At 58.2% G+C, this 68,057-nt stretch overlaps 3 protein-coding genes across 3 annotated transcripts; all 3 read left to right on the top strand.

The window, feature by feature from the left end:
• Positions 1–165: 165 nt before the first annotated feature.
• On the top strand, positions 166–10,801 carry LOC135314003 (coiled-coil domain-containing protein 86-like). The gene is made up of 7 exons (XM_064455668.1): positions 166–332; positions 7,648–7,753; positions 8,578–8,660; positions 8,723–8,841; positions 8,935–9,017; positions 9,133–9,174; positions 9,419–10,801. The coding sequence occupies exons 1-7, from the start codon at positions 166–168 to the stop codon at positions 9,764–9,766; spliced, it is 948 nt and encodes a 315-aa protein (XP_064311738.1). The 3' UTR covers positions 9,767–10,801.
• A 14,338-nt stretch (positions 10,802–25,139) lies between these two features.
• Positions 25,140–36,929, top strand: LOC135314002 (U3 small nucleolar RNA-interacting protein 2-like). The gene is made up of 17 exons (XM_064455667.1): positions 25,140–25,306; positions 29,726–29,795; positions 32,615–32,720; positions 33,439–33,598; positions 33,667–33,785; positions 33,879–33,964; positions 34,080–34,121; positions 34,366–34,492; positions 34,714–34,838; positions 35,093–35,185; positions 35,286–35,386; positions 35,492–35,626; positions 35,815–35,877; positions 35,961–36,106; positions 36,209–36,288; positions 36,410–36,483; positions 36,577–36,929. The coding sequence occupies exons 1-17, from the start codon at positions 25,140–25,142 to the stop codon at positions 36,680–36,682; spliced, it is 1,800 nt and encodes a 599-aa protein (XP_064311737.1). The 3' UTR covers positions 36,683–36,929.
• A 10,100-nt stretch (positions 36,930–47,029) lies between these two features.
• LOC135314001 (U3 small nucleolar RNA-interacting protein 2-like) lies at positions 47,030–60,162 on the top strand. Its single transcript, XM_064455666.1, has 5 exons — positions 47,030–47,196; positions 59,036–59,098; positions 59,182–59,327; positions 59,442–59,521; positions 59,643–60,162. Exons 1-5 carry the CDS (start codon positions 47,030–47,032, stop codon positions 59,913–59,915), a joined length of 729 nt encoding a protein of 242 aa, XP_064311736.1. The 3' UTR covers positions 59,916–60,162.
• The last annotated feature ends 7,895 nt before the right edge of the window (positions 60,163–68,057 follow it).

Below are 68,057 nucleotides of genomic sequence, written 5' to 3'. Positions count from 1 at the left end.
GCTGGGCTGGGCTGCAAAACAGAGGGAAGGAGAAGCCGGAGCCGGAGCCAGAGGCGAGGATGAAGTTGAGGCTGAAGCCTTCCCTCCCCTCCCCAGGGCCACGCCAGGGTGAATCACTTTTTCTGCCTCCCACCGTCTGAGGAGCCTGCGCTGCCTGGGGCCGACATGGCCGAGTGCGGGAGCTACAAAGCCACCAATGCTCTGACTCTGGCAGCTTTGTCCCCTCCGTGTCCCCAGCAGGAAGGGCAGCTCTGCCTCCTGCCCATGCCACCCATCCCCACCGGCCCTGCGCCCGTTCCCACCCAGGGACATTGGAAGTCCCAAGAGGAATGGTAAGAGGTCACTCCGCGAAACCAAGCCCTCCGTGGAGCCGTCGCCTTGGAGCGATCTCCAAAAGGGAGACCACCCGCCAGCAGTCAGCAGCCCTTCCAGGATAAACTCTAAACAAGGCCAACGCCTAACATCAGTAACAATTCAGTTTCCAAATAAAACAGACTGGGGAGACAAACGCTTTGTACAATTTGGGCTGTGGATGACACAGATTGACGTACAGCTCCAATGTGTTTAACTCCATCAGGTGATACAATGGGTACAAACTGCATATTTGTGACAACACGTTGGATTAACTGAATGAAACATGGGATGACACATGGCAAAAACAGTAACGTAGCTAGGCCACGCAATAGGTAAAATAAGATTTGTTTGATCCAAGGACCTCCTGGAAGCCAGGAGAACATATCGACATTCCAGCCTTTCCAGGTTTGGGGGGGAACATGGGCCAATTTCCGTATTCCGGCAGTAATTTGTTTGATGACTTTGCCATTGTCATTGATTTTTAAACAGCAATTAGAATCATGCCATTTCCCACAGACCCCGCCTTCTTCGGCTAGTAGGTAGTCGAGAACCAAGCGATGTTGATAAATTGCAGTTCGCATTTGGGTTGCCTGATCTGCCTGTAGGTCGAGGGCCTCATCTGTTTGATTGGTGATAATTTCTAATACGGCTTGCAGCCGGATAATGCGATGTAGATTATAAATGGGTTCTCGAGCACCACTAACCCATTCATTGTGTAGCCAAATCAACTAGAATTGTTATATGAGAACATAGAGTATAGGAATTAGCGTATCCATCGATCTGTGTAGTGATCAAAAACAATTTGTGTTTCTAATCATTTATATATAGACAATGTGTTTTGTTACTAGAAGAATGCACTTCTGTCAAAAGGAATGATAAAGTGCAGTTTTGTGTAGCAGCCTGAGAAAACTGGCCAGGATTGCCGGGACTGAGAGCCAAAAGGGTAAAAGGTAATTCCGGCAGGGGGAGATCGCGACCACCGACTCACGGACCACCGACCCAAGTAATACCACCTACTCAAAAGAGCACAATAGAAGAAGACGACTGAGTTTGCGCAGTAATCTACATGTGGAACGAGCAAGTTCGTACCAATCAGTAGAAAGGACAATAATGAATATGTATGAATAGGTAAATTTTTGATCTATAAATTGTATGGGAAAGGTGCGTGAGGTATGCACGTGAGGAGGAACGATCCCCCGTGCATCCGGCGCCGTGAATAAAGAATGCCTGCTCTTTAATACTAAATTAGTGTTAAGGAGTTGTTTCTGATTTTACCGCGTTTTTCGGTAACAATTGGGGTTCCAAGTTGCACGTCCATAATGTTGTATGATACGCTGGGGGGTCCGCACGTCTTTACCCCAGGACTGGCCACTCCCATCGGTGAGGGAGGTATCAGTAACTTTGGATCGTTTTTCCCGCTTCAAATCATCATATATTCAAATGCCTAAATGGTCTCCATCTGTTTCTGAGAGTAAGCAAACCAAGGGACGGATCACCCCAACGCAACATATTCCTGACCAGTTTGCTGGTAACGCTTTATATGCATGGTTTCCACACATCCAACAGTGTCCCTCGAGGGCCACTGATCCGTTAGCAAAGGGTCCTTTCCAATGTTCCACACGGGGCGAAGGGTCAAAATAAGGGGTAGGTTCTAAACCAAACGGGCCACTTTCAACGCAACAATATAGCGATTCCTTTGTGGAGTTTTCACAACATGGTATGTCTGAACAAAGGTCTTCCCACGTTCTCCTCCAACGGGGCCAATCTAGTCTATTACAATATTTACAGTTGTAAGCTCCTGCTTCCTGGTCCCAAATACAAGCACGGCCCACAGAGTTGCCTCGGCTGGTATTAGGCGTGAGAGACCAAAATCTGGGAAATGCATTCTGGTATCCCTCTTCATTCACCCAGGCATAGCTATATACGAGTTCATCCTTTTCATGTGGCCCCTCTCCCACCTGAACGGTTATGCTTACGTTCTGATATGTCCATTCACATGTGCCGTTACCCACAAAGACGCCATCCTTTTGCATTCTAGCCAAACAGTATTTACCTTTCTCTGGGTGAATCATGTGAGCTTTGCCATGTTTTATTCCCTTTCGTTTCGCTATATTTACTCACCCACCATTTTGGTAGCAAAGGTAGAGCTACCCAGGGCCAACTTGATAGACCAAACGGTCCTCCACATATCCAGCATTCTGTGAGGTTATAAACACTTGCTATTTGTTCAGCAGCCAATTGCATAAAAGAATTCTTTATATCATTTCCTTCATCCCTAAAGTCTTTGAGGGGATAACTGATTGTTCCAGGGATCGCGACCCATACCATACACCAAAACAACAAAATTGACATTTTGCTCTACAAATCCAGCCTAAGCTTACAAATGTTACACAATCAATCACAAAAATACACATAGTCAAAATCAAATGTTAATCTTCCCACATTCGGTTGCGTTCCCGCGGGGATCTCCTGTGAAATGAAACAAAACGTCGACTTGCCCAGTGTGGGCTTCATCTACGTGCTTAAAATGAGGCAACAGTCCAGCGAGTGTTAATTTTGTGCTCTTTCCCCCCCCCAGGCATCTTCAGCCTTCCAGGCATATTTGTTAAGGGGTTCAGTAAGTATGAGGGGGACGGTCCCAACGGTTGGCATTTCTACCGACGCTGGCTGTCCAGGAGAGAACGTTGGTTCCCTTGGAACACTAAGAGCGTGAGACGTTGGAATTAAAACTGGGGGTTTAGGACAAAAGCCATTTAATCGGGGGCATCCATTTGTTCCCCAGCGACCATTGACTCGGGTAGCTGCATCCCAGAGGTGCTCCGCCCAATGCGGCTTATGAGGTTTCAGAAATCGTTTTGAGAGTCCATTAGTTCGTTCCACTAGCCCCTTGGCTTGGGGGTAATACGGGGTGTGGAATACCCACTTGATTCCTTCTTCCCTTGCCCACTCCTGTACTCTGGCAGCAGTAAAATGACTGCCATTGTCTGACTGAATAGAACCAGGTTTTGGGAGGGAGCTAAACCAAATTTTCAGGGCCCGCACTGTGTTTTCCCCAGGTGCTCGTGGAAATGCTTCGGCCTGGACTAGGCCAGAAATTACTTCCACGCCTACTAATACATATTGTTTTCCTTCTGACTTTCGGAAAGGCCCAATATCATCGATTTGCCAGACTTCCCAGAGGGTCTTTTTGTCTCTCAAATGGAGTGGGAACTCCTCCCTGGGATGTCGCTCTAGCCAAAGTCGGCATTGCTCACAAGCTGAAATACAGGCCCTGCAAGCGTCCCGAGGGGCAGGCCAGCCTCTGGCATGTGCCTCCTTGTATAAATCATTAGACCCCGCGTGGCCACGTTTAACATGTAGCCATTCTAGGAGCCTATCCCAATTTTCTCCTGTTTGCTCCTCCTTCTGCAGAGGGGCAATTCTGGCCAATTCATCCGCCCTATTATTCCACTCACTCACCGGAGTACCCCCTTCCGGGTGGGAGGGCACCCATCCTATTGCAAAATCCCCGTGTTTGGCAACATTTAAGATTTCTTGCCACCTCTCCTTTTGCCACACTGGCACCCGATTTACCTCCCAGTTGTTCTGTTCCCAAAAAGGGAGCCATTCTGTGCACCCTTTGAATACTGCAAACGAGTCAGTGTAGATGTACACCGGAGTCCCTGCTTTTCCCTCGCTATTAAACACACTCCATACCGCCACTAACTCTCCCACTTGGGCACTGCCCTCGCCTTCAGGAATTATTTCCCTCTAGGTATCCACATGAATAGCTACAGCCCGATACTTCCACTGTTGGCCCTCTCGTTTGGCGGAGGCGTCTGCGAACCATACGTTTCGCAGCTCCTCCGAAAATGGCGGGGCAATCCTAACTACAGAAGGAGGAGGGGTGTCCTCCTCCAGAAGGTTTGTCGCTTCTTCCTGTATGTTTAACACCTTTGCGGTACCTTCAGTGACTGTAAAAACACTACAGTAATGTTCGATTTTAGCATACCGTTTCCTCACAGTACCCCTTTGGGCCACCCCGTCAGGGGGAGGGGTCCCTGCTAACACAGGCTTAATTACCTTAAAGGGTCCCCTTAAAACTATAGGTTGTTGGCGTATGGTTCGCTCCGCTTCTCTAAGAGCTAAGCTCACTACAAACAAACCCTTTTCCCAGCTGGAGTACCGCTTTTCAGCGTCCTTAAAACTCCTAGAATAAAACCCAGTCGGTCGAATGGGACCTTCTGCTCCTTTCTGCCAAAAATGAGTTGACGATCCCCAGTGTGCCAACCCCCATTCAATTTGAACTGGGTCGGTGGGGTGGATAGGGCCCAAAGTTTGATGGGTGCTTGCTTCAAACACCAAAAGCTGCAGTGCCTCATCGTGAGCTGGAGTCCATTTCCAAATCACCCTCTTTCGCAACAGGTCATATAAGGGACGTGCCATTATTGCAAATTTCGGCTTATGCTTTCTCCAAAAGACCAAGAATCCCAAGGTGTGTTGCAGCTCCTTTTTTCCTTCCGGAATTTTTACCTGATCTAACGCTGAGAGGGTGTCCTGAGGAATACAGGCTGACCCTCCTTTCCACCAGATGCCCCACAACTTAACTTCACTGGCAGGGGCTTGTATTTTTTCTTTGGGTATTTGAAGGCCTGTTCCTTCCAGATGATTAATAGTTCTGTCCTGCATAGTCTGCACCGAAGCTATGGTATGTCCCCCTTTTAGTATGTCATCAATATACTGATAGACTTTGACCTCTCTTTCTGATGGGATTATTGCCAATTCCTGTGCTGGGGCATGGTGGGCCAAGGTAGGCGTGTGTTTATATGCCTGAGGCAAACGGGTAAAAGTATACTGTTGTCCTTCCCTGGTAAAAGCAAATTGGTCTCGATCACACTCCTGGAGTGGAACCATAAAAAACATGTCCTTCACATCAATGGTTGCTAAGATAGGGTGGGCCTGTTCTTGAATGGCCGCAAGTAATTCGGCTATGTTGGGTACAGCCGCAGTCAGGGGGCCAGTGTTTGCATTCAGTCGCCGATAGTCAATGGTCAGGCGCCATTTTCCATTAGGGTTGCGTACTGGCCACACTGGTGAATTGTACGGGGAGTGAGTAAACACTAAAATTCCCTGCTGTTTGAGATCCTCAGCTACTGGGGCTATCCCTTCCCTGGCTCCTAGCGGCAACGCATAGGGTTTTACGTTGGTAATCTTGGAGGGGGGAAGGGCAGGTGCCGTTTGCAATAGGCGCACCTCCGCCCAAGATGTTTCAGTTAATTGCCTGACCTGGGGGATGCCAAAAGACCACGACTTCCCCTGGGTGTCATGCCACTGCCTTCCCTTCAACGCAGCCATGCCTAAAATGTTTGTCTGAAAAGGTCCTATGGCTACCATGGTATTGATGGGGGCTTCCTCTCCTGGGAACCATAGTGCCACTGAACTCATAGGCATTGACTGTGTTTTTCCCAGAGCATTTAAGAGAATTAGATTTCTAGATGGGATAGAGATCCCGCACCGTTCTGCTTCGGTCTGCATCAGTGCGGTGATTTGTGGCCCAGTATCCATTAGAAAAATTACCGGTCTTTTCCTTGGTCCTACAGCTACTGTGACTAATAAATCCCCTCTTAGATTCAAGGTGAGTTGTCTTACAAACATCCATCCTCCGCTCCTCTCCTCACCTTCGGGGAACGGAGGGTCTAGTTTTCCGCCTTTTCCCTAGTCAGCTCCCCCTCAAGATCTATCAGGGGTGGAGCAGCGGCAACTAATCCGAGAGTGGCCTTCTTCCCTGACCATTTCTGTACAAGTTTTTCCAATTTTGGGGTCGGGAGTCCATCCATCAGGTCTCGAGGAATGCCCTTCTGAAGCCCTAGATGCCATAACCCCTGTCGACTTAGGGGTCTCTCTCTCCCGGGATGATTGTTGCGGAGTGGCCTCAAATCCTGGCCCTTCCCAATTGACAGCTGCCGATTGTTAACTTGCTCCGCAGACCGTACAACCCTTGTTTCGGTTTTTTGGAATGATCCACCATCAGGGCCATATTTTCTCCCAAAATTAATTAATTCCTGCGCTACCTCCCTCCACGTCCACACTTTCCTTCCCAACCGCCAATGGTCAGGGGTTATTATCCCCTCCAGAGTGGCCACAGTTCTTTCTCCTGCGGAATTATTTTGAATTTTCCCCTGTAATTGGATCCCAGTGGGTTTCAGGGAGTCAGGGAGTCCCCGGATCAGGGGAGTCATCCTCCCTGGGTCTACAGGCATCATCATCGGGGAACTCTGGTTGGGCTTGAGCTCCCGATCATACATCGTTTGGAGACAGGCTGCTTTCTGCACGCTTTCCACTAGTTGATCCACCGTACCTGTTATGGCAAGGGGATCTCCCCTCTCCAAAGGGTTCAGCCCTCCGGCCCAATACGCAGCCCTCTGGGTTAATGACCATGGGGCTCGGCGATTACCTGTAGTTAATAACCCCAATATCCTTCTGCTTCTTTCTCCGACAACAAAATTCCATCCCCCCCTGCTGACAGGGACCCTCTCCACACATATTCTGTCTCCGATTCCTTCGGAGTTCTTGCAAAGTCTTTTTTCAACTTTGCTACTTCGGTTGCTGTAAATGGGACTTCTTTGGTGAGAACTTGAGGACGGTCATCGTTATTCTTCTCATACAAGTACTCTGTTTTAAAGAGTGGATACATGTGAGGGAAGCTTTCTACAGTTTCCCTTGCCCTATGCAAGTCTCCCTGAGGGTAAACTGCCGTACCCCTTTCTCTGAAAGTTTCACCTCTACCTCCACCAGTGTATCTGCTTCCCTCAAAAGTTGACCCCTCAATTCTTCCTTCAGTATGGCATTTTGATTTCTCTCCTCCTGCAACAATCGCTTGTTTCCCTCCCAATTGTTCCTGCAGTGACTTTATGACCACCTGCAGTGAGTCTATTGTGACATCGGCTTGACAAAGCCTCCGTTTCCTCTCTTCCACCGCTGCTGACAGACTCGCTCCCAGGACTGCGCAAATTACAGCTTTTCCTTTCCCCGGTCTAACCCTAGCTTCCTTCTACGCTACCCTTATCCTGTCTACTACACTCTGCGGTTGAAACCAATGTTTTTTCACCCAATCTTGTCCCCGGGGTGAGGGGCGAGATCGGTGCACCTCCAAAAGATCGTACAGCTTATCTATCCCTTCGGCCGGTGAAGAGACAAAATCGTGGGCATTAACTGCCTTCTGAGTGGCCATTTTACCTAACACAACGGGGCTTTATGGTCCTGAGAGGGTCACACCTTAATGCTGCTATCCCCTTTTCCCCTTTTCGCCCTCAGGAGGTCACACCGGGAAACCAAGCCCTCCGCGGAGCCGTCGCCTTTGAGCAATCTCCAAAAGGGAGACCACCCGCCAGCAGTCAGCAGCCCTTCCAGGATTCTCTGGGTACGCGTGGTGACACTCTTTGGCTGCTTATCCTTGAGGAAGCGAGCCTGTTGCCTAACTTGGAGCAGCCGAAGGGTGCTCCCGCTGCCCTTCCACGCCTCCCCAGGTGCCAGAGAGAAGACACTAAATGCGCAAAATAAAGCTTCCGAACAAAAGCCGGTTTGAGCGCTTTAGAGCATCATCGGGACAGGCCGTCCCACCACTACCCCCGGCGACAGCCAAGGCCGGGGTCCTTGGCAGCCCGCAAAGGCCGTGCTACGGGACCAGAAGCCAGGCAGCACCAGGGGGCGTGTCGTTGCGCCGAGAGGCCGGGGCCAGCAGCACCGGGGGCGGGGCAAGCCGCCGAGGGGGCGTGGCTGTCAGCACCAGGGGGCGGGCCGTGTCGCCGAGGGGGCAGGCCCAGCAGCACCGGGGGGCGCGGCGGAGTCGTCACTACTCGAGTGACAGTGCGGCCCGCCGATAGGAAGCGGGGGCGGGGCCGCAGGCGCGGCGGGAGGGGGACCTAGTCGGCTGCAGCCAATAGGCGCGGGGCGCGCCCCTGCAGCCAGCGGGGCGGGCAGCACGTGGAGCGGCAGCATGGCGGCGGCGGGCAGCTGTAGGGCCAAAGCCCCACGCGGGGCGGCGGGACCTCGGCTAGGGTCAGGCTGGGCCGGGCCGGGCCGGTCCGAGCCGGGCTGAGGCGGGGCGTGACGGGGCGGGGGGAGGGGGATGAGGAGTAACTGCCCCGGCGAGGTCGCTCCTGTGGGCGTCCTTGTCCCGTCCCGTCCCGTCCCGTCCCGTCCCGTCCGATTCCGTCCCTGGGGTTGCCCCGGTTCGTTCCTCAGGTCCTGGGCGCCGAGAGGAGGTCGCGGGCGGCGGCCGTCTGGCCCGTGGACGAGGAGGTGTCCAGCGACTCCGAGCCGGAGAGGTACGAGCCGCGCCGCGGGGGGAAGCCAGTGCCGGTGCCGGTGCTCACGCCTGTCCCCGCAGCCCGTCGTTGGGACGGCGGTGGCGGCGGGAGTTGGCGGTAGAGGAGGAGATGGAGGAGACGCCGCAGGAGAAGAAGCTGCGCCTGGCCAAGCTGTACCTGGAGGAGCTCCGCCAGCACGGTGAGTGCCGCCCGGTGCCGGTACCCCGGTGGGGCAGAGGGGCGTGCGGCCCTCAATGCTGAGCCCGGCCCTCACGCCCCGCGTCCGCCACAGAGGAGGAGCGGGCGGCGGCAGAGGAGGAGGAGGAGGAGACGCATCCGGCGGATCTCATCGGCGACCGGCTGAAGGAGGACGTGGTGAGCAGCGGGGCGGGCGCGTCCCCCCAGTCCCGGCAGCGGCGGCGGCGGCGGGCTCTGCCCCGCTCCCGCGGGGCCGGGGCCGCCTCCGCTGAGCCTCCCGCTTCTTGCCCAGCTGGAGCAGAAGGGTCGGCTGCAGCGCCTGGTCGCCAAAGATGTAAGTGTCCAGCGCTGGGGGCGCCAGGGGGCTGCCAGGCTCTAAGTGCCGGCTTTGGGGGGCACTCGGGCACAGCCAGGGCCGGCACCCTGAGTTACTGTGCTGGCTCCGGGACCAGGGCCCTCCTTCTGCCCAGGGTGCCAGGGGCTGGTGCCCTGGAGGAGGGAGGGTGCTGTGCTTGGGTACTCCCATGCCGGGGGAAGGGACCGAGGGAGGCCCAGCTCACATCCCGCTCTCCCTGCAGGTGCAGCCTCCAGATCCAGCCAGCATTCGAGTGCTGCGGGGGCACCAGCTGCCCGTCACCTGCCTGGTCATCTCTCCAGATGACAGGTTCATCTTTTCGGCCTCCAAGGACGGCTCCCTCATCAAATGCAAGTGTTCCCTTGGGGCCGCGACTGGCTGTTCCCCCAGCCTGAACCCTGCAGGGAGGGACCCTGCAGCAGCAGGAGCGTGGGTGCCTGTGGAGGTGGCTGGGCCCCTGCCCCTTCCGGGGATGTGCACGTGCATCGTTTTGGGCTCTGTGGGAGGCTCGTTGGCGCTTTCCAATATGTTGGGAGGTTCCCAGGGCGTGACGGCGATGCCTTTCCCGTAGGGGAGGTGGAGAGCGGGAAGAGGCTGTGCGTGGTGCCTGGGTGGAAGAAGGGCACCGAGGAGCGGCACATGGGGCACGCATCCCACGTCCTCTGCATGGCCATCTCATCGGATGGCAAGTACCTGGTACGGGAGAGGGGGCTGGTGCTGCCATGTGTGGTGGAGCGGTGCTGGTGGGGAATGCATCTCCTCCTGGGGTCCTGCGGAGAGCGGTATCTCTATGGAGAAAGGCATCCAGTATCGAAGGGAATTAGCTGTGCTTGAGGTGATTTATGAGATCCCAAGAGCTAACTGTATTGGAGGCCGAAGTGAGCCTAACTGGGAATGAGTGGCAGAAGCACCCCATTGTGACTGGCCCCGAGGCTCCGTGCATCCTTGGCATAGACTACCTCAGGAGAGGGTATTTCAAGGACCCAGAAGGGTACAGGTGGGCTTCTGGTGTAGCTGCCTTGGAGACGGAGGAAACTAAACAGCTGTCTACCTTGCCTGGCCTCTCGAAGGACCCTTCTGTTGTGGGGTTGCTGAAGGTCAAAGAGCAACAGGTGCCGATCGCCACCACAACAGTGCACCGGCGGCAATATCGCACCAACAGAGACTCTCTGATCCCCATCCATGAACTCATTCACCAACTGAGGAGCCAAGGAGTCATCAGTAAGACCCACTCACCCTTTAACAGTCCCATATGGCCAGTGCAGAAGTCTAACGGAGAGTGGAGGCTAACAGTAGACTATCGTGGCCTGAATGAAGTCACTCCACCGTTGAGTGCTGCTGTGCCAGACCTGCTAGAACTTCAACACGAACGGGAGTCAAAGGCAGCCAAGTGGTATGCCACAACTGATATTGCTAATGCATTCTTCTCAATCCCGCTGGCAGCAGAGTGCAGGCCACAGTTTGCTTTCACATGGAGGGGCGTCCAGTACACCTGGAATCGACTGCCCCAGGGGTGGAAACACAGCCCTACCATTTGCCATGGACTGATTCAGACTGTACTGGAACAGGGAGAAGCTCCCGAACACCTTCAATACATTGATGACATCATTGTGTGGGGCAACACAGCAGAAGAAGTTTTTGAGAAAGGAGAGGAAAATAGTCCAAATCCTTCTGAAGGCTGGTTTTGCCGTAAAACAAAGTAAGGTGAAGGGACCCGCACAGGGATCCAGTTCTTAGGAATCAAATGGCAAGATGGTCGTCGTCAGATCCCCAAGGATGTGACCAACAAGATAGCAGCCATGTCTCCACCAACTAGCAAAAAGGAAACACAAGCTTTCTTGGGCGTTGTGGGTTTTTGGAGAACGCATATTCCAAATTACAGTATGATCGTAAGCCCTCTCTATCAAGTGACCTGGAAAAAAGAATGATTTCAAATGGGGCCCTGAGCAATGACAAGCCTTTGAACAGATTAAACGAGAAATAGTTCATGCAGTAGGCCTTGGGCCAGTCCGGGCAGGACAAGATGTAAAAAATGTGCTCTACACCGCAGCCGGGGAGAATGGCCCTACCTGGAGCCTCTGGCAGAAAGCACATGGGGAGACCCGAGGTCGACCCCCAGGGTTTTGGAGTCGGGGATACAGAGGGTCCGAAGCCCGCTATACTCCAACTGAAAAAGAGATATTGGCAGCATATGAAGGGGTTCAAGCTGCTTCAGAAGTGGTTGGTACTGAGGCACAGTTGCTCCTGGCACCCCGACTGCCAGTGCTGGGCTGGATGTTCAAAGGAAGCGTCCCCTCTACACACCATGCAACTGATGCTACGTGGAGTAAATGGGTTGCACTGATCACCCAGTGGGCTCGAGTAGGAAACCCCAGTCACCCGGGAATCTTGGAAGTGATTATGGACTGGCCAGAAGGCAAAGATTTTGGATTATCACCAGAGGAGGAGGTGACACGTGCTGAGGAAGCCCCACCGTATAAGAAACTGCCAGAAGATGAGAAGCAATATGCCCTGTTCACCGATGGGTCCTGTCGCCTTGTGGGAAAGCACCGGAGATGGAAGGCTGCTGTATGGAGCCCTACACGACAAGTAGCAGAAACTGCTGAAGGAGAAGGTGAATCGAGCCAGTTTGCAGAGGTAAAGGCCATCCAGCTGGCCTTAGACATTGCTGAACGGGAAAAGTGGCCAGTGCTCTATCTCTATACTGACTCCTGGATGGTGGCCAAATGCCCTGTGGGGCTGGCTGCAGCAGTGGAAGCAAAGCAACTGGCAGTGCAGAGGCAAACCCATCCGGGCCGTCACGTTGTGGCAAGATATTGCTGCCCGGGTAGAGAACCTGGTTGTAAAGGTACGGCATGTGGATGCTCACGTCCCCAAGAGTCGGGCCACTGAAGAACATCGGAACAACCAGCAGGTAGATCAGGCTGCCAAGATTGAAGTGGCTGAGGTGGATCTGGACTGGCAACATAAGGGTGAACTATTTCTAGCTCGGTGGGCCCATGACACCTCAGGCCATCAAGGGAGAGATGCAACATACAGGTGGGCTCGTGATCGAGGGGTGGACTTGACCATGGACGCTATTGCGCAGGTTATCCACGAATGTGACACATGCGCTGCAATCAAGCAAGCGAAGCGGGTAAAGCCTCTGTGGTATGGGGGACGATGGCTGAAATATAAACATGGGGAGGCCTGGCAAATTGACTATACCACGCTCCCACACACCCGCCAAGGCAAGCGCCATGTGCTTACAATGGTAGAAACAACGACTGGCTGGCTGGAAACATATCCTGTCCCCCACGCCACTGCCCGGAACACTGTCCTGGGTCTCGAAAAACACGTCCTGTGGCGACATGGCACCCCAGAGAGAACTGAGTCAGACAGCGGGACTCATTTCCAAAATAACCTCATAGACACCTGGGCCAAAGAGCATGGCATTGAGTGGGTGTATCACATCCCCTATCACGCACCAGCCTCTGGGAAAATTGAACGGTACAATGGACTGTTAAAAACTACACTGAGAGCAATGGGGGGTGGGACATTCAAGCACTGGGATACACAATTAGCAAAAGCCACGTGGTTAGTCAACACGAGGGGATCTGCCAGTCGAGCTGGCCCTGCCCAGTCAGAAACCCTACATACTGTGGAAGGGGATAGAGTCCCTGTAGTGGACGCAACAAGTATGCTGGGCAAAACAGTCTGGGTTCTTCCCGCCTCAGGCAAAGGCAAACCCATTCGTGGCATTGCTTTTGCTCGAGGACCTGGGCGCACTTGGTGGGTGATACGGGAGGATGGAGAAATCCGATGTGTGCCTCAAGGGGATTTGATTTTGGGCAAAAACAGTCAATGAACTGAATGGCACAATGTGAACTGCTAGATAATATTGTGTGTCACCTCTGTGTTGTATCAATGATATCAGAGTACGAGCCTCCCAATCCATGGAATATAGACTGTGAAACAAGCAAAGTGCAGCAGTGACGGAACGATGGCTGACTCGGTATGCAGCAACCCAACGCCACACACACCATCTCTCCCACCCTGAAAGACTGATACGACAGATGGAGCCCAGAGTCATGGACTGGGTGAACTCAATGGACATTTTAATGGACATTTTACAGGGAAGGTCCATGAACTAAGGGAATGATGTCTGTGTATTATGTTAAAGGATGGGAAGGGGAGGGGTGGTGGTTGGTAAGGTTGTAGTGCATCGTATGGGACCTGGGCATGGTGTAAATGGTATGGAATAAGGGGTGGAGAATGTGCTGGTTTTGGCTGAGACAGGGTTAATTCTCCTCACTGTGGGGGGTCGGCTACCTTTCCAGCTTCCCTCGCTCTGCCGCGTGGCGGGGGGGGCTGGGAGGGGCAGGGCCATGGTGGGGGCAGCTGACCCCGACTGGCCAATGGCAGGTTCATTCCATACCATGTGACACCATGACCAGTATTCGGCGGTTCGTTCCCCTCCACCCTCCCTTCCCCTCCCCCGGGGCTTTGCGCCTCTCGTTGTTCTCCTTTACATTGCATTTCTGCTGTTGTTTCTTTTAATTTTAATTATTAAACTGTTCTTATCCCAACCCGCGAGCGTTACCCTTCTGATTCTCTCCCCCAGCTACCAGTGGGGGAGTGAGCGAGCGACTGTGTGGGGCTGAGCTGCCGGCAAAACCACGACACTCCTAAGCAGGATCCCAAAGCACGCTTGTAACTGATGGTAGTTGCCCCTTCTCTTTGTAGGGGCTCCATTGATTGCATCCAGCTCATCAGCGAGGAGCATGTGGTGTCGGGTGCCGATGACGGGTGAGCACGGGGCCGTGACAGTGCCTGGGGTAGGTAGGCAAAGCCCCCTCCTGCAACCCCCTCATGCCTCCCCTCCCTGGTAGGTCTGTAGCCCTGTGGGGGCTGGCGAAGAAGAAGCCGCTGGCGCTGGCCCGGCAGGCGCACGGCATGCAGGACGCCCAGGGCCTGCAGCAGCCGTACTGGATCTCAGCGGTGGCTGCCCTGCGCAACAGTGACCTCCTGGCTACAGGTGTGGGGCAGCTGCTTTGGAGCAAGGGTTTGGGGGTGCAGGGGGTCTGTCCTGCCCCTGCCCCTGCCCCTGCCCCAGGTTGGGGTGCATGGCAGTCTCCTCTCTCTACCCTAGGCTCCCACAGTGCTAGTGTGAAGCTCTGGAAGTGCAGTGAGGGATTTCGGAAGCTGGAGCCCCTCTGGGCTATCCCGTTGGTATGGGTCAGGAGGTTGGGGATGCTGGAGCTGGGCTGGGGGTGTCTCTCGGCGGGTTCTCCCCTCCCTGGGCAGCAGGAGGAGGCTGTGCGAGCCTCTCGCCCTGCCCTGTCCCCTCCAGGTGGGTTTTGTCAACAGCCTCGAGTTCTCGGCAGCCGGTGACTTCCTGGTGGCCGGCCTCGGGCAGGAGCACCGGTACCGTCCCCCTTCCCCAGCGCTGGCTGGGGGCACAGCCTCCACTGCCTCGAGGGCTCGGTGGAGGGTGACCCCCATCTCTCTCATCTGCAGGCTTGGCCGGTGGTGGAGAATCAAAGAAGCCAAAAACAGCATCTGCATCATCCCCCTGAAGCGGAGGGCTACAGCCCCCAGCTCCCATGTCCCTGACAGCTCCTAGCCCGCTGGCCCCGGAGCCGCTGCACCTGGGTCGTGAAACCCTGGTCCCTGGTGCTGCGCCCCATGTCCTTCGTGCAACCACCCTCCTGGGGCCGGCAGCGCCGGAGCGGGGGATGGCGCGTGGCCCCCTGACCCTGCTGGCACCCAGATCATGCTGCGGCTCTGCCCTCTGTGAGGGTCTGCCCTCTTCCCTCAGCTTTGGCCAGACCTGAGCTCTGGAGGACTCTGTTTTAAAATAAATAAATAAATAAATAAAAGAACAACACCAAACCCAAACCAAACCAAATCCACTTTATTCACCTAAATTACCATGTCTAATGCCCCACGGCTCCTGCCGCCCTGGCCTGCCCCCCTGCCTCCTCCTGCCCGTCCCCTGGCACCGACCTGTCTGCCCACCCACCTCGGCGCTGGCCCCGCCGGGCCCCGGGGCCCCACCTCGGCTCCTACGGCGCGGCGGGGCCCCGTGCCCCGGGGAGGGGAGCGAGGAGCCCCGTCCCACCCCTCCCCCCCCCCGCCCAGTGCCAGCTGGTGGAACCGTCCAGGCGCGTGGCAACCAGTATGCGCGCGGCGGGGCCCCGTGCCCCGGGGAGGGGAGCGAGGAGCCCCGTCCCACCCTGCCCCCCCCGCCCGCTGCCAGCTGGTGGAACCCTCCAGGCGCGTGGCAACTAGTAAGCGGGGAACGCGGCCGCCCCCCGCAGTTGTGCGTCCCTGCGGCTGAGCGCGCGGGAGGGCGTCCGGCCCCTCCGAGTGCCCAGCAGCCTTCGAGCGAGGGGAGCCCCGCGGGCCTCGTCCCGGGCCTCGTGTGTGGAAGAGAAAAGAGTCTCAGCGTGCCCGAGGGGCTGGGGGCTGCAGCCCAGCTTAGCCCAGCTACAGGTTGGGCGGCACCAGCCCCTGGGAGCAAGGGGACAGGGTACAGAGGGGTCCCTGCGACAAGGGGGGTGCCCCGGTACAGATAAACCCCAGCCCCGTAGCGGGAGGAGGAAGAGGGAGTCAGTCTCAGCCCCCCCGCCCCGGGGCAAGGAGGGGTCCTGGGGAAGAGGGGAAGGGGGCACTCTGGGGGTGCCCCCTGGGGGAGTGCTATTGGGGCACTTTGTGACACCCTGGATCACCCAGTGCTGTCCCCCCCAGTGTCTGGGAGGACGGTGTTAGGACAGGGTGAGAGCAAAGAGCCCCCCAAGCATGGCCACCTCTGCCCCACTGCCCCTGGCAGGGCAGCCCTGTGGGGCACAGGGTCCCCCTCACCCCTTTCCTCCGCAGGATGGCAGGGAGACCCCCTAGCAGGCCCAGGCAGGCCTGGGGGGAGAAGGAGGGTGTAGCTGCCCTGGCTCCCCACTCCGGGCCGAAGCCAAGCGAGATGTGCAAGGTCCAGCCGCTGCAGGCGGGTGAGTGTGCAGGCGCTGCGGGCAGGGGGCTGCCTGCCCGTCCCTGCCCGGTGCCGCGCTCGCGTTGCCCAGCCAGGCTGGCATCGGGGCTCCCATGGCACAGTGGCCAGGGAGCCAGCCCTGTCACGGCACCCCGGGACAGGGATCCTCCCTGCCAGCCGGTGGTAGCCTGTCCCTCACCTGGGCACGCCAGACCCCCCTCCCCGTGCTGCCCTCCAGCATTGCGCCCTCGCCCCTGGGGCTCACAGGGGACACCTGTGTCCCAGCCTGGAGCCAGGACTGGTGACATCCCTGGGAGCTGGGCAGAGGGCTTGGCTTTTTGCCCCCTGCTCGCCCCCCAGCCCTGCCTGCTTTCTCTCGGCCAGATCCGTGCTGCTCCACCTTGGCTCTGCCCGGGGAGAACGAGGATAACCTGGACATCATCCGAGCCTTCCTCAGGAGCAGACCAAAGGTATCCAAGGCCAATTCTATGAGGCTGCGCCCATGTCTCCCGACCAGTCTTTCTGCCCCCATCCCACGCTCGCAAGGTGCTGGGGGCTGTGCTGCCCCCCTCCCCCCCAACCTGTCTCACCCCCCTGACGCTCTCTGGCCGCCTGTCCCCTCCCTGGCTGGCAGCAAGAGGAGGAGAAGCTGAAGTTTCTGGCCTCCATCTACACCATCTGTAGCACCAGCAGCGCGGGCTCCACAACATGGGACATGCTTTACTTCTGTTTGCTGGAGGTGGTGGAGGCCATTGAGGTGAGGCAGGGGCAGTGGGCAGTGGGCACAGCCCTGGGGGCAGGAGAGGGCTCAGCCGGGCAGAGGGGTGCATGTGAGCACTGCTCTGCGTCTCCATCCTTGGAGATGCTCGAAAGCCAGCTGCGTGGCCTGGCTGGAGCTGGGGCTTGGACCCAATGACGTTTGCAGGTCTCTCGGCCAGCCTGTGGTTCTGTGATGGGCACAGCCCTTCCCACCATGGGGCTTGGGACCACTGGGTGGGGAGGGAGTGCTGGGATGGTGGCACCTGGGCTCTGCCAGCCCCGCAGGCTTTTGATGGGCAAGGGAGACTGCCCCATCCCGATCCATCCCACCCTGCTGTGCTCCACAGGTGCTGCTGCAAGAGGAGCCCACTGACCACCTGGGTACTGTGGTGTGGCGGCAAGCCATGCTGACCATCGCCTCCATGAGGTACTTGCCGCAGCCCCCAGCTTGGCCTCCCCAGTGCTGGGCAGCCCTAACGGCACCTCTCCCAGGCAGGGGCCACCCCCAGTCCTGGGACCAAGAGGGAGGCAGACAGCAGGGCAAGGGGTGCCATAGGCTTTTCCCTCCAAATGCAAGTGTCAGTGTCATGGGGATCAGCCCAGGTCTCCAACCCTGGGGTCTGTCTCCTCCTTGCTGTGTCTGAAGAGCACCTCTCTGTCCCCACAGCAAGGCGGGGCTGCTTCTGCAGGAGATGAGCAGCAGACTCCTCCACATCTGCTTCTGCAGCATCTTCCACCTCCCTCCGCAGGACACCCAGGGCCCCGAGGCTTCTCTCTACTCCGAGGTATGCCACGGGGTGAACCACGGGGAGCTCCCCCACCCCGAGGCCCCTTCCTGGGCACCGCAGGGTGCAGCCACCCCCACCCCCCACCCCGCCCAGGCTTCTAGGGCTGCCCCAAGACTCTGTCCCCCTCACAGACCCTGGCCACGATGGACAGCATGCTGCAGGTGCTGGTAAGCAGCGCCGGTGCTCTCGGCATCCTGGAGCTGCAGAACATCTTGCAGGTCTGGCCTTGGCACAGGGTCCCCACAAGCATTGACCCATGGCTTGAGTGGTGCTCCGCCCCTCCCCAGTCAGTGCCTGGTGCAAGGAGGGGGGCAAAGATGTTCCTCCTTCCCTGCGGTGCCTCCCCACCAGCCCCCTGCCTCCTGGCTGCTGCCAGAGCTCCTTTTGCTCCTGCCCCAGCCCACCCCGCTCCTGCAGCCCTGCCTGCTGTTCGTCCTGCCCAACACTCCCTCACAGATGGATCTGCCTGTCTGGCAAGGGGAGCCCAGCCCTGGGACTTTCCCCCGGGCCACATCCTAGAGCCTCCGCCACAGGTCCCCAGGGAGGTGGTCACCCCAAAGTCTTGGGTTCCTTGGGTGCGGGGTGGAGGGACCTTTTTTTGGGTGGGGAGCGAGTGGAAGGCAGCAGAGGCAGCGGCAGGAGTGGGATGCGGTGGCCTGCCTGGCTGCAGCAGGTTGCTTCGAGGGGCAAGAAGGGCACGTGCCCTGGGCCCAGGCCCTGCCCCGGCGCAAGCCTGGCCATGCCGTGCTGTGCCATGCCACCTCCCTGGCAGATCAGCAGCTTTTCTCCTCCCAGCTCCTGCTGCCCTTCACCGATTCCGAGCTGGCAGCAGTGCAGGAGAGGGCTGTGGCACGGATTGCCAGGCTGGCCAACTTCATCGCCACCGAACCCCTGCTGCAGGTACCGAGCTCCCAGTCTGGGCAGCCCCCGTCCCCCATCGCTGTGCTCCTGAGCCCCAGCACCTCCCGGGGAAGCTGGGCACCCAGTCAGCAGGAAGTCAGGAGCAGGGGTCTTTGCCCTGCCCCTGTCCTTGTCCGTGCTCTCCCCCAAGGCAGGAGCCTGGGTCCAGCAGCCCTCCCCTGCGCTGGGCTGCTGCCTGGCTGCTCTGGGAGCAGCTGGGGCTCACCTCGTACCCACACTGCCTCTCTTCCTCCAGGTCTGCCCCTGCTTCGCACAAGCTGTAGTCCTCAGGCATCAGTGCTCCAAGACACATCGGTTTGTGATGCTGGGGAGGCTGGTTGGGCACCTCACCCTCTGCTGCACCTGTAAGGACAAGGCGACCCGCCGCGAAGCTGCAGAAGCTCTCCGTCACCTGCATGCCTTCATCCTGCAGCAGAGAAGTAAGAGAAGCTGTGATGGGCTGGGTGCCCCCAGGCACGGGCAGCCAGGGACCACTCTCCTTGGTGAGAGAAAGCCTGATCCAGCCTGCCTGCCTGCAGTCTAAAGAGCCATTTCCCCTTGCCCCCGTTCGCAATAGCCCCAGACCCTCCCTGGGTATCTGCTCCCCAGACCTGCCTGGGTGCCCTCTTCCTTTACTAGTGACTTTTCTGCCTAAAGCTCTCAGACTGCACCTCCAGCTCTGCACCCTCTCTCTGAGCACCCTGGTTCTTGTCCTCCCCAGGCAGGTGGCCCTGGCTGCATGACACAGGGCAGCTGCAGCTCTGGGAGGACGGGCAGATCTCGCAAAAAAGCAGCGCTAACGAAATCTTTTCGGTAAGAAGTGCCTTCGGCTCCTGCCTGGGGTGGTCAGCATGAGTGAAGGGACACCTGATGCGTGGGGATGATGTGGGCTCACGCTGTTCCTGAGCGGAGGCTAGGCAAAAGCCCGCAGCAAGCTCCGCTTCCCCACAGAACCCTGACCCCCACCATCGGTCTCCTCCCCAGCGCAGCCTGGCTCTGCATCCCACTCTCACTGCACAGCCAAGATGCTCTGTGTGATGCTCTAGGTGACAAACCTCCCCTCCTCTCCTTCATCGCACAGATGTTCAAGTACCACCTCCAGCCCTCTGACCAGGTAGACATCATCCTCATGGCCATCAAGAGCTTGAGAGCCCCAAGCGCCTACAGCATCAGGGTGGCTGCCCACATGGTGGAAGTCCTTGTGGCAGACCCCGCCTTCCCGATGGGACAGGTGAGTAGCCCGTGGGTGGCACAGCCAACACTCGGGCCCACCAGAGGATCGTTCCTCCCTGGGCCCTGTGCCTGACCAGCACTGATGCCATCTCAAGCCAGCGTACTGCAGCAGGAATGCAAAGCGGCTCCCAGTGGGAGCTGGGTAAACAGCTGCGCTCACCCCGCTGACGCCCCCACTCCCTTCTGTGTCTGTCGTCCAGGTGCTGAACATCGTGTGGGCCATCTACAGAAACCTGCCCTTCATCAGGGCGGTGGTAGCCCTCAACAGCCTGGAGAGGGCCCTGCTGGTGCTGATGCACAAACAGCCCAGCACGGTGGTGGCCAGCCTGTTGCAGTGCTCCCCAACATGTACCTGGTACGGGGCCCACCAGCCTTTGGGGGTCCTCTCACTCCGGGAGAGGGGCCCTAAGACCCTCCCGAGGGACTTCAGCCTGGCCACCCTCCGGGGTGTCCCTGCTGACAGAGCCCCGGCTCCCCGCAGTGTTGCGATGCGCATGTGGAAGGTGACACTCTCCAAGCCCCAGGTTGCGGAGAAGGTGCTGCAGGAGCTGCTCAGCAGGCTGATGAACCAGTCGCCGTGCAAGACCTCCACCTCTACTGGGGACAACCCCCGCGTCCTCTCCCTGGCTGTGAGTTACTGGATGAGGCCTCACTGACCTCTGGGGCTGCTCTCGGCTGTCCAGGGCCTCCACTCTCCTTCCCTGCCCATCCCAAGCCTTGACGTCCCCAGGGGCGTAGGGACGTCTCAGTGTCTAGCTGTCTTCTGCAGGCAGCCAGGACGGTAAGCGAGATCCTCCTGCAGCGCACCTGCCTGCGGGAGGTGGAGGCGATTTTCCCCCAGCTTTTCCTGGCACTGCTTTTCCAAGTGTCATTCACCACGGAGTTGACGGTGCAGGAGGTGCACATCTTTTGGAGGGAGCACCAAGAGGATCTGCTCGGTCCCATCAGGTGCTCCATCCCTGTCCTCTCATCCCTGCCAGCTACCTGGAGCCAAGGCAGGGGTGCCAGTGGGAGCTGAGCATTTCTCTTTGTGCAGGTCTGTGGTGCAGTCCATGAGAGTGCTGCTCTGCAGCATGGGCTTTGAGAGCCAGGCGCTGGCCATTGAGGCGCAGGGTGGCTGGGATGCCCTGCTCAGCAGCCAGACCCACCTCATGGGAGTCCGCATTGTGGCCAGGTGAGAGGCCCTTCTCCCTTGCTCCTCGGGGACCATCACCCCACGTCACCCCCTCCCTTGGGGGCACAGATGGCAGAGGGCTCCCGTTGCCCAAAGAAAGCGCTGCAGGTGGGTGATGCCCAGAGTGGTGCAAACCCCAAAGATATGTGTCTGCCTGGCTCAGGCCTGATGGTGCCTCCTTCCCCCTGCCAGGGAGATGATGAAGACCCCAAGACCCCTGCTCTCCACCATCTTCTGCCATCTGGCAGAACTCCTCAGTGTGGAGGAGCCCACCTGGGAGATGATCGCCATGGTCTTCCTCGTTGAGGTGAGCCTGACGGCACTGTTCCAAGCTCTCTCCGATGCTCAGCTCTCCCATGCCAGCTGCTGTGGGGGGAGCTGGGGCAGCAGATGGGCTCTGGTTGTTGCCGTGGAGGAGCAGGCGAGCAACCAGTGTGGCGGAGTGTGGGGCACGGGGCTTCTCCACAGTCCCTGCTGCCTGTGTCTGGGCTTGGTCGTGACCCAGCATCCTTGCCCTGAGGTAGTGGTTGGAGGCAGCACCACACCTCACCAGCTCCCGCTGTGCATGTTTCAGATGTTGGGCTGCACCAGCCTCAGTGAAGAGCTGGACCGCGCCCTGGAAATCTTCCCCATGTATCTGCAGAGCCAGTGCCTGGGGATGCCCAGCCTGGTGCTCAGGGGCCTCCTCAGGCTCAGTGAGAGGCCCGACACGGTGAGTAGGGGGCAGCAGGGACAGCCGGGACAGCAGCCCAGGGTGGAGGGAGCAGTGGGTGACGGGTAACGTGGTGGCTCGGGCTTTTCTGGGCACAGGGAGCCGTGCCGGCTGCTGCCAGCTCTCCTGCCTGCCCCGCCCTCTGCCCCATGACTGTGCCGTGCAAGGAGAGAGGCAGTAGTGCCGAGGGGAAGGGGCTTCTGCTGCCAGCACGTCCTGGCAGGGGTGCTGGTGGCAGAGTGACCAGCCCGAGCGTGGGGTGTGCAGAGCCTGACCGTGGGGTGCTGAGCCCCGGGGTGAAACGCAGCAGCTGCGGCAGGGGCTGCTGGCAGCTCGGGCAGCTTTCCAGGCAGCGCCAGGTGCCCACCAGCCTACCCAGGGGGTCTGGTGGAGAAGGGGGTAGCCAAGGGGCTGGCAAGGAGCCAGAGCTGTCTGTCCTCACCCTCTGCGCCCTGCTCTTCTCACGGCCATGGCGGTAAGCCCTGTCTGCCAGGACCTTGCCCTTGTGACCTGCACTGCCTGCTGAGAAGCTAGTGGGAGGCCAGTCTGCGCGGAGAGGGTTTTCACCCCTCTGGTAGGTCGCTCCTTTACAAAAAGGAGATGGTGTGTCTCCAACAGGCAAGGAAAACCCTCGTCCTGCTGCCGTATGTCATGGAGCAGCTGCAGGGTGCTGACAGTGATGCCAGCGCCATCGCCCTGTCCCTGCTCAGCAACCTGCTCCGGCTGCTGGAGGGGAAGACGCTCAGCCTGACTGCCCTGGCGCTGGCTGAGAAGCTCCAGCCGCTCTTCAGCGACGTAAGGCTGGGGGAGAGACCCGTGCCCCTCTCAACAGGCACCTCCATTCATGCCTCCCATGCTCTGCAGGGGGATGCTTTGCCCCGCAGCCCCCAGACCCCATCGCTGCCCTTGGCAGCTCTGTGCTGCGTCCCAAACCCCCCACGTGGACCCACCCTGGCTCAGCCTCCCTGTCGCGGCAGAGATGATGATTGCAGGGCGTTGGCAGACGTGCTGAGCCCCACTGATGCACACCCTGCCCTGGCAGCATCCTCCAGCCCTCCGCAGGGTCTCCTTCTCCAACCCCCAGCCCCAGGGACCCTAGCCTCCCTGGGCAGACCTTCTCTACACCACAGCTTGCTCCCTTTTGGAGCAGGGCTGCCTGCAGCTGTTTTGGGCCCCTTGCTTGCCATAGGCTTGAGACTGAGGTCCTCTTCCTCTCCTGCACCAGGAGTCGAGCACTGTGCGGGAGCTCTCCATCCGGCTCTTCCAAAACACAATGGGGGTTGTGGTGGATGCCAAAAGGAAGAAGATGAAGGAGGTGGTGTGGGGCAGCCTGCTGCCACTGCTCTTTCACCTGCACGACGAGGACAAGAATGTGGCCAAGGTGGGACTCCCAACCTGACCTGTTCTTTGGGCAGGGCGGTGCTGGACCCTTTAAAAGTGTGTCGCCATGAGGTCTAGCTCGCTGGGTCCCTAGCACCAGGCACCTCCCTGCCCGCTGCTGCCTTTCTCCTCCCGCTCCCCGGGTGGATGGGGAATTAGGTCCCTTTCCCACCCAGCTCCCTCCGCACAACCCCTGGCGTGAGTCCCTGCAGCCCCAGAGACGGCGCTGTGGCTCTGCAGCAGCCTGGGGTCACCAAGGCCAAAACACTAGAGCCTGACAGGCTTCCACCCAGAGAGGGTGGCTGCCCTTATATTCCCCCAGGGTGCTGAACCCGGTGGCAGCATCAGTCCCCAGCTGGTGCGTCTTCCCTGCACGGGCAGGGCAGGCTCTGAGCCCTCCAAAGAGGGGGGACGCAGGGTCTTGTGTCCCTGGCGGTGGTGGTGGCATCTCTGCTACTCACCAGGCCTCCCAGGAAACCCTCAGCAGTGCTGGACAGTTCCTGAAGTGGCGGCAGCTGGCCCAGCTGGGCGAGACCGTGCAGGCATGGAGGATCAGCGAGTGCCTGGTACGCACAGCCCCAGCGCCCCCAGGTTCCGCCCTGGGTGAGCCCTGCCCCATGCCCAGCACGGGGGATGGGGGGGGCTGTGCCCCCATGGCGGTACGCACCCTCCTGGAGCAGGCTCTGCCCCAGGCTGTCCTCTCCCCCGGAGTCCCAAAGGGCACCCTGCCAGCAGGACGGCACCCCAGCATCCCTGGGGAGCCCTCTGCTCCCTCCGAACCCCGATGCCACACGGCAGGGAGCTGGGAATGTCCTGCTGGGGGGAAGGAGGGTGGCCCTGGGCGGGGGGGGAGGGCCCGATTGGGGGGCAGCTCTGCGCCAACCGTGCACCCTCCTCCTCCCTCCAGCTGGCCAGGAACAGGAGCAGGGCCAAGGAATACCTGCGCCAGAGCCAGTCCTACCTGCGGAGCCCGCAGGAGTCCCTGCGGCGGGAAGCTGTCAGGTTCATCGGTGAGCCACGAGCCCCGTGGTCCCTCCCTCCTTCTCCCAGGGTCCCTGTGGCCCAGCGCAGGACCTGTGGGGCACTCCTTCTGCCCGTCCCACCCCTGGCTGTGCAGGCGGGGCTGGCAGGAGGCTCATCCATCCCCTCCCCGATGCCGCAGCCCAGGGTCAGCCCTCCCCGGGGAGCTGTGCTGGCCAGGTGGGCTGGGTGGAGGGTTCTCCAATGGGCAGCGGGGTCCCCAACAGGCAGCAGGGTCCCCAACGGGTTGCATCCCCTCAGGGCTCATCGGACGGCAGGTGGATGGGCACGAGGAGTTGCAGTACATCAGAGAGGGTGAGTGAGGGCAGTGGGGAGGAGGAAGGACCCCGGCACAGAGCTCCCCCCTGGGAGAGGGGGGCTCTACTCCCAGCGTGTGCGTGTCTCCGGGGAGGGGGGTGTTTCTGGAGGGGCACATTCCTGACCGGCAGCACCCAGCTGAGCCTCCCGCCCCCCGGCTCCCTCCTGGCCCTGGAATCACGGGGCACAACGTGCCCTGCCTGGAGGGGACACAGGGCTGTCACCTCACCTCTGCTGCTTTGTCCCCACAGTCCTTCAAGATGCAGGGAGAGACACGAGTCTCCTGGTCTCCTCCCTGGCGACACAGGCGCTCCTCATCCTCAGCTTGAGGAAGGCTGAGTCGAGGTTTAACCTGCAACGGCTGAGCTTCCGGCTGCTGAGGGCATGGACGAGGTGGCACTCAGCCCCCAGCAAGGACTCTGCTCAGGCGGAGACAAAGCAGCAGCCCCAGCCCTAGGATGCTCTGCGGCTTGGGGTATCTCCTCTTCCCAAAGTCTAACAGGAGAGAAGAGACCTCAGCCCCAGAGGAGCTGGCGTCCTCTGGAGAGCAGCAGGACAGCCGCTTTTTCCCATGGTGCAGGGCATCACCTGCCCACACGCTTCGTCTTTGCCACGAAGCACCAGCTGCTGGGCTGGGCTGGGCTGCAAAACAGAGGGAAGGAGAAGCCGGAGCCTGCGCTGCCTGGGGCCGACATGGCCGAGTGCGGGAGCTACAAAGCCACCAACGCTCTGACTCCGACAGCTTTGTCCCCTCCGTGTCCCCAGCAGGAAGGGCAGCTCTGCCTCCTGCCCATGCCACCCATCCCCACCGGCCCTGCGCCCGTTCCCACCCAGGGACGTTGGAAGTCCCAAGAGGAATGGTAAGAGGTCACTCCGCGAAACCAAGCCCTCCGTGGAGCCGTCGCCTTGGAGCGATCTCCAAAAGGGAGACCACCCGCCAGCAGTCAGCAGCCCTTCCAGGATAAACTCTAAACAAGGCCAACGCCTAACATCAGTAACAATTCAGTTTCCAAATAAAACAGACTGGGGAGACAAATGCTTTGTACAATTTGGGCTGTGGATGACACAGATTGACGTACAGCTCCAATGTGTTTAACTCCATCAGGTGATACAATGGGTACAAACTGCATATTTGTGACAACACGTTGGATTAACTGAATGAAACATGGGATGACACATGGCAAAAACAGTAACGTAGCTAGGCCACGCAATAGGTAAAATAAGATTTGTTTGATCCAAGGACCTCCTGGAAGCCAGGAGAACATATCGACATTCCAGCCTTTCCAGGTTTGGGGGGCAACGTGGGCCGATTTCCGTATTCCGGCAGTAATTTGTTTGATGACTTTGCCATTGTCATTGATTTTTAAACAGCAACTAGAATCATGCCATTTCCCACAGACCCCGCCTTCTTCGGCTAGTAGGTAGTCGAGAACCAAGCGATGTTGATAAATTGCAGTTCGCATTTGGGTTGCCTGATCTGCCTGTAGGTCGAGGGCCTCAGCTGTTTGATTGGTGATAATTTCTAATACGGCTTGCAGCCGGATAATGCAATGTAGATTATAAATGGGTTCTCGAGCACCACTAACCCATTCATTGTGTAGCCAAATCAACTAGAATTGTTATATGAGAACATAGAGTATAGGAATTAGCGTATCCATCGATCTGTGTAGTGATCAAAAACAATTTGTGTTTCTAATCATTTATATATAGACAATGTGTTTTGTTACTAGAAGAATGCACTTCTGTCAAAAGGAATGATAAAGTGCAGTTTTGTGTAGCAGCCTGAGAAAACTGGCCAGGATTGCCGGGACTGAGAGCCAAAAGGGTAAAAGGTAATTCCGGCAGGGGGAGATCGCGACCACCGACTCACGGACCACCGACCCAAGTAATACCACCTACTCAAAAGAGAACAATAGAAGAAGACGACTGAGTTTGCGCAGTAATCTACATGTGGAACGAGCAAGTTTGTACCAATCAGTAGAAAGGACAATAATGAATATATAGGTAAATTTTTGATCTATAAATTGTATGGGAAAGGTGCGTGAGGTATGCACGTGAGGAGGAACGATCCCCCGTGCATCCGGCGCCGTGAATAAAGAATGCCTGCTCTTTAATACTAAATTAGTGTTAAGGAGTTGTTTCTGATTTTACCGCGTTTTTCGGTAACAATTGGGGTTCCAAGTTGCACGTCCATAATGTTGTATGATACGCTGGGGGGTCCGCACGTCTTTACCCCAGGACTGGCCACTCCCATCGGTGAGGGAGGTATCAGTAACTTTGGATTTTTTTTCCCGCTTCAAATCATCATATATTCGAATGCCTAAATGGTCTCCGTCTGTTTCTGAGAGTTAAGCAAACCAAGGGATGGATCACCCCAACGCAACATATTCCTAGACCAGTTTGCTGGTAACGCTTTATATGCACGGTTTCCACACATCCAACAGTGTCCCTCGAGGGCCACTGATCCGTTAGCAAAGGGTCCTTTCCAATGTTCCACACGGGGCGAAGGGTCAAAATAAGGGGTAGGTTCTAAACCAAACGGGCCACTTTCAACGCAACAATATAGCGATTCCTTTGTGGAGTTTTCACAACATGGTATGTCTGAACAAAGGTCTTCCCACGTTCTCCTCCAACGGGGCCAATCTAGTCTATTACAATATTTACAGTTGTAAGCTCCTGCTTCCTGGTCCCAAATACAAGCACGGCCCACAGAGTTGCCTCGGCTGGTATTAGGCGTGAGAGACCAAAATCTGGGAAATGCATTCTGGTATCCCTCTTCATTCACCCAGGCATAGCTATATACGAGTTCATCCTTTTCATGTGGCCCCTCTCCCACCTGAACGGTTATGCTTACGTTCTGATATGTCCATTCACATGTGCCGTTACCCACAAAGACGCCATCCTTTTGTGTTCTAGCCAAACAGTATTTACCTTTCTCTGGGTGAATCATGTGAGCTTTGCCATGTTTTATTCCCTTTCGTTTCGCTATATTTACTCACCCACCATTTTGGTAGCAAAGGTAGAGCTACCCAGGGCCAACTTGATAGACCAAACGGTCCTCCACATATCCAGCATTCTGTGAGGTTATAAACACTTGCTATTTGTTCAGCCAATTGCATAAAAGAATTCTTTATATCATTTCCTTCATCCCTAAAGTCTTTGAGGGGATAACTGATTGTTCCAGGGATCGCGACCCATACCATACACCAAAACAACAAAATTGACATTTTGCTCTACAAATCCAGCCTAAGCTTACAAATGTTACACAATCAATCACAAAAATACACATAGTCAAAATCAAATGTTAATCTTCCCACATTCGGTTGCGTTCCCGCGGGGATCTCCTGTGAAATGAAACAAAACGTCGACTTGCCCAGTGTGGGCTTCATCTACGTGCTTAGAATGAGGCAACAGTCCAGCGAGTGTTAATTTTGTGCTCTTTCCCCCCCCCAGGCATCTTCAGCCTTCCAGGCATATTTGTTAAGGGGTTCAGTAAGTATGAGGGGGACGGTCCCAACGGTTGGCATTTCTACCGACGCTGGCTGTCCAGGAGAGAACGTTGGTTCCCTTGGAACACTAAGAGTGTGAGACGTTGGAATTAAAACTGGGGGTTTAGGACAAAAGCCATTTAATCGGGGGCATCCATTTGTCCCCCAGCGACCATTGACTCGGGTAGCTGCATCCCAGAGGTGCTCCGCCCAATGCGGCTTATGAGGTTTCAGAAATCGTTTTGAGAGTCCATTAGTTCGTTCCACTAGCCCCTTGGCTTGGGGGTAATACGGGGTGTGGAATACCCACTTGATTCCTTCTTCCCTTGCCCACTCCTGTACTCTGGCAGCAGTAAAATGACTGCCATTGTCTGACTGAATAGAACCAGGTTTTGGGAGGGAGCTAAACCAAATTTTCAGGGCCCGCACTGTGTTTTCCCCAGGTGCTCGTGGAAATGCTTCGGCCTGGACTAGGCCAGAAATTACTTCCACGCCTACTAATACATATTGTTTTCCTTCTGACTTTCGGAAAGGCCCAATATCATCGATTTGCCAGACTTCCCAGAGGGTCCTTTTGTCTCTCAAATGGAGTGGGAACTCCTCCCTGGGATGTCGCTCTAGCCAAAGTCGGCATTGCTCACAAGCTGAAATACAGGCCCTGCAAGCGTCCCGAGGGGCAGGCCAGCCTCTGGCATGTGCCTCCTTGTATAAATCATTAGACCCCGCGTGGCCACGTTTAACATGTAGCCATTCTAGGAGCCTATCCCAATTTTCTCCTGTTTGCTCCTCCTTCTGCAGAGGGGCAATTCTGGCCAATTCGTCCGCCCTATTATTCCACTCACTCACCGGAGTACCCCCTTCCGGGTGGGAGGGCACCCGTCCTATTGCAAAATCCCCGTGTTTGGCAACATTTAAGATTTCTTGCCACCTCTCCTTTTGCCACACTGGCACCCGATTTACCTCCCAGTGGTTCTGTTCCCAAAAAGGGAGCCATTCTGTGCACCCTTTGAATACTGCAAACGAGTCAGTGTAGATGTACACCGGAGTCCCTGCTTTTCCCTCGCTATTAAACACACTCCATACCGCCACTAACTCTCCCACTTGGGCACTGCCCTCGCCTTCAGGAATTATTTCCCTCTAGGTATCCACATGAATAGCTACAGCCCGATACTTCCACTGTTGGCCCTCTCGTTTGGCGGAGGCGTCTGCGAACCATACGTTTCGCAGCTCCTCCGAAAATGGCGGGGCAATCCTAACTACAGAAGGAGGAGGGGTGTCCTCCTCCAGAAGGTTTGTCGCTTCTTCCTGTATGTTTAACACCTTTGCGGTACCTTCAGTGACTGTAAAAACACTACAGTAATGTTCGATTTTAGCATACCGTTTCCTCACAGTACCCCTTTGGGCCACCCCGTCAGGGGGAGGGGTCCCTGCTAACACAGGCTTAATTACCTTAAAGGGTCCCCTTAAAACTATAGGTTGTTGGCGTATGGTTCGCTCCGCTTCTCTAAGAGCTAAGCTCACTACAAACAAACCCTTTTCCCAGCTGGAGTACCGCTTTTCAGCGTCCTTAAAACTCCTAGAATAAAACCCAGTCGGTCGAATGGGACCTTCTGCTCCTTTCTGCCAAAAATGAGTTGACGATCCCCAGTGTGCCAACCCCCATTCAATTTGAACTGGGTCGGTGGGGTGGATAGGGCCCAAAGTTTGATGGGTGCTTGCTTCAAACACCAAAAGCTGCAGTGCCTCATCGTGAGCTGGAGTCCATTTCCAAATCACCCTCTTTCGCAACAGGTCATATAAGGGACGTGCCATTATTGCAAATTTCGGCTTATGCTTTCTTCAGAAGACCAAGAATCCCAAGGTGTGTTGCAGCTCCTTTTTTCCTTCCGGAATTTTTACCTGATCTAACGCTGAGAGGGTGTCCTGACGAATACAGGCTGACCCTCCTTTCCACCAGATGCCCCACAACTTAACTTCACTGGCAGGGGCTTGTATTTTTTCTTTGGGTATTTGAAGGCCTGTTCCTTCCAGATGATTAATAGTTCTGTCCTGCATAGTCTGCACCGAAGCTATGGTATGTCCCCCTTTTAGTATGTCATCAATATACTGATAGACTTTGACCTCTCTTTCTGATGGGATTATTGCCAATTCCTGTGCTGGGGCATGGTGGGCCAAGGTAGGCGTGTGTTTATATGCCTGAGGCAAACGGGTAAAAGTATACTGTTGTCCTTCCCTGGTAAAAGCAAATTGGTCTCGATCACACTCCTGGAGTGGAACCATAAAAAACATGTCCTTCACATCAATGGTTGCTAAGATAGGGTGGGCCTGTTCTTGAATGGCTGCAAGTAATTCGGCTATGTTGGGTACAGCCGCAGTCAGGGGGCCAGTGTTTGCATTCAGTCGCCGATAGTCAATGGTCAGGCGCCATTTTCCATTAGGGTTGCGTACTGGCCACACTGGTGAATTGTACGGGGAGTGAGTAAACACTAAAATTCCCTGCTGTTTGAGATCCTCAGCTACTGGGGCTATCCCTTCCCTGGCTCCTAGCGGCAACGCATAGGGTTTTACGTTGGTAATCTTGGAGGGGGGAAGGGCAGGTGCCGTTTGCAATAGGCGCACCTCCGCCCAAGATGTTTCAGTTAATTGCCTGACCTGGGGGATGCCAAAAGACCACGAGTTCCCTGGGTGTCATGCCATTGCCTTCCCTTCAACGCAGCCATGCCTAAAATATTTGTCTGAAAAGGTCCTATGGCTACCATGGTATTGATGGGGGCTTCCTCTCCTGGGAACCATAGTGCCACTGAACTCATAGGCATTGACTGTGTTTTTCCCAGAGCATTTAAGAGGATTAGATTTCTAGATGGGATAGAGATCCCGCACCGTTCTGCTTCGGTCTGCATCAGTGTGGTGATTTGTGGCCCAGTATCAATTAGAAAAATTACCGGTCTTTTCCTTGGTCCTACAGCTACTGTGACTAATAAATCCCCTCTTAGATTCAAGGTGAGTTGTCTTACAAACATCCATCCTCCGCTCCTCTCCTCACCTTCGGGGAACGGAGGGTCTAGTTTTCCGCCTTTTCCCTAGTCAGCTCCCCCTCAAGATCTATCAGGGGTGGAGCAGCGGCAACTAATCCGAGAGTGGCCTTCTTCCCTGACCATTTCTGTACAAGTTTTTCCAATTTTGGGGTCGGGAGTCCATCCATCAGGTCTCGAGGAATGCCCTTCTGAAGCCCTAGATGCCATAACCCCTGTCGACTTAGGGGTCTCTCTCTCCCGGGATGATTGTTGCGGAGTGGCCTCAAATCCTGGCCCTTCCCAATTGACAGCTGCCGATTGTTAACTTGCTCCGCAGACCGTACAACCCTTGTTTCGGTTTTTTGGAACGATCCACCATCAGGGCCATATTTTCTCCCAAAATTAATTAATTCCTGCGCTACCTCCCTCCACGTCCACACTTTCCTTCCCAACCGCCAATGGTCAGGGGTTATTATCCCCTCCAGAGTGGCCGCAGTTCTTTCTCCTGCGGAATTATTTTGAATTTTCCCCTGTAATTGGATCCCAGTGGGTTTCAGGGAGTCAGGGAGTCCCCGGATCAGGGGAGTCATCCTCCCTGGGTCTACAGGCATCATCATCGGGGAACTCTGGTTGGGCTTGAGCTCCCGATCATACATCGTTTGGAGACAGGCTGCTTTCTGCACGCTTTCCACTAGTTGATCCACCGTACCTGTTATGGCAAGGGGATCTCCCCTCTCCAAAGGGTTCAGCCCTCCGGCCCAATACGCAGCCCTCTGGGTTAATGACCATGGGGCTCGGCGATTACCTGTAGTTAATAACCCCAATATCCTTCTGCTTCTTTCTCCGACAACAAAATTCCATCCCCCCCTGCTGACAGGGACACTCTCCACACATATTCTGTCTCCGATTCCTTCGGAGTTCTTGCAAAGTCTTTTTTCAACTTTGCTACTTCGGTTGCTGTAAATGGGACTTCTTTGGTGAGAACTTGAGGACGGTCATCGTTATTCTTCTCATACAAGTACTCTGTTTTAAAGAGTGGATACATGTGAGGGAAGCTTTCTACAGTTTCCCTTGCCCTCTGCAAGTCTCCCTGAGGGTAAACTTGCCGTACCCCTTTCTCTGAAAGTTTCACCTCTACCTCCGCCAGTGTATCTGCTTCCCTCAAAAGTTGACCCCTCAATTCTTCCTTCAGTATGGCATTTTGATTTCTCTCCTCCTGCAACAATCGCTTGTTTCCCTCCCAATTGTTCCTGCAGTGACTTTATGACCACCTGCAGTGAGTCTATTGTGACATCGGCTTGACAAAGCCTCCGTTTCCTCTCTTCCACCGCTGCTGACAGACTCGCTCCCAGGACTGCGCAAATTACAGCTTTTCCTTTCCCCGGTCTAACCCTAGCTTCCTTCTACGCTACCCTTATCCTGTCTACTACACTCTGCGGTTGAAACCAATGTTTTTTCACCCAATCTTGTCCCCGGGGTGAGGGGCGAGATCGGTGCACCTCCAAAAGATCGTACAGCTTATCTATCCCTTCGGCCGGTGAAGAGACAAAATCGTGGGCGTTAACTGCCTTCTGAGCGGCCATTTTACCTAACACAACGGGGCTTTATGGTCCTGAGAGGGTCACACCTTAATGCTGCTATCCCCTTTTCCCCTTTTCGCCCTCAGGAGGTCACACCGGGAAACCAAGCCCTCCGCGGAGCCGTCGCCTTTGAGCAATCTCCAAAAGGGAGACCACCCGCCAGCAGTCAGCAGCCCTTCCAGGATGCTCTGGGTACGCGTGGTGACACTCTTTGGCTGCTTATCCTTGAGGAAGCGAGCCTGTTGCCTAACTTGGAGCAGCCGAAGGGTGCTCCCGCTGCCCTTCCACGCCTCCCCAGGTGCCAGAGAGAAGACACTAAATGCGCAAAATAAAGCTTCCGAACAAAAGCCGGTTTGAGCGCTTTAGAGCATCACCGGGACAGGCCGTCCCACCACTACCCCCGGCGACAGCCAAGGCCGGGGTCCTTGGCAGCCCGCAAAGGCCGTGCTACGGGACCAGAAGCCAGGCAGCACCAGGGGGCGTGTCGTTGCGCCGAGAGGCCGGGGCCAGCAGCACCGGGGGCGGGGCAAGCCGCCGAGGGGGCGTGGCTGTCAGCACCAGGGGGCGGGCCGTGTCGCCGAGGGGGCAGGCCCAGCAGCACCGGGGCGCGCGGCGGAGTCGTCACTACTCGAGTGACAGCGCGGCCCGCCGATAGGAAGCGGGGGCGGGGCCGCAGGCGCGGCGGGAGGGGGACCTAGTCGGCTGCAGCCAATAGGCGCGGGGCGCGCCCCTGCAGCCGGCGGGGCGGGCAGCACGTGGAGCGGCAGCATGGCGGCGGCGGGCAGCTGTAGGGCCAAAGCCCCACGCGGGGCGGCGGGACCTCGGCTAGGGTCGGGCCGGGCCGGGCCGGTCCGAGCCGGGCTGAGGCGGGGCGTGACGGGGCGGGATGAGGAGTAATTGCCCCGGCGAGGTCGCTCCTGTGGGCGTCCTTGTCCCGTCCCGTCCCGTCCGATTCCGTCCCTGGGGTCACCCCGGTTCGTTCCTCAGGTCCTGGGCGCCGAGAGGAGGTCGCGGGCGGCGGCCGTCCGGCCCGTGGACGAGGAGGTGTCCAGCGACTCCGAGCCGGAGAGGTACGAGCCGCGCCGCGGGGGGAAGCCGGTGCCGGTGCCGGTGCCGGTGCTCACGCCTGTCCCCGCAGCCCGTCGTTGGGACGGCGGCGGCGGCGGGAGGCGGCGGTAGAGGAGGAGGTGGAGGAGACGCCGCAGGAGAAGAAGCTGCGCCTGGCCAAGCTGTACCTGGAGGAGCTCCGCCGGCACGGTGAGTGCCGCCCGGTGCCGGTACCCCGGTGGGGCAGAGGGGCGTGCGGCCCTCGGTGCTGAGCCCGGCCCTCACGCCCCGCGTCCGCCACAGAGGAGGAGCGGGCGGCGGCAGAGGAGGAGGAGGAGGAGGAGACGCATCCGGCGGATCTCATCGGCGACCGGCTGAAGGAGGACGTGGTGAGCAGCGGGGCGGGCGCGTCCCCCCAGTCCCGGCAGCGGCGGCGGCGGCGGGCTCTGCCCCGCTCCCGCGGGGCCGGGGCCGCCTCCGCTGAGCCTCCCGCTTCTTGCCCAGCTGGAGCAGAAGGGTCGGCTGCAGCGCCTGGTCGCCAAAGACGTAAGTGCCCAGCGCTGGGGGCGCCGGGGGGCTGCCAGGCTCTAAGTGCCGGCTTTGGGGGGCACTCGGGCACAGCCAGGGCCGGCACCCCGAGTTACTGTGCTGGCTCCGGGACCAGGGCCCTCCTTCTGCCCAGGGTGCCGGGGGCTGGTGCCCTGGAGGAGGGAGGGTGCTGTGCTTGGGTACTCCCATGCCGGGGGAAGGGACCGAGGGAGGCCCAGCTCATATCCCGCTCTCCCTGCAGGTGCAGCCTCCAGATCCAGCCAGCATTCGAGTGCTGCGGGGGCACCAGCTGCCCGTCACCTGCCTGGTCATCTCTCCAGATGACAGGTTCATCTTTTCGGCCTCCAAGGACGGCTCCCTCATCAAATGCAAGTGTTCCCTTGGGGCCGCGACTGGCTGTTCCCCCAGCCTGAACCCTGCAGGGAGGGACCCTGCAGCAGCAGGAGCGTGGGTGCCTGTGGAGGTGGCTGGGCCCCTGCCCCTTCCGGGGATGTGCACGTGCATCGTTTTGGGCTCTGTGGGAGGCTCGTTGGCGCTTTCCAATATGTTGGGAGGTTCCCAGGGCGTGACGGCGATGCCTTTCCCGTAGGGGAGGTGGAGAGCGGGAAGAGGCTGTGCGCGGTGCCTGGGTGGAAGAAGGGCACCGAGGAGCGGCACATGGGGCACGCATCCCACGTCCTCTGCATGGCCATCTCATCGGATGGCAAGTACCTGGTACGGGAGAGGGGGCTGGTGCTGCCATGTGTGGTGGAGGGGTGCTGGTGGGGAGTGCATCTCCTCCTGGGGTCCTGCGGAGAGCGGTATCTCGTGCCCAGGTGTACTTTGCTGGCTTCAAGCAGCCCCTACCTCCGCTGGAGCCAAGAAGGCGTCCCTGGGACCCCCCCAAAGCACATGGGGTGGGAGCATAGGCTGGGATGTGTGGTGGGTCCTCGTGGGGCAGGTCTTGGGTATCCCCTGTGTTCTGCCAGGCTACGGGAGACAGGAACAAGCTGATCATGGTCTGGGACACCGCCACCTGCAAGCGCCTGCACATCTTCACTGGGCACCGCGATGCCGTCTCGGTGAGTCGGGGACATTGGCTGCGACGCCTGCAGGGCCAGGCAGCACTGCCCTCCCCGGTGCCCCTCACCACTCCCCCTATGTCCGGCTGTCCGTCTGCAGGGCCTGTCCTTCCGGAAGGGCACGCACCAGCTGTACAGTGCCTCCCATGACCGCTGCGTCAAGGTCTGGAACGTGGCGGAGAACGCATACATGGAGACCCTGTAAGAGCCTGGGGAAACACACACCCCACTGAGCCTCCCTCACCTGGGGGAGGAAATGTGGCGGGGGGCTGTGCCTTCCGCAGCTCTTTGCCACCTCCCCTCCAGGTTCGGGCACCAGGATATCATCACAGGGCTGGACAGCCTGAGCCGGGAGTGCTGTGTGACGGCGGGGGGACGGGACGGCACCGTGCGGCTCTGGAAGATCCCGGAGGAGTCACAGCTCGTGTTTTATGGGCACCAGTAGGTCTGGGGCGGGAGAGGGGGCTGTGGGCAGGTGGGTCCGGCTGGGGCAGTGGTGTGAGGGTGCCAAGCACCACCAGAAGCCTGCTAACATACTGGAGACACTGATGTCCCGATGAGCCCTTGTCTTCTAAGCAGGATCCCAAAGCACGCTTGTAACTGATGGTAGTTGCCCCTTCTCTTTGTAGGGGCTCCATTGATTGTATCCAGCTCATCAACGAGGAGCACATGGTGTCGGGTGCCGATGACGGGTGAGCACGGGGCCGCGACAGTGCCTGGGGTAGGTAGGCAAAGCCCCCTCCTGCAACCCCCTCATGCCTCCCCTCCCTGGTAGGTCTGTAGCCCTGTGGGGGCTGGCGAAGAAGAAGCCGCTGGCGCTGGCCCGGCAGGCGCACGGCATGCAGGACGCCCAGGGCCTGCAGCAGCCGTACTGCACCTCGGCGGTGGCTGCCCTGCGCAACAGTGACCTCCTGGCTACAGGTGTGGGGCAGCTGCTTTGGAGCAAGGGTTTGGGGGTGCAGGGGGTCTGTCCTGCCCCTGCCCCAGGTTGGGGTGCATGGCAGTCTCCTCTCTCTACCCTAGGCTCCCACAGTGCTAGCGTGAAGCTCTGGAAGTGCAGTGAGGGATTTCGGAAGCTGGAGCCCCTCTGGGCTATCCCGTTGGTATGGGTCAGGAGGTTGGGGATGCTGGAGCTGGGCTGGGGGTGTCCCTCGGCGGGTTCTCCCCTCCCTGGGCAGCAGGAGGAGGCTGTGCGAGCCTCTCACCCTGCCCTGTCCCCTCCAGGTGGGTTTTGTCAACAGCCTCGAGTTCTCGGCAGCCGGTGACTTCCTGGTGGCCGGCCTCGGGCAGGAGCACCGGTACCGTCCCCCTTCCCCAGCGCTGGCTGGGGGCACAGCCTCCACTGCCTCGAGGGCTCGGTGGAGGGTGACCCCCATCTCTCTCATCTGCAGGCTTGGCCGGTGGTGGAGAATCAAAGAAGCCAAAAACAGCATCTGCATCATCCCCCTGAAGCGGAGGGCTACAGCCCCCAGCTCCCATGTCCCTGACAGCTCCTAGCCCGCTGGCCCCGGAGCCGCTGCACCTGGGTCGTGAAACCCTGGTCCCTGGTGCTGCGCCCCATGTCCTTCGTGCAACCACCCTCCTGGGGCCGGCAGCGCCGGAGCGGGGGATGGCGCGTGGCCCCCTGACCCTGCTGGCACCCAGATCATGCTGCGGCTCTGCCCTCTGTGAGGGTCTGCCCTCTTCCCTCAGCTTTGGCCAGACCTGAGCTCTGGAGGACTCTGTTTTAAAATAAATAAATAAATAAATAAAAGAACAACACCAAACCCAAACCAAACCAAATCCACTTTATTCACCTAAATTACCATGTCTAATGCCCCACGGCTCCTGCCGCCCTGGCCTGCCCCCCTGCCTCCTCCTGCCCGTCCCCTGGCACCGACCTGTCTGCCCACCCACCTCGGCGCTGGCCCCGCCGGGCCCCGGGGCCCCACCTCGGCTCCTACGGCGCGGCGGGGCCCCGTGCCCCGGGGAGGGGAGCGAGGAGCCCCGTCCCACCCCTCCCCCCCCCCGCCCAGTGCCAGCTGGTGGAACCGTCCAGGCGCGTGGCAACCAGTATGCGCGCGGCGGGGCCCCGTGCCCCGGGGAGGGGAGCGAGGAGCCCCGTCCCACCCTGCCCCCCCCGCCCGCTGCCAGCTGGTGGAACCCTCCAGGCGCGTGGCAACTAGTAAGCGGGGAACGCGGCCGCCCCCCGCAGTTGTGCGTCCCTGCGGCTGAGCGCGCGGGAGGGCGTCCGGCCCCTCCGAGTGCCCAGCAGCCTTCGAGCGAGGGGAGCCCCGCGGGCCTCGTCCCGGGCCTCGTGTGTGGAAGAGAAAAGAGTCTCAGCGTGCCCGAGGGGCTGGGGGCTGCAGCCCAGCTTAGCCCAGCTACAGGTTGGGCGGCACCAGCCCCTGGGAGCAAGGGGACAGGGTACAGAGGGGTCCCTGCGACAAGGGGGGTGCCCCGGTACAGATAAACCCCAGCCCCGTAGCGGGAGGAGGAAGAGGGAGTCAGTCTCAGCCCCCCCGCCCCCCCGCCCCGGGGCAAGGAGGGGTCCTGGGGAAGAGGGGAAGGGGGCACTCTGGGGGTGCCCCCTGGGGGAGTGCTATTGGGGCACTTTGTGACACCCTGGATCACCCAGTGCTGTCCCCCCCAGTGTCTGGGAGGACGGTGTTAGGACAGGGTGAGAGCAAAGAGCCCCCCAATCATGGCCACCTCTGCCCCACTGCCCCTGGCAGGGCAGCCCTGTGGGGCACAGGGTCCCCCTCACCCCTTTCCTCCGCAGGATGGCAGGGAGACCCCCTAGCAGGCCCAGGCAGGCCTGGGGGGAGAAGGAGGGTGTAGCTGCCCTGGCTCCCCACTCCGGGCCAAAGCCAAGCGAGATGTGCAAGGTCCAGCCGCTGCAGGCGGGTGAGTGTGCAGGCGCTGCGGGCAGGGGGCTGCCTGCCCGTCCCTGCCCGGTGCCGCACTCGCGTTGCCCAGCCAGGCTGGCATCGGGGCTCCCATGGCACAGTGGCCAGGGAGCCAGCCCTGTCACGGCACCCCGGGACAGGGATCCTCCCTGCCAGCCGGTGGTAGCCTGTCCCTCACCTGGGCACGCCAGACCCCCCTCCCCGTGCTGCCCTCCAGCATTGCGCCCTCGCCCCTGGGGCTCACAGGGGACACCTGTGTCCCAGCCTGGAGCCAGGACTGGTGACATCCCTGGGAGCTGGGCAGAGGGCTTGGCTTTTTGCCCCCTGCTCACCCCCCAGCCCTGCCTGCTTTCTCTCGGCCAGATCCGTGCTGCTCCACCTTGGCTCTGCCCGGGGAGAACGAGGATAACCTGGACATCATCCGAGCCTTCCTCAGGAGCAGACCAAAGGTATCCAAGGCCAATTCTATGAGGCTGCGCCCATGTCTCCCGACCAGTCTTTCTGCCCCCATCCCACGCTCGCAAGGTGCTGGGGGCTGTGCTGCCCCCCTCCCCCCCAACCTGTCTCACCCCCCTGACGCTCTCTGGCCGCCTGTCCCCTCCCTGGCTGGCAGCAAGAGGAGGAGAAGCTGAAGTTTCTGGCCTCCATCTACACCATCTGTAGCACCAGCAGCGCGGGCTCCACAACATGGGACATGCTTTACTTCTGTTTGCTGGAGGTGGTGGAGGCCATTGAGGTGAGGCAGGGGCAGTGGGCAGTGGGCACAGCCCTGGGGGCAGGAGAGGGCTCAGCCGGGCAGAGGGGTGCATGTGAGCACTGCTCTGCGTCTCCATCCTTGGAGATGCTCGAAAGCCAGCTGCGTGGCCTGGCTGGAGCTGGGGCTTGGACCCAATGACGTTTGCAGGTCTCTCGGCCAGCCTGTGGTTCTGTGATGGGCACAGCCCTTCCCACCATGGGGCTTGGGACCACTGGGTGGGGAGGGAGTGCTGGGATGGTGGCACCTGGGCTCTGCCAGCCCCGCAGGCTTTTGATGGGCAAGGGAGACTGCCCCATCCCGATCCATCCCACCCTGCTGTGCTCCACAGGCGCTGCTGCAAGAGGAGCCCACTGACCACCTGGGTACTGTGGTGTGGCGGCAAGCCATGCTGACCATCGCCTCCATGAGGTACTTGCCGCAGCCCCCAGCTTGGCCTCCCCAGTGCTGGGCAGCCCTAACGGCACCTCTCCCAGGCAGGGGCCACCCCCAGTCCTGGGACCAAGAGGGAGGCAGACAGCAGGGCAAGGGGTGCCATAGGCTTTTCCCTCCAAATGCAAGTGTCAGTGTCATGGGGATCAGCCCAGGTCTCCAACCCTGGGGTCTGTCTCCTCCTTGCTGTGTCTGAAGAGCACCTCTCTGTCCCCACAGCAAGGCGGGGCTGCTTCTGCAGGAGATGAGCAGCAGACTCCTCCACATCTGCTTCTGCAGCATCTTCCACCTCCCTCCGCAGGACACCCAGGGCCCCGAGGCTTCTCTCTACTCCGAGGTATGCCACGGGGTGAACCACGGGGAGCTCCCCCACCCCGAGGCCCCTTCCTGGGCACCGCAGGGTGCAGCCACCCCCACCCCCCACCCCGCCCAGGCTTCTAGGGCTGCCCCAAGACTCTGTCCCCCTCACAGACCCTGGCCACGATGGACAGCATGCTGCAGGTGCTGGTAAGCAGCGCCGGTGCTCTCGGCATCCTGGAGCTGCAGAACATCTTGCAGGTCTGGCCTTGGCACAGGGTCCCCACAAGCATTGACCCATGGCTTGAGTGGTGCTCCGCCCCTCCCCAGTCAGTGCCTGGTGCAAGGAGGGGGGCAAAGATGTTCCTCCTTCCCTGCGGTGCCTCCCCACCAGCCCCCTGCCTCCTGGCTGCTGCCAGAGCTCCTTTTGCTCCTGCCCCAGCCCACCCCGCTCCTGCAGCCCTGCCTGCTGTTCGTCCTGCCCAACACTCCCTCACAGATGGATCTGCCTGTCTGGCAAGGGGAGCCCAGCCCTGGGACTTTCCCCCGGGCCACATCCTAGAGCCTCCGCCACAGGTCCCCAGGGAGGTGGTCACCCCAAAGTCTTGGGTTCCTTGGGTGCGGGGTGGAGGGACCTTTTTTTGGGTGGGGAGCGAGTGGAAGGCAGCAGAGGCAGCGGCAGGAGTGGGATGCGGTGGCCTGCCTGGCTGCAGCAGGTTGCTTCAAGGGGCAAGAAGGGCACGTGCCCTGGGCCCAGGCCCTGCCCCGGCGCAAGCCTGGCCATGCCGTGCTGTGCCATGCCACCTCCCTGGCAGATCAGCAGCTTTTCTCCTCCCAGCTCCTGCTGCCCTTCACCGATTCCGAGCTGGCAGCAGTGCAGGAGAGGGCTGTGGCACGGATTGCCAGGCTGGCCAACTTCATCGCCACCGAACCCCTGCTGCAGGTACCGAGCTCCCAGTCTGGGCAGCCCCCGTCCCCCATCGCTGTGCTCCTGAGCCCCAGCACCTCCCGGGGAAGCTGGGCACCCAGTCAGCAGGAAGTCAGGAGCAGGGGTCTTTGCCCTGCCCCTGTCCTTGTCCGTGCTCTCCCCCAAGGCAGGAGCCTGGGTCCAGCAGCCCTCCCCTGCGCTGGGCTGCTGCCTGGCTGCTCTGGGAGCAGCTGGGGCTCACCTCGTACCCACACTGCCTCTCTTCCTCCAGGTCTGCCCCTGCTTCGCACAAGCTGTAGTCCTCAGGCATCAGTGCTCCAAGACACATCGGTTTGTGATGCTGGGGAGGCTGGTTGGGCACCTCACCCTCTGCTGCACCTGTAAGGACAAGGCGACCCGCCGCGAAGCTGCAGAAGCTCTCCGTCACCTGCATGCCTTCATCCTGCAGCAGAGAAGTAAGAGAAGCTGTGATGGGCTGGGTGCCCCCAGGCACGGGCAGCCAGGGACCACTCTCCTTGGTGAGAGAAAGCCTGATCCAGCCTGCCTGCCTGCAGTCTAAAGAGCCATTTCCCCTTGCCCCCGTTCGCAATAGCCCCAGACCCTCCCTGGGTATCTGCTCCCCAGACCTGCCTGGGTGCCCTCTTCCTTTACTAGTGACTTTTCTGCCTAAAGCTCTCAGACTGCACCTCCAGCTCTGCACCCTCTCTCTGAGCACCCTGGTTCTTGTCCTCCCCAGGCAGGTGGCCCTGGCTGCATGACACAGGGCAGCTGCAGCTCTGGGAGGACGGGCAGATCTCGCAAAAAAGCAGCGCTAACGAAATCTTTTCGGTAAGAAGTGCCTTCGGCTCCTGCCTGGGGTGGTCAGCATGAGTGAAGGGACACCTGATGCGTGGGGATGATGTGGGCTCACGCTGTTCCTGAGCGGAGGCTAGGCAAAAGCCCGCAGCAAGCTCCGCTTCCCCACAGAACCCTGACCCCCACCATCGGTCTCCTCCCCAGCGCAGCCTGGCTCTGCATCCCACTCTCACTGCACAGCCAAGATGCTCTGTGTGATGCTCTAGGTGACAAACCTCCCCTCCTCTCCTTCATCGCACAGATGTTCAAGTACCACCTCCAGCCCTCTGACCAGGTAGACATCATCCTCATGGCCATCAAGAGCTTGAGAGCCCCAAGCGCCTACAGCATCAGGGTGGCTGCCCACATGGTGGAAGTCCTTGTGGCAGACCCCGCCTTCCCGATGGGACAGGTGAGTAGCCCGTGGGTGGCACAGCCAACACTCGGGCCCACCAGAGGATCGTTCCTCCCTGGGCCCTGTGCCTGACCAGCACTGATGCCATCTCAAGCCAGCGTACTGCAGCAGGAATGCAAAGCGGCTCCCAGTGGGAGCTGGGTAAACAGCTGCGCTCACCCCGCTGACGCCCCCACTCCCTTCTGTGTCTGTCGTCCAGGTGCTGAACATCGTGTGGGCCATCTACAGAAACCTGCCCTTCATCAGGGCGGTGGTAGCCCTCAACAGCCTGGAGAGGGCCCTGCTGGTGCTGATGCACAAACAGCCCAGCACGGTGGTGGCCAGCCTGTTGCAGTGCTCCCCAACATGTACCTGGTACGGGGCCCACCAGCCTTTGGGGGTCCTCTCACTCCGGGAGAGGGGCCCTAAGACCCTCCCGAGGGACTTCAGCCTGGCCACCCTCCGGGGTGTCCCTGCTGACAGAGCCCCGGCTCCCCGCAGTGTTGCGATGCGCATGTGGAAGGTGACACTCTCCAAGCCCCAGGTTGCGGAGAAGGTGCTGCAGGAGCTGCTCAGCAGGCTGATGAACCAGTCGCCGTGCAAGACCTCCACCTCTACTGGGGACAACCCCCGCGTCCTCTCCCTGGCTGTGAGTTACTGGATGAGGCCTCACTGACCTCTGGGGCTGCTCTCGGCTGTCCAGGGCCTCCACTCTCCTTCCCTGCCCATCCCAAGCCTTGACGTCCCCAGGGGCGTAGGGACGTCTCAGTGTCTAGCTGTCTTCTGCAGGCAGCCAGGACGGTAAGCGAGATCCTCCTGCAGCGCACCTGCCTGCGGGAGGTGGAGGCGATTTTCCCCCAGCTTTTCCTGGCACTGCTTTTCCAAGTGTCATTCACCACGGAGTTGACGGTGCAGGAGGTGCACATCTTTTGGAGGGAGCACCAAGAGGATCTGCTCAGTCCCATCAGGTGCTCCATCCCTGTCCTCTCATCCCTGCCAGCTACCTGGAGCCAAGGCAGGGGTGCCAGTGGGAGCTGAGCATTTCTCTTTGTGCAGGTCTGTGGTGCAGTCCATGAGAGTGCTGCTCTGCAGCATGGGCTTTGAGAGCCAGGCGCTGGCCATTGAGGCGCAGGGTGGCTGGGATGCCCTGCTCAGCAGCCAGACCCACCTCATGGGAGTCCGCATTGTGGCCAGGTGAGAGGCCCTTCTCCCTTGCTCCTCGGGGACCATCACCCCACGTCACCCCCTCCCTTGGGGGCACAGATGGCAGAGGGCTCCCGTTGCCCAAAGAAAGCGCTGCAGGTGGGTGATGCCCAGAGTGGTGCAAACCCCAAAGATATGTGTCTGCCTGGCTCAGGCCTGATGGTGCCTCCTTCCCCCTGCCAGGGAGATGATGAAGACCCCAAGACCCCTGCTCTCCACCATCTTCTGCCATCTGGCAGAACTCCTCAGTGTGGAGGAGCCCACCTGGGAGATGATCGCCATGGTCTTCCTCGTTGAGGTGAGCCTGACGGCACTGTTCCAAGCTCTCTCCGATGCTCAGCTCTCCCATGCCAGCTGCTGTGGGGGGAGCTGGGGCAGCAGATGGGCTCTGGTTGTTGCCGTGGAGGAGCAGGCGAGCAACCAGTGTGGCGGAGTGTGGGGCACGGGGCTTCTCCACAGTCCCTGCTGCCTGTGTCTGGGCTTGGTCGTGACCCAGCATCCTTGCCCTGAGGTAGTGGTTGGAGGCAGCACCACACCTCACCAGCTCCCGCTGTGCGTGTTTCAGATGTTGGGCTGCACCAGCCTCAGTGAAGAGCTGGACCGCGCCCTGGAAATCTTCCCCATGTATCTGCAGAGCCAGTGCCTGGGGATGCCCAGCCTGGTGCTCAGGGGCCTCCTCAGGCTCAGTGAGAGGCCCGACACGGTGAGTAGGGGGCAGCAGGGACAGCCGGGACAGCAGCCCAGGGTGGAGGGAGCAGTGGGTGACGGGTAACGTGGTGGCTCGGGCTTTTCTGGGCACAGGGAGCCGTGCCGGCTGCTGCCAGCTCTCCTGCCTGCCCCGCCCTCTGCCCCATGACTGTGCCGTGCAAGGAGAGAGGCAGTAGTGCCGAGGGGAAGGGGCTTCTGCTGCCAGCACGTCCTGGCAGGGGTGCTGGTGGCAGAGTGACCAGCCCGAGCGTGGGGTGTGCAGAGCCTGACCGTGGGGTGCTGAGCCCCGGGGTGAAACGCAGCAGCTGCGGCAGGGGCTGCTGGCAGCTCGGGCAGCTTTCCAGGCAGCGCCAGGTGCCCACCAGCCTACCCAGGGGGTCTGGTGGAGAAGGGGGTAGCCAAGGGGCTGGCAAGGAGCCAGAGCTGTCTGTCCTCACCCTCTGCGCCCTGCTCTTCTCACGGCCATGGCGGTAAGCCCTGTCTGCCAGGACCTTGCCCTTGTGACCTGCACTGCCTGCTGAGAAGCTAGTGGGAGGCCAGTCTGCGCGGAGAGGGTTTTCACCCCTCTGGTAGGTCGCTCCTTTACAAAAAGGAGATGGTGTGTCTCCAACAGGCAAGGAAAACCCTCGTCCTGCTGCCGTATGTCATGGAGCAGCTGCAGGGTGCTGACAGTGATGCCAGCGCCATCGCCCTGTCCCTGCTCAGCAACCTGCTCCGGCTGCTGGAGGGGAAGACGCTCAGCCTGACTGCCCTGGCGCTGGCTGAGAAGCTCCAGCCGCTCTTCAGCGACGTAAGGCTGGGGGAGAGACCCGTGCCCCTCTCAACAGGCACCTCCATTCATGCCTCCCATGCTCTGCAGGGGGATGCTTTGCCCCGCAGCCCCCAGACCCCATCGCTGCCCTTGGCAGCTCTGTGCTGCGTCCCAAACCCCCCACGTGGTCCCACCCTGGCTCAGCCTCCCTGTCGCGGCAGAGATGATGATTGCAGGATGTTGGCAGACGTGCTGAGCCCCACCGATGCACACCCTGCCCTGGCAGCATCCTCCAGCCCTCCGCAGGGTCTCCTTCTCCAACCCCCAGCCCCAGGGACCCTAGCCTCCCTGGGCAGACCTTCTCTACACCACAGCTTGCTCCCTTTTGGAGCAGGGCTGCCTGCAGCTGTTTTGGGCCCCTTGCTTGCCATAGGCTTGAGACTGAGGTCCTCTTCCTCTCCTGCACCAGGAGTCGAGCACTGTGCGGGAGCTCTCCATCCGGCTCTTCCAAAACACAATGGGGGTTGTGGTGGATGCCAAAAGGAAGAAGATGAAGGAGGTGGTGTGGGGCAGCCTGCTGCCACTGCTCTTTCACCTGCACGACGAGGACAAGAATGTGGCCAAGGTGGGACTCCCAACCTGACCTGTTCTTTGGGCAGGGCGGTGCTGGACCCTTTAAAAGTGTGTCGCCATGAGGTCTAGCTCGCTGGGTCCCTAGCACCAGGCACCTCCCTGCCCGCTGCTGCCTTTCTCCTCCCGCTCCCCGGGTGGATGGGGAATTAGGTCCCTTTCCCACCCAGCTCCCTCCGCACAACCCCTGGCGTGAGTCCCTGCAGCCCCAGAGACGGCGCTGTGGCTCTGCAGCAGCCTGGGGTCACCAAGGCCAAAACACTAGAGCCTGACAGGCTTCCACCCAGAGAGGGTGGCTGCCCTTATATTCCCCCAGGGTGCTGAACCCGGTGGCAGCATCAGTCCCCAGCTGGTGCGTCTTCCCTGCACGGGCAGGGCAGGCTCTGAGCCCTCCAAAGAGGGGGGACGCAGGGTCTTGTGTCCCTGGCGGTGGTGGTGGCATCTCTGCTACTCACCAGGCCTCCCAGGAAACCCTCAGCAGTGCTGGACAGTTCCTGAAGTGGCGGCAGCTGGCCCAGCTGGGCGAGACCGTGCAGGCATGGAGGATCAGCGAGTGCCTGGTACGCACAGCCCCAGCGCCCCCAGGTTCCGCCCTGGGTGAGCCCTGCCCCATGCCCAGCACGGGGGATGGGGGGGGCTGTGCCCCCATGGCGGTACGCACCCTCCTGGAGCAGGCTCTGCCCCAGGCTGTCCTCTCCCCCGGAGTCCCAAAGGGCACCCTGCCAGCAGGACGGCACCCCAGCATCCCTGGGGAGCCCTCTGCTCCCTCCGAACCCCGATGCCACACGGCAGGGAGCTGGGAATGTCCTGCTGGGGGGAAAGAGGGTGGCCCTGGGCGGGGGGGGAGGGCCCGATTGGGGGGCAGCTCTGCGCCAACCGTGCACCCTCCTCCTCCCTCCAGCTGGCCAGGAACAGGAGCAGGGCCAAGGAATACCTGCGCCAGAGCCAGTCCTACCTGCGGAGCCCGCAGGAGTCCCTGCGGCGGGAAGCTGTCAGGTTCATCGGTGAGCCACGAGCCCCGTGGTCCCTCCCTCCTTCTCCCAGGGTCCCTGTGGCCCAGCGCAGGACCTGTGGGGCACTCCTTCTGCCCGTCCCACCCCTGGCTGTGCAGGCGGGGCTGGCAGGAGGCTCATCCATCCCCTCCCCGATGCCGCAGCCCAGGGTCAGCCCTCCCCGGGGAGCTGTGCTGGCCAGGTGGGCTGGGTGGAGGGTTCTCCAATGGGCAGCGGGGTCCCCAACAGGCAGCAGGGTCCCCAACGGGTTGCATCCCCTCAGGGCTCATCGGACGGCAGGTGGATGGGCACGAGGAGTTGCAGTACATCAGAGAGGGTGAGTGAGGGCAGTGGGGAGGAGGAAGGACCCCGGCACAGAGCTCCCCCCTGGGAGAGGGGGGCTCTACTCCCAGCGTGTGCGTGTCTCCGGGGAGGGGGGTGTTTCTGGAGGGGCACATTCCTGACCGGCAGCACCCAGCTGAGCCTCCCGCCCCCCGGCTCCCTCCTGGCCCTGGAATCACGGGGCACAACGTGCCCTGCCTGGAGGGGACACAGGGCTGTCACCTCACCTCTGCTGCTTTGTCCCCACAGTCCTTCAAGATGCAGGGAGAGACACGAGTCTCCTGGTCTCCTCCCTGGCGACACAGGCGCTCCTCATCCTCAGCTTGAGGAAGGCTGAGTCGAGGTTTAACCTGCAACGGCTGAGCTTCCGGCTGCTGAGGGCATGGACGAGGTGGCACTCAGCCCCCAGCGAGGACTCTGCTCAGGCGGAGACAAAGCAGCAGCCCCAGCCCTAGGATGCTCTGCGGCTTGGGGTATCTCCTCTTCCCAAAGTCTAACAGGAGAGAAGAGACCTCAGCCCCAGAGGAGCTGGCGTCCTCTGGAGAGCAGCAGGACAGCCGCTTTTTCCCATGGTGCAGGGCATCACCTGCCCACACGCTTCGTCTTTGCCACGAAGCACCAGCTGCTGGGCTGGGCTGGGCTGCAAAACAGAGGGAAGGAGAAGCCGGAGCCTGCGCTGCCTGGGGCCGACATGGCCGAGTGCGGGAGCTACAAAGCCACCAACGCTCTGACTCCGACAGCTTTGTCCCCTCCGTGTCCCCAGCAGGAAGGGCAGCTCTGCCTCCTGCCCATGCCACCCATCCCCACCGGCCCTGCGCCCGTTCCCACCCAGGGACGTTGGAAGTCCCAAGAGGAATGGTAAGAGGTCACTCCGCGAAACCAAGCCCTCCGTGGAGCCGTCGCCTTGGAGCGATCTCCAAAAGGGAGACCACCCGCCAGCAGTCAGCAGCCCTTCCAGGATAAACTCTAAACAAGGCCAACGCCTAACATCAGTAACAATTCAGTTTCCAAATAAAACAGACTGGGGAGACAAATGCTTTGTACAATTTGGGCTGTGGATGACACAGATTGACGTACAGCTCCAATGTGTTTAACTCCATCAGGTGATACAATGGGTACAAACTGCATATTTGTGACAACACGTTGGATTAACTGAATGAAACATGGGATGACACATGGCAAAAACAGTAACGTAGCTAGGCCACGCAATAGGTAAAATAAGATTTGTTTGATCCAAGGACCTCCTGGAAGCCAGGAGAACATATCGACATTCCAGCCTTTCCAGGTTTGGGGGGCAACGTGGGCCGATTTCCGTATTCCGGCAGTAATTTGTTTGATGACTTTGCCATTGTCATTGATTTTTAAACAGCAACTAGAATCATGCCATTTCCCACAGACCCCGCCTTCTTCGGCTAGTAGGTAGTCGAGAACCAAGCGATGTTGATAAATTGCAGTTCGCATTTGGGTTGCCTGATCTGCCTGTAGGTCGAGGGCCTCAGCTGTTTGATTGGTGATAATTTCTAATACGGCTTGCAGCCGGATAATGCAATGTAGATTATAAATGGGTTCTCGAGCACCACTAACCCATTCATTGTGTAGCCAAATCAACTAGAATTGTTATATGAGAACATAGAGTATAGGAATTAGCGTATCCATCGATCTGTGTAGTGATCAAAAACAATTTGTGTTTCTAATCATTTATATATAGACAATGTGTTTTGTTACTAGAAGAATGCACTTCTGTCAAAAGGAATGATAAAGTGCAGTTTTGTGTAGCAGCCTGAGAAAACTGGCCAGGATTGCCGGGACTGAGAGCCAAAAGGGTAAAAGGTAATTCCGGCAGGGGGAGATCGCGACCACCGACTCACGGACCACCGACCCAAGTAATACCACCTACTCAAAAGAGAACAATAGAAGAAGACGACTGAGTTTGCGCAGTAATCTACATGTGGAACGAGCAAGTTTGTACCAATCAGTAGAAAGGACAATAATGAATATATAGGTAAATTTTTGATCTATAAATTGTATGGGAAAGGTGCGTGAGGTATGCACGTGAGGAGGAACGATCCCCCGTGCATCCGGCGCCGTGAATAAAGAATGCCTGCTCTTTAATACTAAATTAGTGTTAAGGAGTTGTTTCTGATTTTACCGCGTTTTTCGGTAACAATTGGGGTTCCAAGTTGCACGTCCATAATGTTGTATGATACGCTGGGGGGTCCGCACGTCTTTACCCCAGGACTGGCCACTCCCATCGGTGAGGGAGGTATCAGTAACTTTGGATCGTTTTTCCCGCTTCAAATCATCATATATTCGAATGCCTAAATGGTCTCCGTCTGTTTCTGAGAGTAAGCAAACCAAGGGACGGATCACCCCAACGCAACATATTCCTGACCAGTTTGCTGGTAACGCTTTATATGCACGGTTTCCACACATCCAACAGTGTCCCTCAAGGGCCACTGATCCGTTAGCAAAGGGTCCTTTCCAATGTTCCACACGGGGCGAAGGGTCAAAATAAGGGGTAGGTTCTAAACCAAACGGGCCACTTTCAACGCAACAATATAGCGATTCCTTTGTGGAGTTTTCACAACATGGTATGTCTGAACAAAGGTCTTCCCACGTTCTCCTCCAACGGGGCCAATCTAGTCTATTACAATATTTACAGTTGTAAGCTCCTGCTTCCTGGTCCCAAATACAAGCACGGCCCACAGAGTTGCCTCGGCTGGTATTAGGCGTGAGAGACCAAAATCTGGGAAATGCATTCTGGTATCCCTCTTCATTCACCCAGGCATAGCTATATACGAGTTCATCCTTTTCATGTGGCCCCTCTCCCACCTGAACGGTTATGCTTACGTTCTGATATGTCCATTCACATGTGCCGTTACCCACAAAGACGCCATCCTTTTGTGTTCTAGCCAAACAGTATTTACCTTTCTCTGGGTGAATCATGTGAGCTTTGCCATGTTTTATTCCCTTTCGTTTCGCTATATTTACTCACCCACCATTTTGGTAGCAAAGGTAGAGCTACCCAGGGCCAACTTGATAGACCAAACGGTCCTCCACATATCCAGCATTCTGTGAGGTTATAAACACTTGCTATTTGTTCAGCCAATTGCATAAAAGAATTCTTTATATCATTTCCTTCATCCCTAAAGTCTTTGAGGGGATAACTGATTGTTCCAGGGATCGCGACCCATACCATACACCAAAACAACAAAATTGACATTTTGCTCTACAAATCCAGCCTAAGCTTACAAATGTTACACAATCAATCACAAAAATACACATAGTCAAAATCAAATGTTAATCTTCCCACATTCGGTTGCGTTCCTGCGGGGATCTCCTGTGAAATGAAACAAAACGTCGACTTGCCCAGTTTGGGCTTCATCTACGTGCTTAAAATGAGGCAACAGTCCAGCGAGTGTTAATTTTGTGCTCTTTCCCCCCCCAGGCATCTTCAGCCTTCCAGGCATATTTGTTAAGGGGTTCAGTAAGTATGAGGGGGACGGTCCCAACGGTTGGCATTTCTACCGACGCTGGCTGTCCAGGAGAGAACGTTGGTTCCCTTGGAACACTAAGAGCGTGAGACGTTGGAATTAAAACTGGGGGTTTAGGACAAAAGCCATTTAATCGGGGGCATCCATTTGTCCCCCAGCGACCATTGACTCGGGTAGCTGCATCCCAGAGGTGCTCCGCCCAATGCGGCTTATGAGGTTTCAGAAATCGTTTTGAGAGTCCATTAGTTCGTTCCACTAGCCCCTTGGCTTGGGGGTAATACGGGGTGTGGAATACCCACTTGATTCCTTCTTCCCTTGCCCACTCCTGTACTCTGGCAGCAGTAAAATGACTGCCATTGTCTGACTGAATAGAACCAGGTTTTGGGAGGGAGCTAAACCAAATTTTCAGGGCCCGCACTGTGTTTTCCCCAGGTGCTCGTGGAAATGCTTCGGCCTGGACTAGGCCAGAAATTACTTCCACGCCTACTAATACATATTGTTTTCCTTCTGACTTTCGGAAAGGCCCAATATCATCGATTTGCCAGACTTCCCAGAGGGTCCTTTTGTCTCTCAAATGGAGTGGGAACTCCTCCCTGGGATGTCGCTCTAGCCAAAGTCGGCATTGCTCACAAGCTGAAATACAGGCCCTGCAAGCGTCCCGAGGGGCAGGCCAGCCTCTGGCATGTGCCTCCTTGTATAAATCATTAGACCCCGCGTGGCCACGTTTAACATGTAGCCATTCTAGGAGCCTATCCCAATTTTCTCCTGTTTGCTCCTCCTTCTGCAGAGGGGCAATTCTGGCCAATTCGTCCGCCCTATTATTCCACTCACTCACCGGAGTACCCCCTTCCGGGTGGGAGGGCACCCGTCCTATTGCAAAATCCCCGTGTTTGGCAACATTTAAGATTTCTTGCCACCTCTCCTTTTGCCACACTGGCACCCGATTTACCTCCCAGTGGTTCTGTTCCCAAAAAGGGAGCCATTCTGTGCACCCTTTGAATACTGCAAACGAGTCAGTGTAGATGTACACCGGAGTCCCTGCTTTTCCCTCGCTATTAAACACACTCCATACCGCCACTAACTCTCCCACTTGGGCACTGCCCTCGCCTTCAGGAATTATTTCCCTCTAGGTATCCACATGAATAGCTACAGCCCGATACTTCCACTGTTGGCCCTCTCGTTTGGCGGAGGCGTCTGCGAACCATACGTTTCGCAGCTCCTCCGAAAATGGCGGGGCAATCCTAACTACAGAAGGAGGAGGGGTGTCCTCCTCCAGAAGGTTTGTCGCTTCTTCCTGTATGTTTAACACCTTTGCGGTACCTTCAGTGACTGTAAAAACACTACAGTAATGTTCGATTTTAGCATACCGTTTCCTCACAGTACCCCTTTGGGCCACCCCGTCAGGGGGAGGGGTCCCTGCTAACACAGGCTTAATTACCTTAAAGGGTCCCCTTAAAACTATAGGTTGTTGGCGTATGGTTCGCTCCGCTTCTCTAAGAGCTAAGCTCACTACAAACAAACCCTTTTCCCAGCTGGAGTACCGCTTTTCAGCGTCCTTAAAACTCCTAGAATAAAACCCAGTCGGTCGAATGGGACCTTCTGCTCCTTTCTGCCAAAAATGAGTTGACGATCCCCAGTGTGCCAACCCCCATTCAATTTGAACTGGGTCGGTGGGGTGGATAGGGCCCAAAGTTTGATGGGTGCTTGCTTCAAACACCAAAAGCTGCAGTGCCTCATCGTGAGCTGGAGTCCATTTCCAAATCACCCTCTTTCGCAACAGGTCATATAAGGGACGTGCCATTATTGCAAATTTCGGCTTATGCTTTCTTCAGAAGACCAAGAATCCCAAGGTGTGTTGCAGCTCCTTTTTTCCTTCCGGAATTTTTACCTGATCTAACGCTGAGAGGGTGTCCTGACGAATACAGGCTGACCCTCCTTTCCACCAGATGCCCCACAACTTAACTTCACTGGCAGGGGCTTGTATTTTTTCTTTGGGTATTTGAAGGCCTGTTCCTTCCAGATGATTAATAGTTCTGTCCTGCATAGTCTGCACCGAAGCTATGGTATGTCCCCCTTTTAGTATGTCATCAATATACTGATAGACTTTGACCTCTCTTTCTGATGGGATTATTGCCAATTCCTGTGCTGGGGCATGGTGGGCCAAGGTAGGCGAGTGTTTATATGCCTGAGGCAAACGGGTAAAAGTATACTGTTGTCCTTCCCTGGTAAAAGCAAATTGGTCTCGATCACACTCCTGGAGTAGAACCATAAAAAACATGTCCTTCACATCAATGGTTGCTAAGATAGGGTGGGCCTGTTCTTGAATGGCCGCAAGTAATTCAGCTATGTTGGGTACAGCCGCAGTCAGGGGGCCAGTGTTTGCATTCAGTCGCCGATAGTCAATGGTCAGGCGCCATTTTCCATTAGGGTTGCGTACTGGCCACACTGGTGAATTGTACGGGGAGTGAGTAAACACTAAAATTCCCTGCTGTTTGAGATCCTCAGCTACTGGGGCTATCCCTTCCCTGGCTCCTAGCGGCAACGCATAGGGTTTTACGTTGGTAATCTTGGAGGGGGGAAGGGCAGGTGCCGTTTGCAATAGGCGCACCTCCGCCCAAGATGTTTCAGTTAATTGCCTGACCTGGGGGATGCCAAAAGACCACGAGTTCCCTGGGTGTCATGCCACTGCCTTCCCTTCAACGCAGCCATGCCTAAAATATTTGTCTGAAAAGGTCCTATGGCTACCATGGTATTGATGGGGGCTTCCTCTCCTGGGAACCATAGTGCCACTGAACTCATAGGCATTGACTGTGTTTTTCCCAGAGCATTTAAGAGAATTAGATTTCTAGATGGGATAGAGATCCCGCACCGTTCTGCTTCGGTCTGCATCAGTGCGGTGATTTGTGGCCCAGTATCCATTAGAAAAATTACCGGTCTTTTCCTTGGTCCTACAGCTACTGTGACTAATAAATCCCCTCTTAGATTCAAGGTGAGTTGTCTTACAAACATCCATCCTCCGCTCCTCTCCTCACCTTCGGGGAACGGAGGGTCTAGTTTTCCGCCTTTTCCCTAGTCAGCTCCCCCTCAAGATCTATCAGGGGTGGAGCAGCGGCAACTAATCCGAGAGTAGCCTTCTTCCCTGACCATTTCTGTACAAGTTTTTCCAATTTTGGGGTCGGGAGTCCATCCATCAGGTCTCGAGGAATGCCCTTCTGAAGCCCTAGATGCCATAACCCCTGTCGACTTAGGGGTCTCTCTCTCCCGGGATGATTGTTGCGGAGTGGCCTCAAATCCTGGCCCTTCCCAATTGACAGCTGCCGATTGTTAACTTGCTCCGCAGACCGTACAACCCTTGTTTCGGTTTTTTGGAATGATCCACCATCAGGGCCATATTTTCTCCCAAAATTAATTAATTCCTGCGCTACCTCCCTCCACGTCCACACTTTCCTTCCCAACCGCCAATGGTCAGGGGTTATTATCCCTTCCAGAGTGGCCGCAGTTCTTTCTCCTGCGGAATTATTTTGAATTTTCCCCTGTAATTGGATCCCAGTGGGTTTCAGGGAGTCAGGGAGTCCCCGGATCAGGGGAGTCATCCTCCCTGGGTCTACAGGCATCATCATCGGGGAACTCTGGTTGGGCTTGAGCTCCCGATCATACATCGTTTGGAGACAGGCTGCTTTCTGCACGCTTTCCACTAGTTGATCCACCGTACCTGTTATGGCAAGGGGATCTCCCCTCTCCAAAGGGTTCAGCCCTCCGGCCCAATACGCAGCCCTCTGGGTTAATGACCATGGGGCTCGGCGATTACCTGTAGTTAATAACCCCAATATCCTTCTGCTTCTTTCTCCGACAACAAAATTCCATCCCCCCCTGCTGACAGGGACACTCTCCACACATATTCTGTCTCCGATTCCTTCGGAGTTCTTGCAAAGTCTTTTTTCAACTTTGCTACTTCGGTTGCTGTAAATGGGACTTCTTTGGTGAGAACTTGAGGACGGTCATCGTTATTGTATTGCTGAATCTGTTACTGTACTTTGGATACTTAGGAAAAGTAGGAAAGATATCCTATTCATTTTCTCGCACCTCACCTCTAGGCCTATTAAAGGTATCAGCTTAATGGAACTGCCTCATACTGCCTCTTCTCCTTCCTGGAAGGAGCTCAGAAGAAACAAGCTTATCATTTGGGACTCTTGCACAAATGGCCCAAGGTACTACCACATCTATCATGCTGAATGTCATTCAGTGCAGATATGTCGTTGAGGCAATTAGCAATGATACCTCCTCCTCGGGGAGATTTTATGTGGAGGAAATACAGAATAGTACCTTTGCAGCTTTGTTCTATGATGTCTCCGCCTCTATTACAAGAACCCTTTTGTATCTTGAACACCCTTGGCTGGTTAAGGTGCACTTATTGTTAGATTTTGGGCATGTTGTTTTGGTTTTGACTAAGCAACTTAAGAATATCACCCAGAAGTCTGCCCCAAGGCTTGGTAGTTACGAATGGCAGGGATGTGGGATAGTATGGGCAAATACCTAGGGCAGTGGGCATCCCCAGTGTTTTGGAGTTTCACCCCCGAACAAGTGCAGAATCCTAAAAAACTAGTAGAATATTTGGAGAAAGTATGTTGTTACGCTGGGAACTCCAGAGAGACACAGATAACTGCAACGTGCTGGGGCCTGGCCCATGCATACGGAGCCCTGCTCAACAGTATTCAGTGCTCCCAAGGGGAAGAGAATGTCTCTGGATTGAAATGCAAAGTGACTGGCACTGTAGTCACTCCAGCCCTGAGGACAGGCGCTGCAGCCACTCAAACCCCCATGACAAGTACTGGAGCTGGCTCAGAGAATCAACCCGTGCCAGTATCAGTTGCCCCCATACACAAGACAAAATATTGGAAGCGGACGTCAACTCCTTTAGAACGGGATGATGAAAAAGCAGGGCCGTCACGGGGAGAGGAGGAAGAAGTCATAAATGAAATAGAGACCACCCGATCCTGTTGCGAGATATGCGAAAAGATTATCGCCTTCGTTCAGGTGAGCACATTGTCACCTGGCTGCTCCGATGCTGGGATAATGGGGCCAGTAGCCTGGAACTAGAGGGAAAAGAAGCCAAACAACTGGGATCCCTTTCTGGGGAAGGGGGCGTTGACAAAGCAATGGGGAAAAAAACACAAGCCCTCAGCCTCTGGAGGCGACTCCTGTCCAGAGTGAAGGAAAGGTATCCCTTTGAAGAAGATGTTACATATTGCCCAGGAAAATGGACAACTATGGAGAAAGGCATCCAGTACCGAAGGGAATTAGCTGTGCTTGAGGTGATTTATGGGATCCCAAGAGCTAACTGTATTGGAGGCCGAAGTGAGCCTAACTGGGAATGAGTGGCAGAAGCACCCCATTGTGACTGGCCCCGAGGCTCCGTGCATCCTTGGCATAGACTACCTCAGGAGAGGGTATTTCAAGGACCCAGAAGGGTACAGGTGGGCTTCTGGTGTAGCTGCCTTGGAGACGGAGGAAACTAAACAGCTGTCTACCTTGCCTGGCCTCTCGAAGGACCCTTCTGTTGTGGGGTTGCTGAAGGTCAAAGAGCAACAGGTGCCGATCGCCACCACAACAGTGCACCGGCAGCAATATCGCACCAACAGAGACTCTCTGATCCCCATCCATGAACTCATTCACCAACTGAGGAGCCAAGGAGTCATCAGTAAGACCCACTCACCCTTTAACAGTCCCATATGGCCAGTGCAGAAGTCTAACGGAGAGTGGAGGCTAACAGTAGACTATCGTGGCCTGAATGAAGTCACTCCACCGTTGAGTGCTGCTGTGCCAGACCTGCTAGAACTTCAACACGAACGGGAGTCAAAGGCAGCCAAGTGGTATGCCACAACTGATATTGCTAATGCATTCTTCTCAATCCCGCTGGCAGCAGAGTGCAGGCCACAGTTTGCTTTCACATGGAGGGGCGTCCAGTACACCTGGAATCGACTGCCCCAGGGGTGGAAACACAGTCCTACCATTTGCCATGGACTGATTCAGACTGTACTGGAACAGGGAGAAGCTCCCAAACACCTTCAATACATTGATGACATCATCGTGTGGGGCAACACAGCAGAAGAAGTTTTTGAGAAAGGAGAGGAAAATAGTCCAAATCCTTCTGAAGGCTGGTTTTGCCGTAAAACAAAGTAAGCTGAAGGGACCCGCACAAGGGATCCAGTTCTTAGGAATCAAATGGCAAGATGGTCGTCGTCAGATCCCCAAGGATGTGACCAACAAGATAGCAGCCATGTCTCCACCAACTAGCAAAAAGGAAACACAAGCTTTCTTGGGCGTTGTGGGTTTTTGGAGAACGCATATTCCAAATTACAGTATGATCGTAAGCCCTCTCTATCAAGTGACCTGGAAAAAAGAATGATTTCAAATGGGGCCCTGAGCAATGACAAGCCTTTGAACAGATTAAACGAGAAATAGTTCATGCAGTAGGCCTTGGGCCAGTCCGGGCAGGACAAGATGTAAAAAATGTGCTCTACACCGCAGCCGGGGAGAATGGCCCTACCTGGAGCCTCTGGCAGAAAGCACATGGGGAGACCCGAGGTCGACCCCCAGGGTTTTGGAGTCGGGGATACAGAGGGTCTGAAGCCCGCTATACTCCAACTGAAAAAGAGATATTGGCAGCATATGAAGGGGTTCGAGCTGCTTCAGAAGTGGTTGGTACTGAGGCACAGTTGCTCCTGGCACCCCGACTGCCGGTGCTGGGCTGGATGTTCAAAGGAAGCGTCCCCTCTACACACCATGCAACTGATGCTACGTGGAGTAAATGGGTTGCACTGATCACCCAGTGGGCTCGAGTAGGAAACCCCAGTCACCCGGGAATCTTGGAAGTGATTATGGACTGGCCAGAAGGCAAAGATTTTGGATTATCACCAGAGGAGGAGGTGACACGTGCTGAGGAAGCCCCACCGTATAAGAAACTGCCAGAAGATGAGAAGCAATATGCCCTGTTCACCGATGGGTCCTGTCGCCTTGTGGGAAAGCACCGGAGATGGAAGGCTGCTGTATGGAGCCCTACACGACAAGTAGCAGAAACTGCTGAAGGAGAAGGTGAATCGAGCCAGTTTGCAGAGGTAAAGGCCATCCAGCTGGCCTTAGACATCGCTGAACGGGAAAAGTGGCCAGTGCTCTATCTCTATACTGACTCCTGGATGGTGGCCAAATGCCCTGCGGGGCTGGCTGCAGCAGTGGAAGCAAAGCAACTGGCAGTGCAGAGGCAAACCCATCCGGGCCGTCACGTTGTGGCAAGATATTGCTGCCCGGGTAGAGAACCTGGTTGTAAAGGTACGTCATGTGGATGCTCACGTCCCCAAGAGTCGGGCCACTGAAGAACATCGGAACAACCAGCAGGTAGATCAGGCTGCCAAGATTGAAGTGGCTGAGGTGGATCTGGACTGGCAACATAAGGGTGAACTATTTCTAGCTCGGTGGGCCCATGACACCTCAGGCCATCAAGGGAGAGATGCAACATACAGGTGGGCTCGTGATCGAGGGGTGGACTTGACCATGGACGCTATTGCGCAGGTTATCCACGAATGTGACACATGCGCTGCAATCAAGCAAGCGAAGCGGGTAAAGCCTCTGTGGTATGGGGGACGATGGCTGAAATATAAACATGGGGAGGCCTGGCAAATTGACTATACCACGCTCCCACACACCCGCCAAGGCAAGCGCCATGTGCTTACAATGGTAGAAACAACGACTGGCTGGCTGGAAACATATCCTGTCCCCCACGCCACTGCCCGGAACACTATCCTGGGTCTCGAAAAACACGTCCTGTGGCGACATGGCACCCCAGAGAGAACTGAGTCAGACAGCGGGACTCATTTCCAAAATAACCTCATAGACACCTGGGCCAAAGAGCATGGCATTGAGTGGGTGTATCACATCCCCTATCACGCACCAGCCTCTGGGAAAATTGAACGGTACAATGGACTGTTAAAAACTACACTGAGAGCAATGGGGGGTGGGACATTCAAGCACTGGGATACACAATTAGCAAAAGCCACGTGGTTAGTCAACACGAGGGGATCTGCCAGTCGAGCTGGCCCTGCCCAGTCAGAAATCCTACATACTGTGGAAGGGGATAGAGTCCCTGTAGTGCACGCAACAAGTATGCTGGGCAAAACAGTCTGGGTTCTTCCCGCCTCAGGCAAAGGCAAACCCATTCGTGGCATTGCTTTTGCTCGAGGACCTGGGCGCACTTGGTGGGTGATACGGGAGGATGGAGAAATCCGATGTGTGCCTCAAGGGGATTTGATTTTGGGTGAAAACAGCCAATGAACTGAATGGCACAATGTGAACTGCTAGATAATATTGTGTGTCACCTCTGTGTTGTATCAATGATATCAGAGTACGAGCCTCCCAGTCCATGGAATATAGACTGTGAAACAAGCAAAGTGCAGCAGTGACGGAACGATGGCTGACTCGGTATGCAGCAACCCAACGTCACACACCCCATCTCTCCCACCCTGAAAGACTGATACGACAGATGGAGCCCAGAGTCATGGACTGGGTGAACTCAATGGACATTTTAATGGACATTTTACAGGGAAGGTCCATGAACTAAGGGAATGATGTCTGTGTATTATGTTAAAGGATGGGAAGGGGAGGGGTGGTGGTTGGTAAGGTTGTAGTGCATCGTATGGGACCTCGGCATGGTGTAAATGGTATGGAATAAGGGGTGGAGAATGTGCTGGTTTTGGCTGAGATGGGGTTAATTCTCCTCACTGTGGAGGGTCGGCTACCTTTCCAGCTTCCCTCTCTCTGCCGCGTGGCGGAGGGAGCTGGGAGGGGCAGGGCCATGGTGGGGGCAGCTGACCCCGACTGGCCAATGGCAGGTTCATTCCATACCATGTGACACCATGACCAGTATTCGGCGGTTCGTTCCCCTCCACCCTCCCTTCCCCTCCCCCGGGGCTTTGCGCCTCTCGTTGTTCTCCTTTACATTGCATTTCTGCTGTTGTTTCTTTTAATTTTAATTATTAAACTGTTCTTATCCCAACCCGCGAGCGTTACCCTTCTGATTCTCTCCCCCATCTACCGGTGGGGGAGTGAGCGAGCGACTGTGTGGGGCTGAGCTGCCGGCTAAACCACGACACTCCTAAGCAGGATCCCAAAGCACGCTTGTAACTGATGGTAGTTGCCCCTTCTCTTTGTAGGGGCTCCATTGATTGTATCCAGCTCATCAGCGAGGAGCACGTGGTGTCGGGTGCCGATGACGGGTGAGCACGGGGCCGCGACAGTGCCTGGGGTAGGTAGGCAAAGCCCCCTCCTGCAACCCCCTCATGCCTCCCCTCCCTGGTAGGTCTGTAGCCCTGTGGGGGCTGGCGAAGAAGAAGCCGCTGGCGCTGGCCCGGCAGGCGCACGGCATGCAGGACGCCCAGGGCCTGCAGCAGCCGTACTGGATCTCAGCGGTGGCTGCCCTGCGCAACAGTGACCTCCTGGCTACAGGTGTGGGGCAGCTGCTTTGGAGCAAGGGTTTGGGGGTGCAGGGGGTCTGTCCTGCCCCTGCCCCTGCCCCTGCCCCAGGTTGGGGTGCATGGCAGTCTCCTCTCTCTACCCTAGGCTCCCACAGTGCTAGTGTGAAGCTCTGGAAGTGCAGTGAGGGATTTCGGAAGCTGGAGCCCCTCTGGGCTATCCCGTTGGTATGGGTCAGGAGGTTGGGGATGCTGGAGCTGGGCTGGGGGTGTCTCTCGGCGGGTTCTCCCCTCCCTGGGCAGCAGGAGGAGGCTGTGCGAGCCTCTCGCCCTGCCCTGTCCCCTCCAGGTGGGTTTTGTCAACAGCCTCGAGTTCTCGGCAGCCGGTGACTTCCTGGTGGCCGGCCTCGGGCAGGAGCACCGGTACCGTCCCCCTTCCCCAGCGCTGGCTGGGGGCACAGCCTCCACTGCCTCGAGGGCTCGGTGGAGGGTGACCCCCATCTCTCTCATCTGCAGGCTTGGCCGGTGGTGGAGAATCAAAGAAGCCAAAAACAGCATCTGCATCATCCCCCTGAAGCGGAGGGCTACAGCCCCCAGCTCCCATGTCCCTGACAGCTCCTAGCCCGCTGGCCCCGGAGCCGCTGCACCTGGGTCGTGAAACCCTGGTCCCTGGTGCTGCGCCCCATGTCCTTCGTGCAACCACCCTCCTGGGGCCGGCAGCGCCGGAGCGGGGGATGGCGCGTGGCCCCCTGACCCTGCTGGCACCCAGATCATGCTGCGGCTCTGCCCTCTGTGAGGGTCTGCCCTCTTCCCTCAGCTTTGGCCAGACCTGAGCTCTGGAGGACTCTGTTTTAAAATAAATAAATAAATAAATAAAAGAACAACACCAAACCCAAACCAAACCAAATCCACTTTATTCACCTAAATTACCATGTCTAATGCCCCACGGCTCCTGCCGCCCTGGCCTGCCCCCCTGCCCCCAGCTTAGCCCAGCTACAGGTTGGGCGGCACCAGCCCCTGGGAGCAAGGGGACAGGGTACAGAGGGGTCCCTGCGACAAGGGGGGTGCCCCGGTACAGATAAACCCCAGCCCCGTAGCGGGAGGAGGAAGAGGGAGTCAGTCTCAGCCCCCCCGCCCCGGGGCAAGGAGGGGTCCTGGGGAAGAGGGGAAGGGGGCACTCTGGGGGTGCCCCCTGGGGGAGTGCTATTGGGGCACTTTGTGACACCCTGGATCACCCAGTGCTGTCCCCCCCAGTGTCTGGGAGGACGGTGTTAGGACAGGGTGAGAGCAAAGAGCCCCCCAAGCATGGCCACCTCTGCCCCACTGCCCCTGGCAGGGCAGCCCTGTGGGGCACAGGGTCCCCCTCACCCCTTTCCTCCGCAGGATGGCAGGGAGACCCCCTAGCAGGCCCAGGCAGGCCTGGGGGGAGAAGGAGGGTGTAGCTGCCCTGGCTCCCCACTCCGGGCCGAAGCCAAGCGAGATGTGCAAGGTCCAGCCGCTGCAGGCGGGTGAGTGTGCAGGCGCTGCGGGCAGGGGGCTGCCTGCCCGTCCCTGCCCGGTGCCGCACTCGCGTTGCCCAGCCAGGCTGGCATCGGGGCTCCCATGGCACAGTGGCCAGGGAGCCAGCCCTGTCACGGCACCCCGGGACAGGGATCCTCCCTGCCAGCCGGTGGTAGCCTGTCCCTCACCTGGGCACGCCAGACCCCCCTCCCCGTGCTGCCCTCCAGCATTGCGCCCTCGCCCCTGGGGCTCACAGGGGACACCTGTGTCCCAGCCTGGAGCCAGGACTGGTGACATCCCTGGGAGCTGGGCAGAGGGCTTGGCTTTTTGCCCCCTGCTCGCCCCCCAGCCCTGCCTGCTTTCTCTCGGCCAGATCCGTGCTGCTCCACCTTGGCTCTGCCCGGGGAGAACGAGGATAACCTGGACATCATCCGAGCCTTCCTCAGGAGCAGACCAAAGGTATCCAAGGCCAATTCTATGAGGCTGCGCCCATGTCTCCCGACCAGTCTTTCTGCCCCCATCCCACGCTCGCAAGGTGCTGGGGGCTGTGCTGCCCCCCTCCCCCCCAACCTGTCTCACCCCCCTGACGCTCTCTGGCCGCCTGTCCCCTCCCTGGCTGGCAGCAAGAGGAGGAGAAGCTGAAGTTTCTGGCCTCCATCTACACCATCTGTAGCACCAGCAGCGCGGGCTCCACAACATGGGACATGCTTTACTTCTGTTTGCTGGAGGTGGTGGAGGCCATTGAGGTGAGGCAGGGGCAGTGGGCAGTGGGCACAGCCCTGGGGGCAGGAGAGGGCTCAGCCGGGCAGAGGGGTGCATGTGAGCACTGCTCTGCGTCTCCATCCTTGGAGATGCTCGAAAGCCAGCTGCGTGGCCTGGCTGGAGCTGGGGCTTGGACCCAATGACGTTTGCAGGTCTCTCGGCCAGCCTGTGGTTCTGTGATGGGCACAGCCCTTCCCACCATGGGGCTTGGGACCACTGGGTGGGGAGGGAGTGCTGGGATGGTGGCACCTGGGCTCTGCCAGCCCCGCAGGCTTTTGATGGGCAAGGGAGACTGCCCCATCCCGATCCATCCCACCCTGCTGTGCTCCACAGGTGCTGCTGCAAGAGGAGCCCACTGACCACCTGGGTACTGTGGTGTGGCGGCAAGCCATGCTGACCATCGCCTCCATGAGGTACTTGCCGCAGCCCCCAGCTTGGCCTCCCCAGTGCTGGGCAGCCCTAACGGCACCTCTCCCAGGCAGGGGCCACCCCCAGTCCTGGGTCCAAGAGGGAGGCAGACAGCAGGGCAAGGGGTGCCATAGGCTTTTCCCTCCAAATGCAAGTGTCAGTGTCATGGGGATCAGCCCAGGTCTCCAACCCTGGGGTCTGTCTCCTCCTTGCTGTGTCTGAAGAGCACCTCTCTGTCCCCACAGCAAGGCGGGGCTGCTTCTGCAGGAGATGAGCAGCAGACTCCTCCACATCTGCTTCTGCAGCATCTTCCACCTCCCTCCGCAGGACACCCAGGGCCCCGAGGCTTCTCTCTACTCCGAGGTATGCCACGGGGTGAACCACGGGGAGCTCCCCCACCCCGAGGCCCCTTCCTGGGCACCGCAGGGTGCAGCCACCCCCACCCCCCACCCCGCCCAGGCTTCTAGGGCTGCCCCAAGACTCTGTCCCCCTCACAGACCCTGGCCACGATGGACAGCATGCTGCAGGTGCTGGTAAGCAGCGCCGGTGCTCTCGGCATCCTGGAGCTGCAGAACATCTTGCAGGTCTGGCCTTGGCACAGGGTCCCCACAAGCATTGACCCATGGCTTGAGTGGTGCCCCGCCCCTCCCCAATCAGTGCCTGGTGCAAGGAGGGGGGCAAAGATGTTCCTCCTTCCCTGCGGTGCCTCCCCACCAGCCCCCTGCCTCCTGGCTGCTGCCAGAGCTCCTTTTGCTCCTGCCCCAGCCCACCCCGCTCCTGCAGCCCTGCCTGCTGTTCGTCCTGCCCAACACTCCCTCACAGATGGATCTGCCTGTCTGGCAAGGGGAGCCCAGCCCTGGGACTTTCCCCCGGGCCACATCCTAGAGCCTCCGCCACAGGTCCCCAGGGAGGTGGTCACCCCAAAGTCTTGGGTTCCTTGGGTGGGGGGTGGAGGGACCTTTTTTTGGGTGGGGAGCGAGTGGAAGGCAGCAGAGGCAGCGGCAGGAGTGGGATGCGGTGGCCTGCCTGGCTGCAGCAGGTTGCTTCGAGGGGCAAGAAGGGCACGTGCCCTGGGCCCAGGCCCTGCCCCGGCGCAAGCCTGGCCATGCCGTGCTGTGCCATGCCACCTCCCTGGCAGATCAGCAGCTTTTCTCCTCCCAGCTCCTGCTGCCCTTCACCGATTCCGAGCTGGCAGCAGTGCAGGAGAGGGCTGTGGCACGGATTGCCAGGCTGGCCAACTTCATCGCCACCGAACCCCTGCTGCAGGTACCGAGCTCCCAGTCTGGGCAGCCCCCGTCCCCCATCACTGTGCTCCTGAGCCCCAGCACCTCCCGGGGAAGCTGGGCACCCAGTCAGCAGGAAGTCAGGAGCAGGGGTCTTTGCCCTGCCCCTGTCCTTGTCCGTGCTCTCTCCCAAGGCAGGAACCTGGGTCCAGCAGCCCTCCCCTGCGCTGGGCTGCTGCCTGGCTGCTCTGGGAGCAGCTGGGGCTCACCTCGTACCCACACTGCCTCTCTTCCTCCAGGTCTGCCCCTGCTTCGCACAAGCTGTAGTCCTCAGGCATCAGTGCTCCAAGACACATCGGTTTGTGATGCTGGGGAGGCTGGTTGGGCACCTCACCCTCTGCTGCACCTGTAAGGACAAGGCGACCCGCCGCGAAGCTGCAGAAGCTCTCCGTCACCTGCATGCCTTCATCCTGCAGCAGAGAAGTAAGAGAAGCTGTGATGGGCTGGGTGCCCCCAGGCACGGGCAGCCAGGGACCACTCTCCTTGGTGAGAGAAAGCCTGATCCAGCCTGCCTGCCTGCAGTCTAAAGAGCCATTTCCCCTTGCCCCCGTTCGCAATAGCCCCAGACCCTCCCTGGGTATCTGCTCCCCAGACCTGCCTGGGTGCCCTCTTCCTTTACTAGTGACTTTTCTGCCTAAAGCTCTCAGACTGCACCTCCAGCTCTGCACCCTCTCTCTGAGCACCCTGGTTCTTGTCCTCCCCAGGCAGGTGGCCCTGGCTGCATGACACAGGGCAGCTGCAGCTCTGGGAGGACGGGCAGATCTCGCAAAAAAGCAGCGCTAACGAAATCTTTTCGGTAAGAAGTGCCTTCGGCTCCTGCCTGGGGTGGTCAGCATGAGTGAAGGGACACCTGATGCGTGGGGATGATGTGGGCTCACGCTGTTCCTGAGCGGAGGCTAGGCAAAAGCCCGCAGCAAGCTCCGCTTCCCCACAGAACCCTGACCCCCACCATCGGTCTCCTCCCCAGCGCAGCCTGGCTCTGCATCCCACTCTCACTGCACAGCCAAGATGCTCTGTGTGATGCTCTAGGTGACAAACCTCCCCTCCTCTCCTTCATCGCACAGATGTTCAAGTACCACCTCCAGCCCTCTGACCAGGTAGACATCATCCTCATGGCCATCAAGAGCTTGAGAGCCCCAAGCGCCTACAGCATCAGGGTGGCTGCCCACATGGTGGAAGTCCTTGTGGCAGACCCCGCCTTCCCGATGGGACAGGTGAGTAGCCCGTGGGTGGCACAGCCAACACTCGGGCCCACCAGAGGATCGTTCCTCCCTGGGCCCTGTGCCTGACCAGCACTGATGCCATCTCAAGCCAGCGTACTGCAGCAGGAATGCAAAGCGGCTCCCAGTGGGAGCTGGGTAAACAGCTGCGCTCACCCCGCTGACGCCCCCACTCCCTTCTGTGTCTGTCGTCCAGGTGCTGAACATCGTGTGGGCCATCTACAGAAACCTGCCCTTCATCAGGGCGGTGGTAGCCCTCAACAGCCTGGAGAGGGCCCTGCTGGTGCTGATGCACAAACAGCCCAGCACGGTGGTGGCCAGCCTGTTGCAGTGCTCCCCAACATGTACCTGGTACGGGGCCCACCAGCCTTTGGGGGTCCTCTCACTCCGGGAGAGGGGCCCTAAGACCCTCCCGAGGGACTTCAGCCTGGCCACCCTCCGGGGTGTCCCTGCTGACAGAGCCCCGGCTCCCCACAGTGTTGCGATGCGCATGTGGAAGGTGACACTCTCCAAGCCCCAGGTTGCGGAGAAGGTGCTGCAGGAGCTGCTCAGCAGGCTGATGAACCAGTCGCCGTGCAAGACCTCCACCTCTACTGGGGACAACCCCCGCGTCCTCTCCCTGGCTGTGAGTTACTGGATGAGGCCTCACTGACCTCTGGGGCTGCTCTCGGCTGTCCAGGGCCTCCACTCTCCTTCCCTGCCCATCCCAAGCCTTGACGTCCCCAGGGGCGTAGGGACGTCTCAGTGTCTAGCTGTCTTCTGCAGGCAGCCAGGACGGTAAGCGAGATCCTCCTGCAGCGCACCTGCCTGCGGGAGGTGGAGGCGATTTTCCCCCAGCTTTTCCTGGCACTGCTTTTCCAAGTGTCATTCACCACGGAGTTGACGGTGCAGGAGGTGCACATCTTTTGGAGGGAGCACCAAGAGGATCTGCTCGGTCCCATCAGGTGCTCCATCCCTGTCCTCTCATCCCTGCCAGCTACCTGGAGCCAAGGCAGGGGTGCCAGTGGGAGCTGAGCATTTCTCTTTGTGCAGGTCTGTGGTGCAGTCCATGAGAGTGCTGCTCTGCAGCATGGGCTTTGAGAGCCAGGCGCTGGCCATTGAGGCGCAGGGTGGCTGGGATGCCCTGCTCAGCAGCCAGACCCACCTCATGGGAGTCCGCATTGTGGCCAGGTGAGAGGCCCTTCTCCCTTGCTCCTCGGGGACCATCACCCCACGTCACCCCCTCCCTTGGGGGCACAGATGGCAGAGGGCTCCCGTTGCCCAAAGAAAGCGCTGCAGGTGGGTGATGCCCAGAGTGGTGCAAACCCCAAAGATATGTGTCTGCCTGGCTCAGGCCTGATGGTGCCTCCTTCCCCCTGCCAGGGAGATGATGAAGACCCCAAGACCCCTGCTCTCCACCATCTTCTGCCATCTGGCAGAACTCCTCAGTGTGGAGGAGCCCACCTGGGAGATGATCGCCATGGTCTTCCTCGTTGAGGTGAGCCTGACGGCACTGTTCCAAGCTCTCTCCGATGCTCAGCTCTCCCATGCCAGCTGCTGTGGGGGGAGCTGGGGCAGCAGATGGGCTCTGGTTGTTGCCGTGGAGGAGCAGGCGAGCAACCAGTGTGGCGGAGTGTGGGGCACGGGGCTTCTCCACAGTCCCTGCTGCCTGTGTCTGGGCTTGGTCGTGACCCAGCATCCTTGCCCTGAGGTAGTGGTTGGAGGCAGCACCACACCTCACCAGCTCCCGCTGTGCGTGTTTCAGATGTTGGGCTGCACCAGCCTCAGTGAAGAGCTGGACCGCGCCCTGGAAATCTTCCCCATGTATCTGCAGAGCCAGTGCCTGGGGATGCCCAGCCTGGTGCTCAGGGGCCTCCTCAGGCTCAGTGAGAGGCCCGACACGGTGAGTAGGGGGCAGCAGGGACAGCCGGGACAGCAGCCCAGGGTGGAGGGAGCAGTGGGTGACGGGTAACGTGGTGGCTCGGGCTTTTCTGGGCACAGGGAGCCGTGCCGGCTGCTGCCAGCTCTCCTGCCTGCCCCGCCCTCTGCCCCATGACTGTGCCGTGCAAGGAGAGAGGCAGTAGTGCCGAGGGGAAGGGGCTTCTGCTGCCAGCACGTCCTGGCAGGGGTGCTGGTGGCAGAGTGACCAGCCCGAGCGTGGGGTGTGCAGAGCCTGACCGTGGGGTGCTGAGCCCCGGGGTGAAACGCAGCAGCTGCGGCAGGGGCTGCTGGCAGCTCGGGCAGCTTTCCAGGCAGCGCCAGGTGCCCACCAGCCTACCCAGGGGGTCTGGTGGAGAAGGGGGTAGCCAAGGGGCTGGCAAGGAGCCAGAGCTGTCTGTCCTCACCCTCTGCGCCCTGCTCTTCTCACGGCCATGGCGGTAAGCCCTGTCTGCCAGGACCTTGCCCTTGTGACCTGCACTGCCTGCTGAGAAGCTAGTGGGAGGCCAGTCTGCGCGGAGAGGGTTTTCACCCCTCTGGTAGGTCGCTCCTTTACAAAAAGGAGATGGTGTGTCTCCAACAGGCAAGGAAAACCCTCGTCCTGCTGCCGTATGTCATGGAGCAGCTGCAGGGTGCTGACAGTGATGCCAGCGCCATCGCCCTGTCCCTGCTCAGCAACCTGCTCCGGCTGCTGGAGGGGAAGACGCTCAGCCTGACTGCCCTGGCGCTGGCTGAGAAGCTCCAGCCGCTCTTCAGCGACGTAAGGCTGGGGGAGAGACCTGTGCCCCTCTCAACAGGCACCTCCATTCATGCCTCCCATGCTCTGCAGGGGGATGCTTTGCCCCGCAGCCCCCAGACCCCATCGCTGCCCTTGGCAGCTCTGTGCTGCGTCCCAAACCCCCCACGTGGACCCACCCTGGCTCAGCCTCCCTGTCGCGGCAGAGATGATGATTGCAGGATGTTGGCAGACGTGCTGAGCCCCACCGATGCACACCCTGCCCTGGCAGCATCCTCCAGCCCTCCGCAGGGTCTCCTTCTCCAACCCCCAGCCCCAGGGACCCTAGCCTCCCTGGGCAGACCTTCTCTACACCACAGCTTGCTCCCTTTTGGAGAAGGGCTGCCTGCAGCTGTTTTGGGCCCCTTGCTTGCCATAGGCTTGAGACTGAGGTCCTCTTCCTCTCCTGCACCAGGAGTCGAGCACTGTGCGGGAGCTCTCCATCCGGCTCTTCCAAAACACAATGGGGGTTGTGGTGGATGCCAAAAGGAAGAAGATGAAGGAGGTGGTGTGGGGCAGCCTGCTGCCACTGCTCTTTCACCTGCACGACGAGGACAAGAATGTGGCCAAGGTGGGACTCCCAACCTGACCTGTTCTTTGGGCAGGGCGGTGCTGGACCCTTTAAAAGTGTGTCGCCATGAGGTCTAGCTCGCTGGGTCCCTAGCACCAGGCACCTCCCTGCCCGCTGCTGCCTTTCTCCTCCCGCTCCCTGGGTGGATGGGGAATTAGGTCCCTTTCCCACCCAGCTCCCTCCGCACAACCCCTGGCGTGAGTCCCTGCAGCCCCAGAGACGGCGCTGTGGCTCTGCAGCAGCCTGGGGTCACCAAGGCCAAAACACTAGAGCCTGACAGGCTTCCACCCAGAGAGGGTGGCTGCCCTTATATTCCCCCAGGGTGCTG

Source organism: Phalacrocorax carbo, chromosome 6, assembly GCF_963921805.1.
Source record: "Phalacrocorax carbo chromosome 6, bPhaCar2.1, whole genome shotgun sequence".
NCBI classification, from domain to species: Eukaryota; Metazoa; Chordata; class Aves; order Suliformes; family Phalacrocoracidae; genus Phalacrocorax; species Phalacrocorax carbo.
The sequence above is the reverse complement of the archived record's forward strand: the minus strand, read 5'-3'. Positions and strand labels throughout refer to the sequence as shown.

What these genes read in the sequence shown, in the direction of transcription:
- LOC135314002 (XM_064455667.1), top strand. Translation starts at nt 25,140, where the DNA reads ATGGCCGAGTGCGGGAGCTACAAAGCCACCAACGCTCTGACTCCGACA. An exon ending in AGCGCCTGGTCGCCAAAGAC is followed by an intron (nt 34,122 to 34,365) that starts GTAAGTGCCCAG and finishes CTCTCCCTGCAG; the next exon opens with GTGCAGCCTCCAGATCCAGC. An exon ending in CTCGTGTTTTATGGGCACCA is followed by an intron (nt 35,627 to 35,814) that starts GTAGGTCTGGGG and finishes TTCTCTTTGTAG; the next exon opens with GGGCTCCATTGATTGTATCC.
- LOC135314001 (XM_064455666.1), top strand. Translation starts at nt 47,030, where the DNA reads ATGGCCGAGTGCGGGAGCTACAAAGCCACCAACGCTCTGACTCCGACA. An exon ending in TGGAAGTCCCAAGAGGAATG is followed by an intron (nt 47,197 to 59,035) that starts GTAAGAGGTCAC and finishes TTCTCTTTGTAG; the next exon opens with GGGCTCCATTGATTGTATCC. An exon ending in GTGTCGGGTGCCGATGACGG is followed by an intron (nt 59,099 to 59,181) that starts GTGAGCACGGGG and finishes CCTCCCTGGTAG; the next exon opens with GTCTGTAGCCCTGTGGGGGC.
- LOC135314003 (XM_064455668.1), top strand. Translation starts at nt 166, where the DNA reads ATGGCCGAGTGCGGGAGCTACAAAGCCACCAATGCTCTGACTCTGGCA. An exon ending in TGGAAGTCCCAAGAGGAATG is followed by an intron (nt 333 to 7,647) that starts GTAAGAGGTCAC and finishes TTTCGCCCTCAG; the next exon opens with GAGGTCACACCGGGAAACCA. An exon ending in GGAGGAGCTCCGCCAGCACG is followed by an intron (nt 8,842 to 8,934) that starts GTGAGTGCCGCC and finishes CGTCCGCCACAG; the next exon opens with AGGAGGAGCGGGCGGCGGCA.